This window comes from Chenopodium quinoa, unplaced genomic scaffold, assembly GCF_001683475.1.
Source record: "Chenopodium quinoa cultivar QQ74 unplaced genomic scaffold, ASM168347v1, whole genome shotgun sequence".
Lineage (NCBI taxonomy): Eukaryota > Viridiplantae > Streptophyta > Magnoliopsida > Caryophyllales > Amaranthaceae > Chenopodium > Chenopodium quinoa.
This window is the reverse complement of record NW_018742238.1, coordinates 488,954-561,042: the sequence shown is the minus strand read 5'-3', so window position 1 is coordinate 561,042 and position 72,089 is coordinate 488,954. Positions and strand designations below refer to the sequence as shown.

Below are 72,089 nucleotides of genomic sequence, written 5' to 3'. Positions count from 1 at the left end.
GCTTGTGTTAGTCAAATTAAAGCTAGGGATTTGATAAAAAAAAAAGAGTTTGTTGCCAAAACAGGAGATGGTTTGAAATTTTTGACCTAAATTGTCATAAAATTTATTGAATTATGTGTTAATTTGACCCCTCTAACACTAGGTTATGGTCAATTGATGTTTATTTAGGGAAAAAAAAGGATGTGAAAGATGAAGTGGAATTAACTGGAGCCGTTGCAGAACTCTCACTCCCCTGTTTTGGGCTGCTTGAGGATGAATATAATTTAATGTAATTTATTTTTTGCTTACAAAAATTCATTTTTAATTAGCTTAAATTAACGGTGAGTTAGAGGGGGGCTAGTTTGGCCTGAGAGTACTCAAAGAGTGAAAAAAAAGTGAGTACCCAAAGAGTGAAAAAAAAGTAAGAAGTTAGGGCCTAATTGTATAGTTAACTCTCTTAAAGGAGTAGTTCATTGATTTTTTGGGTCCAAAATCTCACTTACAAATTGATGATTATGTATGCTTACAAAATGATGATCATGTTATGTGATCGATGTATCAAACATATCCAGATTCAACGACTATCTATATGATATAAGTATCTTAATTTTGGTTATATAACAATCTTTAGCTTATCTTTTGTAGTCTACACATCACCTTATGACTATATATATATATATATATATATATATATATATATATATATATATATATATATATATATATATATATATATATATTAAACGTTCTTAAGCCCATAAGTCTTTCAAATCATAAATTAACAATCGTCATTAATGTTGGTGAGGAGAGTAAATAATATAAGAATGGTATGGAGAGTAAGGAGATTGAGAATGAAAAGGAGACGACTAAGGAGAGTGAGATTGGTTAGGAGACTAAGGAGATCAGATGAGAATGTTAAGGGAGAGTAAGGAGATTGAGAACAATTAATTGTTCTCTTTTAAACAACTTCCTCTCGAATTTTAAATTGTATATTAATAAGGAAAATTTGCCAAGAATAATATCACCTTTCACTGTTATTCCAATATTTGGATTATCTCAAGATAACATGACCCTTTACACATAATTGCTCAAAATAGAATGTGACCGGTTGGTAACATGTGTTAATAGTTACTTGTTACACGTGTCACAATGTGATTGGTCAATTATTTTTTTTATTATCAATTTTCGATTTTATTTTATAAAAATCCCCCCACCAGACCACCTCCCCCCCGGAATCCACCATTGTTTGGCCCCCTCCCTTCCCCGTTCCCGATTCTGCCCCCTGTCCCGTCCTCGTCCCCTTTTTCGGCCCCCTCCCTTCATGTCCTTGATTCTGACCCCTTCCCTACGTAATCCCAGATTTTGGCACCCCCCTCCCTTTCACGCAAGCTCTCTCTTTCTTTTCGGATTGGTGGGGGATAAGTTTTGATCTCTCTCTTTTCCGGCAGGTGAGGGAAAAAGGTTTTGATCTATCATTCTATTATCCGGCAGGTGAAGGAAATGGTTTTGGAGGCGATTTCGAGGGCGGGTCGGTGATTTTGAGGCGGTTTAAGGGGGGATGGTGGTTTTGAGGGTGATGGGTGGGGATATGTGGCTGTCTTGAGTTTGTGGGTGGGAAGAAGAGCGGTTTTGAGGGTGGGGCTGAGGAGGGGTTGTTTCCGATGAGTGGTAGGTTGCCAAAGGAGGGTCTAAAGGGGGAGGTGGAAAGGGCTGCTGAACGGGAAGAGAGAGAGTTTTTTTATTTTTTTATTTTTTTATTTTTTAATTTCAGATCTTTTTAGGAAAATTTAACATAAACAGACAAACCTTTAAGCGGTTCTCTCAAATTGGACTAACCTTTAAATCTGTCCATATTAGACACAAGTTTAACATTTTTCTCCCAAAATGAACTCAAATGACCAGTGACCTATACAACCGGTCATTTTTTTTAATTTTCTTTGTTTTTTTTTTTAAAAAAACCTTTAATTATTTTTTCAAATTAAAAAAAAATACAATTATAAAACAAAACCACCACCCCCACCCATTAACAGCCCCCCTCCCCCGGCATCCCTCAATCCCCGTGAACAACCACCCTCCCCCGGCAACCCCCAATCTCAATCCAGACCCCTCCCGCATCGACCACTCTTCCTTTCCCCCATCCCAACATCACCGCCCCCTCCCTTTCCCCCACCCCAAACACCCCCCTTTTCCCCCACCCCACCCAGCCCCAGACGAGCCCATAGTCCTCTTTCCCGCTGAAAACCCACTCAAACCATCAGCCCCCTTTTCTCTTCTTCTTTGATTTTTGGATGCTCTAAAATGGGGAATGATCCCCTGCTTTGCGCCTCACCAAATTAAACCAGAAACCATCATCATCGAATCACCAAATTAGATTTGAGTTTTCAAACTTAATCTTACATTCCCTTTTCGCTTTTCAATTTTTAGGGTTTTAGTTTTAATTTCGACATGGGGGGGGCGGGGACTCTCACGATGAGGGCAGCGACTTCGACTTTAACGAGGAGGAGGAGGGGCAGGTTAGGTGGGGATCAAGTGGTGGCTGTTATGGTGGTTATGGAGAGGCGGTGGTGGTGTTGTGCTTGGAGGTGTTGCTGGCGTTTGGTGGTGATGTTGTGGTTGTTCTTTGTTGTGGGGGGTGGCTGCCAGTGGGATGAGGGGAGGGGGGCTGCTAGTGGGGTGAGGGGAGGGGGGGCTGGCAGTAGGGTGGTTTTGATTTTTTTTTTATTTCTTTTTTTTTGTAAGAATTATCAAATTTTTAAAATTAAAAAAAAATAAATAAATTGACCAATGATTTAATGACATGTGGACTTTTTACCTGTTATAACAGGTAGGTGACCTGCTTGGTCCATTTTGGGCGAAAAATAGCAAACTTCTGTCCAATATGGGCAGATTTATAGGTTTGTCCATTTTGGGAGAACCGACCAAAGGTTGGTCTATTTACGTTAATTTTTCCATTTTTTTATAAATATTATTTAAAAGATAACAAATACAACGCGACACATGTTCAATGTTGTAACACCACACATCTTTAATACATTTTATATTAATATTTCATATATTTACATTTAATAAATTAATATATTATGTATTTGGAAATTTTAGAAAATAACACCACAAAAATGTCACAATTTTGATTATAACATCACAAAAAAAAAACCTTCTATTAAAACACCACCAAAAAACCTAAAAGTTTGATTTTACCACCACCTAGTGGATGTCGTACAAAAAACCATTTGTAGATCCCATTAAGTACACGTGTCACTTATATATTGGTTAAAAAAATTAAAAGAAAAAAGAAAAAAACTCAAACCCAAACTCAGCCAGCCCCACCACCGACATCACCTTCTCCAGCTGTGCCGACAGCCTAACCCAAGCCATTGGCATCCCCTACCCCCACGAAAACCGGCGAAACCCTCCCTTCCCTTCTTCCCCCTCCCCGAATATCAACCCAACCTTGTCTAACCACCATAAATCACCACCTTCCCACCGCAATTCACCACCTACCACAGCTACATCAACCCCGAAAACCACCCTCCCTTACCTTTCATCCTCAAAACGGCCGAAATCGACCATGGTAGCCCTCGATTGGTCGATTTCGGCCACCGATTTCGCGGAATGGGGGAAATGGGTGTAGATTTTGCGGCGGTTAAGGATGGTTTTTGCGGTGGTTTGAAGGGCTTGGGATGGTTTCCGGGGAGGGGGAAGGGGGGAAGAGGTGGAGTGGCGATTAAAGGGGTTGGTTTCGTCGGCTTTTGTGGGGGCAGGGGATGCCGGCGGCAGTCGGCGGTTAGTGGGATGGTTTTTGCGGTGGTGGGATGGCTGGGTTAGGGGTTAGGGTTTTTTTTTCTTTTTTTTTTTAATAATTTATTTAAACCACTAGACACTTGACACGTGTCTTCTAGGGCCCCATTAACGGATTTCATCCTGAAATCCGTTAAGTGGTGGTGAAATCAATTTTTGGGATTTTTTTTTTTTGTGGTGTTATAATAAAAGTTGTGTGTGTGTGTTTTTTTTTTTTTTTTTGGTATTATTTTCTAAAATTTTCTATGTATTTTTATGCTTTTTAAATTTATTATAAATTTTAATGAATATATTCAGTATTTAAAAGAAGGTAATTATTTGGGGCAAAATAAAATATTGGGCTAGTTTACTTGAAAAAAAAAAGTTTTAAAATAGTTTGAAATAGGAAAGCCGAAAGAGTTTTAAAGGAGGTGGAATTCCTCATTAATGAGTTCGGGAGTGGGAGTACTAAGAAATCGTTCATTCGAAAATTCGAAAACCTAGCCCTAATACGGCCTCTACTAGCTCATTTTTTTTCATAATTTCATCACCTAATAACGTATGCAACGTGATTCTTAGAAACTAAGTTAGTTGATTTTATTTACAACTAGAATCACAAAAATATTACATTACAACGAATGTCGTTATTCTTTTTTTTTTCATTTTATTTATTATTTATTCCAAATTAATGAAATAAACAATAAATAAATAATATTAGCTAGATCTCTTAGGCGTTAAATCAACAATTCAATATTCAAATTCTAGTCTTTAATTACCGCAAGATGCTATGTGAAATTAATTAATTAAAGTTTATTTAAAATGATCAAGCAACACTAATTAATTGATTAAAGTTGATTTTAAACCAAAATAAAAAGGTGATTGATCTAAGTTGTAATACCCTGTATTTTTTAAACGTATTTTCTAATTAATTAATTAACTAACTAAAAAGGTTATTTTAGTAATATATTTTACTATTTGAATTTTGGAGCCAAATGATATTTGAATTTTGGCACCAAAAGCATTTTAAAACTTAATTATTACTTTTGGATTTTGGATAAGATTTATAATCCATTTATTTTATTTTAAAAACCGGATTTTATATATATATATATTTCGGATATTTTAATTAAGAAAAATTATATTTTATTATTTAATTAAAAGGGCCAAAAATTCCTAATTAATTAGCTATTATTTTCGGATTTTCTAAGTGTAGAAAATCTGATTTTCTTAGTTAAATTATTAGTGAATAACTAGTATTTTTCTAATTAATTATTTTATACTGTAACTGTTTAGGGTAAAAATACCCCTAGACACGTGGCCCTATAAAGGCCTGCCATGTGTCAAGGTTGCAACGGTAAGCAAAGGCCTAATCCCTTTGCGACACGTGTCCATTGTACCCTAATTGAGGTGCAATTCTCCCCTACTATTAGACCTCATTTATGGGGATCGAGAACTATTCCAACAACGGACAAAACACAAAACCCATTGCAAAACGCTCATTAATCGAGAAGCATTTATTGTTCTTTATACCTCTTTAAGATAGATTCTAACTTGATCTTCGGAGGCGGAACTCCCATCCCCCATCAGGAGTCTCCGTTATTTGTGCAGGTACAGGCGAAGGAAGGAGCATACTAGGAAATTGTAACTCTCCCGCAGGACACATAAAAAACCCCCAAACATCTGGCGCCGTCTGTAGGGAGAGTACTTTCTAGATGACTTCAGAACCTGTACTACCGGGGAAAGGTAGCCAACCTGCTGGTGAGGCTGAGGTCCACTCGGACCAAGATACAGCCGACAACTATGAGGTTGAGACTTACACAGCCGCTGATGGTTCTTTTAGAACCAAGCATACCCGTTCCAAAGACAAAAGGGAACGGGCAGAACATCAGGCGGGCCTTAGTAATCCCACCAGAGGTCCGCTTGGGTTAACCCCCGCTTCAGAAGGATCCACTCCTGTCTCCAGGGACGAACTCATGAATATGATGATGAGTTTCAAAGGAGAAATCAAAGGCCTCTTAGATAAATCAGCCGGCCCCCAAAAGGGGCAGGCGGAAGAGAGACGTCTTGGGAAAAAGACGGCCAAGGTGGTAAAAGATAGAGCACCTACTCCGCACCCAAAGTCAAAGGTGCCGGTTAGGTCCATTGATATCTCAAAGATTCACATTCCCATGGAGAAAACCAGAAAACCCTTCCGGCACATACAGCCGGATGGAACAAAGAAGGTCTACTATGATGCTCGGACGCTCATCCAGGATAAAAAGATTCAGCAATGCTCCGAGTCGGCATCGACGTCGACCTTTCAAGACAGTTTCCATATTACATCAGGGAGGCACTCGCGAACAAGTAAAGAGAGTCGATCGACTGAGGTTTCCGCTCGATCCGGCCCTCATATAATCCAACCGGCAGTTCATGGGTCACCATACATGCCCTTTGGATCTCCTTACTCACAGCCGGCCCTATTCGGGGGTCAGCCGTCACCTGTCCAGCCTATGGACTGGCAGCTCTGGCTGCTCAACCTTGGGGAACAGCCAACGGCGTTCTCCAGAGAAATCACTGAGATGGCTCAGCCGTCAAAGATCAAAAATGTGTTGGTAGGTGCCTATGACGGCACCACCAACCAAGAAGATCACCTTATGGCATACACCAACCTGATGTATTTGCAGGGTTTGGATGATGCCTCTTGGTGTAGGTGCTTCTCGGCAACGTTGAAAGGGATTGCTCAACGTTGGTTTGGTAACCTACTTGTCGGATGCATCAATAACTTTAGAACGTTGGCATACTGGTTCAAGTCCAACTTCTCAATGAACATCCCTGCTAAAAAGACAAGTCTTGATCAGGGGGCAATACAGTAGGGGGACAAGGAAGGGCTCAGGTCATATGTCAGGCGGTTCAACCTGATGAGAATCCAAATCCAGGGATTATCTGATGACGTCGCCTATACCGACTTCTTCAAAGGTCTAAAGGACGGGTCAACTTTTAAGTTTGACTTGGTCAGAAAGAGGGTCTATACCCTTCATGAGGCATTAATGAAGGCAGAGGCTTACATACAGGCAATCGAACTTTACGCTGTTAAACTTCCAACGGATTACAAAAGATCCGATAAAAGAGAAAGCCGGCCTACTCAGCCAGCCTAAAGGGAAGAAAAGAAGCGAAAAGAAGTGTGGGCGGCAGAGCCATCCGGACAACCGTTCCAGAAGAGAAAGAGGTTGGATCCGTACGTCCCAAAGTACGAATTCACCAAGGATTGCGTCTCCATTCTCAAGGAGGTTAAAGACCGGTTAAATTTTGAAAAACCGGTAGCAATGAAGAGTCCCGTGAGCAGCCGGGATAAAAGTAAATATTGCCATTTCCACGAAGAGATTGGCCATGACACTGAAGGTTGTTTTAGTCTCAGGCGGCTCTTTGACCGCCTTGCTGATGAGGGGGCTCTAAAATCTTATCTGCCCAAATCAAAGGGTACTCCCAAATAGGTCAAGGGACAACCTCCAAAGACACCGGTAACTCATTCTGACACTGATGAGGATACCATCTTAACCATAGCCGGTGGATTTGCAGGTGGTGGTCCTACCATCCGGGGTACAAAGGATAACATAAGAAGGCGGATTAACTCAGTGGATGAGGGTCAGTCGTCTAAAAATTCATTCCCGGAGGTCAATATCTCCGAAAAGGATAGAGGAGAGGTCAGGCGGCCCCACGATGATCCCATAGTCATCGAATATAAAATTGCCAATCAACGAGTTGGTCGGATCTTAATTGATACCGGGAGCTCGTCCGACCTCATAAGCTACAGGTGCTTAGAAAAACTCAAGTACAAGCCCAGTAGCATGATTCAGGCTCCATATCCTCTTGTTGGCTTTGGGGGAGGAGTAGTGCATCCGGTGGGGATGGTTGACCTACCCATCCGGTTTGGAGAGAAGGGGAAAGGCCGGCATATGGTTGTCAAGTTTCTTGTTGTTGAGGAACTGTGATGCGGAAGCATTCAAGGTTTCCTTTCTTGGTCCGTTTCCTTAATGTTTCTTAGATTAGATTTTGGCTTACAAGTTTTTACCTTTCACTTGAAAGGGTTTTTCTTGTTTTAAGCGTTAGGATTTCTATTTTGATTAGGAATTGTTTTGGTCTAGTGAGTTCCTATTTGAATTAGGACTTGTCTTTAGCAAAAGAGAGTTCCTATTTGAATTAGGACTTTTTTTTAGCAAAGTAAGTTCCTAAGTGGATTAGGACTTGACTTTGGTTTTTAGGCGTGTCTAGGAGTTTTAGGAGGATTGAATAACGTAATCTAAGTTGAATTAAACTTAGTTAGTTTAGTCATATCCGAATTAGGAACTTGGGGATCAAGTTTCGATTTTCTTAGGTTTTCTAGGTCAAATGGGATTCTAATTCAATTAGGATTGGTCTTCTAATTTGATTAGGTTTAGGATTAGTTTTGAGTCTATAAATAAAGGTTGTAAACTTCAAATTATACAAGTTTGTTTTGTTGATTAAAGCTTTATTGCTTGTTAATTTGGAACGTTTCTTTCCAAGTTTTCTTTGTGTTTGACGAGTGAAGTTAAACATAAAAACCCTTAGATTAGGCGAGTGAAACCTTATTTAAGAGAGGTTAGATTAATTAGTGAGTGAAGCTAATTCAAACTATCCTAAAAAAACCCCTAAATCACGAGATTAAGGTGAGTGAAGCCTTGAAATCAGATTTAGAACCCTTAGACGAAAACGAACGAGTGAAGCTTGTTTAAACCTAAGACCAAACGAATCAAGAAACGTATCAAACTGACGGCCTACAACGTGATCATTGGCCGCCCAACCCTTAACATCACCAAAGCAGTGATCATCCCGTCTCTAATGTTGATTAAATTCGAGAGAGATGATGGCACAATCGGTTCCTTGAGTGGGGACCAAAAGACGGCGAGAGAGTGTTACCTCTCAGACGTCAAACCAGCATTGGTCACAGACGGTCAGGAAAAGGAAATAGTTAAACTTGACGAATGTGATCAAGAAGCACCGACCCTGAAAGCAGCCGGTAAAAAGAGAAAGGCGGATGAAATGGCACCCGTCAAAGAAAAACAATAGTAATCACTGTCAGGGGAGAGGTCAGACGACCTTCGCCCCCAGCCGGCAGGAGAAATTATTGACATCATCTTAGATGACAGCCGGCCTGACAGAACTGTCAAAGTTGGGACGGTTGTTTTTGACAACTTAGGAACCAACTTGCTCCGGTTGCTGAGAGAATTCAAAGATGTGTTTGCCTTTGAAGTGGAGGAAATGTTGGGCGTAAGCCCGGATCTTGCTGTTCATAAACTCACTGTGGATCCTAAAAAGAAGCCGGTTAGGCAAAAGAAGAGGAACAATGGCGAGGAAAGATCTCAGGCGGCAGCAGCCGAGGTCAAGAAGCTTTTAGATGACGGGTTCATTCGGCAATGCTACTACCCGGATTGGGTAGCCAATGTTGTCCTTGTGAAAAAGCCGAATGGTACCTGGCGGATGTGTGTAGATTACACGGACTTAAACAGAGCTTGTTCGAAAGATAGTTACCCGCTTCCAAAGATCGACCACTTGGTAGACTCTACAACCGGTCATGCTCTGATGAGTTTTATGGATGCCTATTTTGGCTTCCATCAGATACCTTTATGGAAGAAAGACCAAGAAAAGACGACTTTCGTCACAGATCAAGGTTTATAATGTTACACGGTGATGCCGTTTGGGTTGAAAAATTCGCCTGCTACCTTCCAACGAATGATAAACTCGGTCTTTTATGATCATATTGGGAGAAATGTAGAGGCGTACATTGATGACATGATAGTCAAATCCAAGCTACAGGCGGATCATCTATCTGACCTCCGAGAAACCTTCACCACCCTCAGGCGGCATAAGGTCATGCTTAACCCAAAAAAGTGCGTCTTTGGTGTTGAGTCTGGGAAGTTTCTCGGATTTTTGATTGACCAGAGAGGTATAGAGGCTAATCCGGACAAGGTGCAGGCGGTAATTGACATGCAGTCGCCTCGTACCGTTAGAGAGGCTCAAAAGCTTACCGGTTGTCTGGCTGCATTGGGGAGATTCCTCAGCCGGTCAGGTGACAAGTGCCTTTACTTTTTTCAAGCAATCAAAAAGAGGTCCAGGTTTGAATGGGGTGAAGAGGCCGAGGTGGCATTCCAGAGGTTGAAGCAACACTTGCATTCTTTGCCAAGATTAGTGAGTCCCCTACCCCAGGAGGCTCTCTATATGTACCTAGCCGTCTCGGATCATTCCCTAAGTGCCGTCCTCCTTGCTGAGAGAGACGGCAAACAACTCCCGGTTTATTTCATAAGCCACGTTCTCCGGAATGCTGAACTTCGATATCCCATGATTGAAAAATTTGGTCTGGCTTTATACAAAGCGGTCAAACGGTTGAAACCTTATTTCTTGGCTCATCCGGTTACTGTCTACACTGATCAACCGCTTAAACGGCCTATGACCTTGTTAGAGTCATCTGGAAGAATGCTTAAATGGGCAGTGGAAATTCAAAGTCTAGAGATAACTTTCGAGCCCAGGCGGGCAGTGAAAGGTCAGGCCTTTGCCGACTTCATTTTCGAAATGACTAGGCCGGTACAGCCGGATAATACTGATCAGGTATGGAAGGTGTATGTAGACGGGAGTTCTACCTTGAATGGTTGTGGGGCAAGCGTAATTTGTCATTCCCCGGAAGGGGATATATACGAGTATGCTCTACGATTCAAGTTTCAGGCTTCGAATAATGAAGGAGAGTACGAGGCCTTGCTAGCCGGTATCCGCATGTGTAAGGCAACCGGGGCAAGGAAGGTTGACGCCTGTTCTGATTCTCCACTAATCGTTAGCCAGTACCATGGTGATTACAAAGCCACCCACCCGGTAATGATTAAATATCTTCAAGAAGTCAAAGAAGAGGCTAGGGCATTTGATGAATTCAATCTAAGTCAAGTACCAAGGTATGAGAATAATCAGGCGGATGCACTATCAAAACTGGCATCATCCGCCACTTGTGATACGCCTAGGTCAGTCTTTTGGGAAGTCATGGAAAAGAAAAGCATTGAACATGATCCCATTGGAGTTCTAGATCAAAACTCTACTTGGATGGACTCCATCCGGGACTACTTGGTAGACGGTACTCAGCCGGATGCCTCCTCAGAAGCGGCTGCTCTAAAGAGACGAGCATTAAGTTTCGTCATGCACAAGGGTGAACTCTTTTGAAAGGGGTACCTACAGCCGTTATTCAAGTGTATAACCTCAGAAAGGGGAAAGGAAGTGCTAGAAGACTTGCATGTCGGCTTCTGTGGATCACACGTAGGCGGCAGAACTCTTGCGATGAGAGCCAGGCGGCAGGGGTACTTTTGGCCCACTCTTGAGGCAGATGCTTTAGATCTGGTAAAGGAATGTGACAAGTGCCAGAGATTTGGCCGACTTATCCATCAGCCGACTACTGATTTAATGGCTATCTTCAGCCCTATCCCGTTTGCCAAATGGGGCATGGATATTTTGGGACCATATACGCCAGCCTCAGGCGGTCGTAGATACATTTTGGTGGCTGTTGATTACTTCACAAAGTGGGTTGAGGCAGAAGCGGTAAAGGGCATCAAAACTAAGGATGTCATCTCCTTCATCTGGAAGAATGTCATCACCCGGTTCGGTGTTCCTATGTCAATGGTCTTTGATAATGGTCCGCAGTTCGAAACTCTTGTCCTTAAAAATTGGTTACAAGACCAAGGAATTTCATATTATTTTGCATCTGTAGGCCGTCCTCAAGAAAACGGTCTGGTGGAAGCTTTTAACAAGCTCATTTCAGGCAGAATAAAGAAAAGATCGAAAAAGCAGGCGGTCTTTGGGCTGAAGAATTGACTCATGTTCTTTGGTCATTCAGAACGACAGAGAAGGGGTCCACCGGTGAAACCCCATTTCTCATGGCATACGGCAAAGAGGCTGTCCTTCCTATTGAATTATATGAACCAACACTTCGAATCATGCTTTATGATGAAGAAACAAATTGGGAGGCCATGCGTCTGGCTTTGGATTCTCTCCCTGAAAGAAGGGGTAATGCCGCCTTACGTCATGAAATCTACCGTCTGAGAATGACGAGAGCCTACAACAAAAGGGTGCGCAAAAGACCCCTTAAAGTAGGAGATTTTGTACTACGTAAGCTTGAGGCAACCGGTAGGGCGAACGAACAAGGGAAGTTAACTCCAAATTGGGAAGGACCCTACCGGATTTTTGAAGAAGTTAGAAATGGCACTTACCGCCTGGAAACCCTAGACGGAATGCAGCTACCTCGCACCTGGAACGTAGATAACTTGAAAAAGTACTACTTTTAAGGAATTTGTAATTTTTGTAAATAGCATTGAAATTTGAAGTATATCATTTATGTTCATTTAATTGAATTAGCACCCGTCTAGTGCAAAAACACAGACGGAAGAACATTTATTAAACCACTGCTCCAAAAGAGCAGTCATCCGGTGACACCTATCTGGGTGAATTCACTGAAGAGAACAGCTCCCTTCCGGGTGGTACATTGTTCTGGCGATCGTAAACTCAAACGGCATTTACTGACACATCATTTGAAAGTAAACACCCGTACGAAATGATCCATTGCATCTGGGATTCGGCCGGCATAGATCCAAACGTGGTCCATGCGGCAAATTCAAAATACTGGTAAAAACACCAACCGGCTTTAGCAGCAAAGCACTACAGGCGGTTAGGTATTCCGGATGAACACTTGTTTAAAAGAACAATGTTATTCCTCTTTGTATGAAACTCCTGCTGTGTTAAAAACACAACAGATTTTTAAATATATACATGGGCTTAAAGCAACCGGTCTATATACACAAGATATGAAGACAGTCTTTAGTACCCATCCGGCTGCCTATGAAACGGCTGCTTGTTTACCGTTGGAATAAACAAATTCAGCCGTTTCAGGGGCATTTTATTGTATCAGCCGGTATGTTGAAGGTCAAAGATCGTTACCCATCCAGCTATCTTTGAAACGGCTGTTTGTTTACCGTTGGAATAAACAAAGTCAGCCATTTCAGGGGCATTTTATTGTATCAGCCGTATGTTGAAGGTCAAAGATCGTTACCCATCCAGCTATCTTTGAAACGGCTGTTTGTTTACCGTTGGAATAAACAAAGTCAGCCATTTCAGGGGCATTTTATTGTATCAGCCGTATGTTGAAGGTCAAACATCGTTACCCATCCGGCTGTCTTTGAAACGGCTGCTTGTTAACCGTTGGAATAAACAAAGTCAGCCATTTCAGGGGCATTTTAATGTACCAGCCGGTATGTTGAAGGTCAAAGATCGTTACCCATCCGGCTGTCTTTGAAACGGTTGCTTGTTTACCGTTGGAATAAACAAAGTCAGCCATTTCAGGGGCATTTTATTGTCTCAGCCGGTATATTGTAGATATATACTTGTAAAAAAACAAAAAAAATTAATTTCTGCAAGTAAAGGATAAATGTAAATGGCAAAACCGACGGAGTCGGTAAATATATTAAAATAAAAATGTTAACCGGACCCATGTCCGGGGAAAGTACAGAAACATACACGGCTCGCAGGCCGGTAAAAAGAAGATTGTTTATGGTTGTTGCTGATGTTGCTAAGCTTGTTCTGTTGGAACTTCAGCCGACTACACCACAGTAGGTTCCGGCTGGATTTCAGTTGGGGCTTCCTGATTTACCTCATCCGGTTGACTCTCCGTATTCCGTTCGACCCACTCCTCAAAAGGGGGGGAAGGGTTAGAACCGAGTACCTTAGCCTCGTATACTTCAGAAGCATACAGGTATCGGAGGTTGAAGTATTCAAACTCATAGTCCAGATGAATGAGACTCCAAGCCAGCTTCAGACGCTCCTCGCAGTCGGCCTCATTCTCTTCAATCTGGCGGAGCTGTTCCTTCTCCAGCTCTTCCTTATGAGCCGCCTGATTTGAAGCAAGCTTATTTTTCAGCCGGCTGTTCTCCCGACGGAGGTCGGCATTCTCTCTGTCGGCTCCTTCCAGAGCCTTGAGATCAGCCTGAAGGTCCTTGACTTTTTGCTCAAGCTCGTCTGCCTTCTTCTTTGCCGCCTCCCCAGGCGAAACAACTCCCTTCAGCAATTCCTCCTGTTCCAACTCCCTCTGTTTAGTCTCCAAGTCATATTTAATAGCATTGAATTGGGAAACGTCAATTAGCTCAGATGCGCGTTTCTAAGCGTCCCTTACCTCCTCTTGCTTTTTTCGCAAGGGGACTCGAAGCCCATCAACTCTCAGCATCACCTGTGATATTAGCCGGAAAAAGTGTTAGAAAAAGGGGAAAATTATTATCATTTGTCCGGCAAATCAAGATCATTGCACAAGCATGGGCCATCCGGTCAATTACCTCAGCTAGAAGGGAGTTGATGCGGTCAAGGTTCACCTGGTGCACAGCTGGCACCGCCGCCTTCTCAGAGCGGGTCAGAGTCTTAATCGTCCTCTGCGCATACTGGTTGTAGTTGGGCCGGCTGGAATATGAATCTGCAATTATAGAGTTATCCGTCAAATGCTGGGCATACGCTCCGCCAATATTCAGATGGTAGCTTGAGGAATCCCCGGATTGGCTTGCTTGGGTTTTAACTCTCATATGCCCAAGCGACCAAGGGGGATCAAAGGCAGAGGTTTTACCTTTTTCGGACTGTGGGGTCAAAGCCCCCCCAGCCGCATTTGGATCAGAGCTCTTCCGGGTCTGATCTGCCGGAGTCACCGGCCTCAATTCCTCCACTACCATTTCGAAGTGGGGAATGGATTGCATGCTCTTTCCTGCAGTAGTAGGCTTGTCTTTGTCAGGCGTTTTCTTTGAAGCTGCAGCAGCCGGAGCGGGAGCAGCCAGCCTTGGTGTTTTAGCAGCCGGCTGAGGTATGTTTCCAGCCGGCCTTTTGTGCATGCTCGCTAAAGAGCGAGGCATGATTTGGCTCCCAGCCTGAAATCAATCAAACACATTGCAACCGGTTAGATATCATCTACTTTAAATATATCACATCCGGCATATAAAAAAGAGAAGAGCAAAGGCAGGCTACCCCGACATTTTTGGCGGCCAGCGTCGCCTTCTTCTCCTCTATATGCTTCTTCCTTAGAAGAATAACAGAAGTGGCTGGAGTCTTTTCTGGTGGCACCATTCCTTTGAAAAATTCTGCAAAAAGACAAAAGACAGGGTTAAAATACTGATAAACATACGCAGATGGCAAATGCTAGGTCATTCAGCAACCTACCCTTGGTAAACATTGTACTAAGATTACAAAGGGACAGGAAGGCTTCATCTTTAAACCATTCCGGATGGGGAACCCAGAATTTGGGAACAATAATGTCGCTCCCATCATCCATCCGGGAGGTCGTCTTAAGAAAAAGACCTCTCTCCATTATCTGATCCCATGCCTCAGCCAACACTTTTGAGAGAGCGCATTTTTTCCCAAGCAAAGCCGAGTGCTTATTATATCTGCGCAGCCGGCGGTTAAGTTGGGGAGTTGGAGAAGAAACAGCGTAAAATTTTCTCTTCCAACTGCTCCACTTGGACGGCTTGTCCAGGGTCATCATATATTCCGGATGGGTTGTTAGCGTATACCATGCATTCCATCCACCCTACACCTGGCTGAGGTAATGCATATGAGCAAATGCCTCCCAGCTGGGCTTAACCTCCTGCAACTCGCAGGCGGTAATGTATCCCAAAATGTTGACCCATGAGTTAGGGGTCAACTGCCATACTCCCAAGTCATACCCCCTTAGTATGGATTTTATGTAGTGATGAAGGGGGAACCGGAGGCCGGCTTTGAATGCCGCCTCGTAAAATCCGAAGTAGTTATCGGCATTTTCCACATCATCGGTCTAAACGACGCTTGCCTCTACAGGCGGCACTACCACTGCCCAGTCGTCCCCTACCGGCTTCTTCTTCAAAAAAGTAGGGAGTGTTGCGTTTAAAGTAGCCACATCCCTGGCGGTCATAGTTATGTCGGTAGGGTCACTTGCAGCTGGCCACTTATAGGCTTCCTCATCAATAGGGGCAGCCGCTTCAGGAGACTCCTCATTAGAGTCAAACTCCTCATCATCTGATCCTTCGCCGGATTCCTCAGCATTAGAACCAGAGCTACCCAAAATGCTATCACCCGGTGTGCAAGGAACACTCGGGGAGTCTTGTGGAAAATCCTCATTTGGAATTCACTTAGACGGTTCCTCAGTCTACTCTTCGTTTAAAGGGTCAGCCAGATCTACGGCTACATCATCGGACTTGTAATCAAGGTCTACTGCCGGCCGTCTAATCCGGGCCATTCTGTCCTGCACATGAACAGAAACGGTCGAATTCGAAGTAGGTGAAGGTTGGCCCAAGCACCCCCAGTCCTAGACTCAGCCGTCCCTGGTGACCGGCTAACCACTAGGTTGTGATGTGTTTATATTGGTGGAGTCCATATCCTAACTCTATATGCACAACCAGAAATTAAAGGGAAAAGAATTGCAAAGGGTACAGACGGTACCTTAGAATGTGAAGCTTGTTGGATACAACCGTCAAAGTTGAAAGTGGCTTGAAGTCACCACAGGCGAATGTGTACAAAGCTGAAATAAGAAAGAAGAATTATATCAAGCAGATTCAAGGAGAAATAAGGCAAAGGTAGCGCAGACGGTTTTCCATGAAAAGGTTTCAAAGGTCCCCCAAACGGTGACTAGCCGTATGAGGGTCATTGGATCAAAATGAAAATTGCTTAAAAGCCACCCAGGCGGTATTAAAACCGGCTAAGGGTCTGAGGACAATTTTTGTCAAATAAACTCAAAGATGCCCCAGGCGGAGCATCACCGGCTGAATATCTTAAAAAAGATTTAAGGCACCACAACCGGTATGGATGCCGGCTATAGGCACTGAAAAAGTTACCAAGGTCACTCAAAGATACCCCATATGGTTAATTCCGGATGAGGGTATAGTGGAACCTGTCTTGACAAGAATAGAGATTGCTCAAATAGGCCCCAGACAGTGAATCACCGGATGGGGGTATATTGAATGCATGATTTTTGAAGGTTGAAGACCCCTCAGACGGAGCTATGCCGGTTGAGGGAGTGAATTCAGTACTTGGAAATGGGTTAAAGACCCCCCAAGCGGCATGTAACCTGGATGGGAAAATCAGTCAAAGATCCTTAAAATCAGAAGTTAAAAGTGAAGAGAATGGGGCAGCCGGTACCTTGTTGAAATTGAGCAAAATATACTCAACCAGTAGCCGGATGCGATTGATCTACAAATGCCGGATGCAAAAATTCTTGAGGAAATTAAGCAGCCGGTGTTAAAGCTCTCACAGAATTTTTTTTGAAAATTTTGTAAAGTGTGGAGGAGAGAGGTGATGTCTCTTATTTATAGGAGAGGGGCAAAAGGCGAATCAACACCTTCTGCCCTGAAAATTGAAAAACTCAAAAAAGGAGGGAAGTAGGCGAACCGTCACCACCCATTCTTCTGACGCCTGTCACAGGTGACACATGGCTATGCCACGTCACACCTGTGAGGGGCAGATGTTTAGGATAAAAATACCCCTAGACACGTGGCCCTATAAAGGCCTGCCACATGTCAAGGTAGCAACGGTCAGCAAAGGCCTAATCCCTTTGCGACATGTGTCCATTGTACCCTAATTGAGGTGCAGATTTCCCCTACTATAAATAGTAGGGGCAGACCTCATTTATGGGGATCGAGAACTATTCCAACAACGGACAAAACACAAAACCCATTGCAAAACGCTCTCTAATCGAGAAGCATTTATTGTTCTTTATACCTCTTTAAGAAAGATTCTAACTTGATCTTCGGAGGCGGAACTCCCACCCCCCATCAGGAGTCTCCGTTATTTGTGCAGGTACAGGCGAAGGAAGGAGCATACTAGGAAATTATAACTCTCCCGCAGGACACATAAAAAACCCCCAAACAATAACACCCCAATAATTCTCACTTTAAAAACATGTAAATAAATTTAACAATCTGCAAGAGAATTATTGACGTGCTACCGCCACGTGTTCAAACGTTATTGTTTGGGGTAAAATTACCCCAGCCACGTGGCCCAATGGCTGAGCAACACGTGGCACCTTGCCATTGGTCAGCAGGGCTCCAATCCCCTGCTGACACGTGTCCTAGGAACCCTAAATGGGGAACCAATGCTCCCCACTATAAATAGTGGGAGAATCCTCATTAATGGGGCATTGAATTTTTAGATTCACTTACATGCAATTACATTCAATACACTTACACAAAAACCGAGCAATATTAATTGCGGAATTCTCCCATTACGCGAGAAGTAATAACTCCTTTACGCACTTTCTTCCTCCCGTACATCACTGACTTGATCGTCTGAGGCGGAGCTCCACCCAACTGGAGTCTTCGTGGTTTTGCAGGTACAGGCGGTCGAAGGGCATTCTTGGAATTGTAACTCTCCCGCAGGACACATCAAAAAACCCCGAAACATTTGGCGCCGTCTGTGGGGAGAGTACTTCTAAGATGGCTTCTAACCCTGTACCACCGGATCAGGACAAGCGGCCATCGGCCGAGCCTGAGGTCCAGACGGACCATGAAAGCGGTGATGATTACGGACTTGACACCTATGTGGCCCCAGACGGGTCCTTCAGAATAAAGCACACCCATTCCAGGGATAAGAAGGAACGGGAAAACATCCAAGCTGCTCCAAGCAACCCAGCCGGCAACCCGGTTGGAGCTGCACAGGCGGCAGAAGGGCTCTGCTCCAGTCACAAGGAACGAACTCATGACCTTCATGAATAGTTTCAAAGGCGAAATCTAGAGTCTTATTCGGTCAGCTACTCCCAAGAAGAGTCAGCCGGCCAAGAAGCCTTCTAACAAGAAGGCAATCAAAGACCGGGTCCCTACCCCTCATCCAAAGCCAAAGGAGGGGGAGGGCCTCAGGTTCGATCAAAACCGGCTCCGCTTCCCGCAAGCAGAACCCAGAAAACTCATCCGACACTTGCAGTCGGATGGTTCAAAAAAGATATTCTCTGACGCCTGGATGTTTCTCCAAGAAAAGAGGAGTCTGACGTCTGCGTCGGCTTCAACGTCGACCTTTCCAGACAGTTTTCGTGACACCTCTAACAGGCGTACGGGAACAAGTCTAGGGAGTCAGACGGGCGAACCGTCCGCCCGGTCTGGACCCCAAGTGATCCAACCTGGTCTATTTGGTTCGCCGAATGGGCTGGGTGGATCCCCTTTTACCCAAACGGGGCCGTTTGGCAGAAATATGCAAAAGCCGTTCCAGCTCATGGATTGGCAGCAGCGCCTGCTTAATTTGGGAGAACAGCCCTCGGCGTTCTCCCCTGAGATAACCCAGGCGGCACAGCCGGCTAAGATCAAAAACGTGTTGGTAGGGGCCTATGATGGTACCTCCAACCCAGAAGATCATTTAATGGCTTATTCCAACCTCATGTACCTACAGGGGTTGGATGATGTCGTCTGGTGCCGATGCTTCCCGGCTACCCTGAAGGGCATTGCCCAACGGTGGTTCGGTAATTTACCAGCCGGCTGGATCAACAGCTTCAAGACCTTGGTGCACTTGTTTACGTCAAACTTCTCAATGAACATCCCGGCTAAAAAGACAAGCCTCGATCTGGGGGCAATATAGCAGGGTGACAGAGAAGGGCTCCGGTCGTATGTCAGGCGGTTCAATTTGATGAGAATTCAGATTCAAGGGCTGTCTGATGAAGTTGCTTACATAGACTTCTTTAAGGGTCTGAAGGATGGGTCAACCTTCAAGTTTGACCTCGTCCGGAAAAGGGTAGCCACCCTCCAAGAGGCGTTAATGGAAGCGGAAGCCTACATACAGGCGACGGAGCTTGGTGCTGTAAAGCAGCCGTCGGATTTCAAAAAATCCGACAGAAGAAACAGCCGGCAACAACAACAACAGCCGGCTAAAAAGGAAGAAAAGAAGAGAAAGGAGGTCTGGGCGGCAGACCGATCTGGTCAGCCGGCTCAGAAGCTCAGACGGAAATCTAAACCGTACGTTCCCAAGTACGAGTTCACAAAGGACTGCTCCTCCATCCTCATGGAGATCAAGGACCGGATGTCTCTCGACAAGCCGGCTGTTATGGAAAGCCCCGTAGGTAGCCGGGAAAAAAGCAAATACTGCCGGTACCATGAGGATGTTAGCCATGACACTAATGGTTGCTATAGCCTCAGGCGGCTATTAGACCGTCTGGCTGATGAAGGGGCTCTAAAGTCTTATCTGCCCAAAGCCAAGGGCAACACCCTGGCCAAGAAAGGGCAGGCGGCAAAAGCTATTCTTGCAAATTCAAAAACGGATGAAGAGACCATCTTCATAATAGCAGGCGGCTTTGCCGGAGGGGGTCCCACTATCCGGGGCACCAAAGATAGCATCAGGAAGCTGGTTAACTCAGTTGAGGAGACCCAAGCATCGAAAGACATCTTTCCTAAGGTCCTTATTTCTGAAAAGGACCGAGGCAAGGTCAGGCGGCCTCACGATGACCCCATAGTCATCGAATGCAAGGTTGCCAATCAGAGAGTTGGCCGGATCTTAATAGATACCGGGAGCTCGTCTGACCTAATCAGTTATCAGTGCTTGACCAAGCTCAAGTACAAATCCAGTAGCATGCACCAGGCGCCCCACCCGCTTGTTAGTTTTGGGGGAGGCATAGTGCATCCGGTAGGAAGCATAGATCTTCCCATCCGCCTGGGTGAAAAGGGGGAAGGACGCCACATGGTGATAAAATTCCTGGTTGTAGAAGAGCTTGCCGCCTACAACATGATTTTTGGCCTTCCGACCCTCAATGAGTCCAAGGCTGTCATCGTCCCTTCTCTCATGCTTGTCAAATTTGAAAAGGACGATGGAGCAGTCGGTTCCCTTAAGGGGGACCAGAGGACGGCCAGGGAGTGCTACCTCTCTAACGTCAGACCTACTATGGGAGCAGCCGGAGACGGCAAGCCCATAGATCTTGATAACTGCGATACAGTAGTCCCGGCTCCAAGGGCAGCCGGTAAGAAAAGAAAGGCGGGCTAGACGGATCCTGTCAAGCAAGAAAAATAGCAATCACTAGCCGGGGAAAGGTCAGATGATCAACGACCTCAGCCGGCTGGTGACTGCATTGTGTCGTCGTAGACGACAGCCGTCCTGACAGAGCTGTCAAGGTTGGGACGGTTGCTTATGAACGGTTGGGAGCAGACCTGATCCAACTTCTAAGAGAATTCAAAGACATCTTTGCCTTTGAAGTGGAAGAGATGTCAGGCGTTAGCCCGGATCTAGCTGTCCACAGGCTTGCCGTGGATCCTAAAAAGAATTGTTAGATGCTGGGATCACGGTGAAGAGAGATCTCAGGCGGCAGCGGCTGAGGTCAAAAAATTGTTAGATGCTGGGTTCATCCGGCAATGCTACTACCCGGATTGTGTAGTATACCTTGTCCTCGTGAAAAAACCGAATGGTACTTGGCGGATGTGTGTAAACTACACAGACCTGAACAGAGCATGCCCAAAGGACAGTTACCCGCTTCCAAAGATCGACAATCTGGTCGACTCTACAGCCGGTCATGCTCTGATGAGTTTCATGGATGCCTACTCAGGTTTCCAACAAATACCCCTATGGAAAAAAGATCAAGAGAAGACGGCCTTCGTCACTGATCAGGGGCTATTTTGTTACAAGGTGATGCCGTTTGGGTTAAAGAATGCACCGGCTACATTCCAGCGCATGATAAACACCGTTTTCATCAATCAAATTGGCAGGAATGTAGAGGCGTACATTGATGACATGATAGTCAAATCCAAGCTACAGACGAATCACCTACTGGACGTCCGAGAAACATTCACCACACTCAGGCAGCACCGGGTTATGCTTAACACAAAGAAGTGTGTATTTGGTGTTGAGTCTGGGAAGTTTCTCAGATTTTTGATTGATCAAAGGGGCATAGAGGCTAATCTGGAAAAAGTACAGGCGGTCATTGACATGCGGTCTCCCCGCACTGTAAAAGAAGCCCAGAAATTGACCGGTCGCCTGGCGGCGTTGGGAAGATTTCTCAGCCGGTCAGGTGACAAGTGCCTCTATTTCTTCCAGGCCATCCGGAAGAGGTCCAGATTCAAGTGGGGTGAAGAGGCGGAAATGGCATTCCAGAAGCTAAAGCAACATTTGCATTCGTTGCCAAGGCTAGTGAGCCCCCTGCCCCGGGAGGTCCTCTATATGTATCTAGCCGTCTCTGATCATGCCCTTAGTGTCGTTCTCCTCGCTGAGAGAGACGGTAATCAGATACCGGTGTATTTCATCAGCCATGTTCTCAAGAATGCTGAGCTCTGGTACCCCATGATCGAAAAATTTGGGTTGTCCCCGAGAATAATCAGGTGGATGCTCTTTCCAAATTGGCATCATCCGCCTCCTGTGATGCACCTAGAACGGTTTTTTGGGAAGTCATTGAGAAAAGAAGCACTGATCATGACCCCATAGGTATCCTGGACCGAAGTGCCACCTAAATGGACCCCATCTGGGCTTACTTGGCAGACGGTACCTTACCGGATAACCCTTTTGAAACAATGGCGCTCAAGAAGCGTGCTCTGAGCTTTGTTATGCATCATGGAGAACTTCTCCGGAAGGTTTATCTACAGCAGTTTCTAAAGTGTGTAACCCCTGAAAGGGGAAGAGAGGTGCTAGAGGATCTGCACGCGGGTTTTTGTGCCTCACACATAGGCGGCAGGTCCTTGGCAAGAAGAACCAGACGGCAGGGTTACTTTTGGCCCACTCTTGAGGCAGACGCCATGGATTTGGTGAAACGGTGTGATAAATGCCAAAAGTTTGCCCGACTGATACATCGACCGGCAACTGACTTGACAGCCATCCATAGCCCGGTTCCGTTTGCAAAATGGGGCATGGATATTTTGGGTCCGTATACGCCTGCCACAGGCGGTCGCCGATATGTTTTGGTGGCAGTAGATTACTTCACCAAATGGGTTAAAGTAGAGGCGATCAAAGGCATAAAAACAAAAGACGTGATCTCTTTCATTTGGAGAAATGTCATCACCCGGTTTGGGGTTCCAATGTCTATGGTCTTTGATAATGGACCTCAATTCGAAACGCCTATCCTCAAGAGCTGGTTGGGAGACCAAGGAATCTCCCATTGTTTTGCATCCGTTGGCCGTCCTCAGGCAAACGGACAAGTTGAGGCCTTCAATAAGCTGATCTCAGACGGTATAAAAAAGAAGGTGGAAAGAGCCGATGGACTATGGGCAGAGGAACTACCTCATGTCCTTTGGGCCATTAGGACCACCGAAAAAGGGGCAACCGGTGAAACCCCATTTCTTATGATATACGGCACTGAGGCGGTGCTCCCCATTGAACATTATGAGCCAACGCTTCGCATCATGCTATATGATGAGGCGACCAACTGGGAAGCCATGCGGCTTGCACTAGATGCCCTCCCAGAGCGAAGGGGCAACGCAGCCTTGCGTCATGAGATTTACCGCCTGAGAATGACAAGAGCCTACAACAAGCGGGTTCACAAACGACCTCTGAAAGTAGGAGATTTTGTGCTCCGCAAAATGGAAGCAACCGGTAGGGCCAATGAACAAGGCAAACTGACTCCAAATTGGGAGGACCCTACCGGATCTTTGAAGAAGTACGAGACAGCACATACCACCTGGAAACCCCATACGGTAGAAAGCTGCCTAGAACTTGGAATGTAGATAATCTCAAAAAGTACTACTTCTAGAAATTGTATAGTTTTTGTATATTTCTGTATAATTAATGAGAAAGATTTACTACATATAGTGCTTACATGCGCCATGTCTTGTGCTTAACACAAGCGGCCCCCTTTACCTATTTCCCATGCGCCCTGTCTTGTGCCCAACACAAGCGCGCCCGGAAATTTAATGAACCAGCCGGTGACGCCCACTCGGGTGAATTCATCGAAGAGAACATCTTTCATTTGGGTGGAAAATTGTTCTAGTGATCAAAAATCAGGCGGGCCTACCCACCTGAATGATCCATGGCACCAAAGAATAGTGGGTTAGCATTCCCAAACATGCAACCGGCCCCCGCTTTGGATCGAGTACCATTTAAGGCTAATCTCAAAACAGACAGCCGGTACCTAATGTCCCGCCTAATAAACTAAGAGAAGGCAGGCAAACATTTGGGTTAGGCCAATAATCTACGAAGGGTATTCTTGCGAAAACCCAACCGGCAAGTCGGTAAAAACGGTTGGCCCTTAGCACTTAGCTAAAATCTTTAGCATTTGCGCTATAGCATATGGATAGCCGCCTGGCACCATTTCGTCTATAGCCTCCTATCCAGGGGCAATTACCTATCCTAACCCCAACAAGTCATGCGGAAAAACATTCTTGGTTTATACAAGGAAAAAATAGAATTGCTTGCGAAGACTCGGACGGTAATGGTACCGGCTGGGTTCTCTTGTCTACCCTTACAAATCTTTGCCTAGCTTGCGAAGACATAGACGGCAGTGATACTGGCTGGGTTTTCTTGGCTATCCTCGCAAAAATTATTATACACAACCGGCTTGCCGCTTGTGTGGGCTGACTTATTCGAGTTCATTCAAAGTAAGAAAAATGCGATATTCAAGACATTCAAAACAACAAAAAGAAAGAAGCAAATTCATTCAAAACCGGACCAACCGGTAGAAATATAGCAGAATTAATTGGCATAGCCGGTGAAAATGTTAAAACTATTTACAAGATAAACCGGCACAGCCGGTAAAAATATCAGTACTCAAAATGAAAAATAACAGCAGAGTAATCCGACCCTTCAGGCGCTATTACAAGATAATGCACGGCGCGCAGGCCGGGAGTTCGTTGCTACTCTAGCTGCACTGTTACCCAGTCGCCCTAAGCCTGGCTCCCTTCCGGATGAGTTGGGTCAGTGTCGGGAACGGAGCCGTGAGCAACCTTATCCTCGACTGTCACCTCCAAAGCAACCGCTTCCGCCTGCATTTGTTGGAACTCAGCGTCCACCCATTGCTCATACGGTTCAGGCCCCGGCTTGCCCTCCTCTTCAGCCAGAATGGCCAGGTATGCGTATTTGTAGGCGAGCTCCCAGACGTTGTAGTCTGCACCCGGGTGGATGATGGAGAACGCCCTCTTCATTCTGTTTTGGCAGTGCTGCTCATTCTCCTCAATGAGCCGGCTCTGATCAGCTTCTAGGGTGGACTGGAAATTGCGCTGAGCATCTGCAGCCTCCTTGACCAGGCGGTCATTCTCTAATTGCAGCCGTTTGCTGCTCTTCTCCGCCAGGTCGAGCCGCTAAAGGGGTTCTTCATGCTTTTTTAGCTCATCTTCAATGTTATCCAGGGCCGCCTGGAGGTTGTCGATTTTGAGCTTGGACTCTAAGAGGGCCCGTTGGAGGGACTTGACCTGATCTGCCTGTTGCATGATTATAGCTTTAGTTTCTAAGTCATGCACAATCATGGAATAGTGAGCAACGCTATGTGCGTCATCCGCAGAACATTTGGCTCTTCTTACCTCTTCCTGTTTGCGGATGTAGGCCTTCTTAAGCCCCTCCACGCGGAGCAGTGCCTGCAACAATAACACAACCGGTTTTAGTTGAAAGACCGGATGGGTAGACTACAAATTAAATGCCGGGTGGGTACTTATTGACTTACATCGGCCAGGTCGACCATCACTCGGTCAGCATTGAAGGTATTGATTCCAGGAATCGCCTCCTTCTCGTCCCGGGGGACGGCTTTCAGCATGGCCCAGGCGTATTGAGCAACGTCCGGCCAGCGTGGTGAGTTTTCTGCACCAGAAACAGACGGTGAGAATGTTGCGTATGCTCCGCCTACGGACAGCCGGCTGATCGGAGAATCTCCCGGCTGCGAAGAGGAGTATGACTTTACCCGCATGGGTAGGTCGAGCAACGTGAGGTTGAAGGGGTTTGTACCTTTTTAGGAAGCCTTTTGGCCTCCGGCAGCAGATGGACCGGTTGCGGTCCTTATTGGAGTGACCTCTTTCGAGGTCGTTTCAGTGTTAGACCCGCCTGGGGTCTTTTATTGTTTTACCTCCGGTTGTTTCCTGGGCGGTAGAAGCGGTTCTCTGCACCTTGAGTGCAGACTCTTCAACAGACGGCCTTTGCCGGATCTGTTTTTGCAAAGAACGGGGAATAACACCCCCATCCTGAAACAAGACCACAAACGGTTAGATGAATAAATAGCTAAAACAACATCAAAGCCAAACACATAGAGAAGGTTAGGCGGGCTAACCTTTTTAGCCGCCTAAGCGGCAAGTTTCTTCTCCAGATTCTCCTTTCGGATATCTGAAGCCTTTTTTGCGGGTGTCTTGGCGGTGGGCAGCATCTTCTTAGCTTCTTCTGCAAAACGAAAGCACATCCGGTCAGAAATATGAATTTCATTGCAATCAAGGGAAAAAGGTCAGCCGGCATCAAATTAACCGGCTAGGGTTTATAACCTTTGTTTTTAAATATTCTGCTAAGCCCACAGGCGGACAAGAAGCACTCGTCCTTGAAAAATTCGTGTTTGGGCACCCAGTTCTTGGGTACCCTTATTATCTCTCCGGTTGAGAGAGAGGAAGAGGTCAGCTCAAAAAATCCAGAGTCCAGAATGGCCACCCTGTCATTATTAGGAACTGGGGGCAGCCGGCATTTCTGCCCCAGAAGCTCTGGTTTTCGGTTGTAGGTCCGGTACTCCTTGTTCTCCTCCTTAGACGGAGCTTTCACCAGGTAGAACAGGTTCTTCCAGTCCGACCATTTGGACGGCTTGTCCAAGGTCATCATATATTGGGGGTGGGTTGTCAAGGTGTACCAGGCCCTCCAGCCGCCTAGGCTCCGTCTTAGATAGTGCATATGGGCAAACGCCTCCCAGCTGGGGTTGAGACCCTGCATCTCGCAGGCGGCGATGTACCCTAATATATTCACCCAAGAATTCGGGGTGAGTTGCCAAATGCCTAGGCCATACCCCCTAAGTATGGCCTTGATCGTGTTGTGAAGGGGGAAGCGGACGCCGGCTAGGAAAGCCGCCTCATAGCATCCAAACCAACCGTTAGCGTTGGGCTGGTCGTCCTCCCATACAACCGTCCCAAACTCCCCCGGTACGGTCATCTTGTATCCTTCACCAAGCGGCCGCCTGGTGATAAAGTCTTGTAGAGAAGACCGCATGAGGGCGCGGTCCTTCAAGGAGACGGCGATCATGAGAGGGTCGTTTCGGCTTTGCCACGAAGGCCTCTCCGCCTCCTCGCTATCCTATGACATGGTTAAGTAGCTGGAGCTACTGCTTTCAGCCCGACCGTCATCAGATCGGATGGGGAGTTGGGAGCCTTATTGACGGCTTTTGTCTGCTCCGCCTCCTGAGCCGGAGAGGTCTCCTCGTTATAGGAGCCTAGAATGTTATCGCTTGGGGTGGCGGGGGTACCGCCGGATGGTTCTCTAACCGCCCCGTCTGGGCCTTGATTTTCAGGCGATAACTCATTTGAGTCCCCGCCTCTGTAATTGGGGTCCATAGTTGTTCCCCTAATTCTGGCCATTATGTCCTGCACAGACACGGAGTCGGTCGATACAGGCGTTGAAAAGGGGAAATTCCAAAGATCAGAGGCGGCAGATCCAGTTCTAGACTCAGTCGTACTAATTGACCGGCTGAGTTCACAACTATGGTCTGGATATGGGTATAAAGGGTCCATCTACCTATAGGACTTGTAAACAAAAATGCAAGCAAAAGACGCAAACGGAAATACATGGAAAAGCGAGAAAGAATAGAGACGGTACCTAAAGTAGAGTGTTGAAAACCTCAAGAAATTTCTTGGGGATGCTTGCGAAGACACAGACGGTTTGAAGACCGGCTGGGTTCTCTGGGGTACCGGATGCTCTCAAATGCCGGATGCTCTTAAAATTCAAGAAAATTCACGAAGTTTGTAAATGAGCTCTCGTATGCTTCCTCCCCTATTTATAGGGGTTGCCTCAGAAGGCGAAGGGACGCGACCCTTCACCTTCTACTTTTCCCTCTTCCTTCCGTTAGAATTTGAAGGGGTTTCAAAAAAAAAAATAATAATAATAAATTAATTATTATTTTCGTCAGCTCTCTTCTCAGGTGCCACGTGGCACCTTGCCACGTCAGCACCTGAGATGGGCAAATGTTTAGGGTAAAATTACCCCAGCCACGTGGCCCAATGGCTGAGCGACACGTGGCACCTTGCCATTGGTCAGCAGGGCTCCAATCCCCTGCTGACACGTGTCCTAGGAACCCTAAATGGGGAACCAATGCTCCCCACTATAAATAGTGGGAGAATCCTCATTAATGGGGCATTGAATTTTTAGATTCACTTACATGCAATTGCATTCAATACACTTACACAAAAACCGAGCAATATTAATTGCGGAATTCTCCCATTACGCAAGAAGTAATTACTCTTTTACGCACTTTCTTCCTCCCGTACATCACTGACTTGATCGTCTGAGGCGGAGCTCCACCCAACCGGAGTCTTCATGGTTTTGCAGGTACAGGCGATCGAAGGGCATTATTGGAATTGTAACTCTCCCGCAGGACACATCAAAAAACCCCGAAACAGTTATGGCTAGTTCGGAATTTAGCAGCGGAAAAACTAACTTAGTTATCAATAAGTTTCAAAACCAAAAATCAAAACCAAATTTAGTCTTACAAGTTGGAACCATTAAGGCCCTTTTTCAAAACCCAATAAAAGTAGTAAATAAATCAAAGCAGAGTTTAACTAAATCCAAACTTATGAAATGTAATAAACTGTGGAAATATCCAACACTCCACTCAAAATCCCACCACCTTGATGCAAGTTCTGATTATGTAAAAACCTGTGATTAATCTGCTCCCTAATATTACAAGTGTAAAAATTGGATCATTACAGGGTCATTGAAGGGAGAAGGTCATGACCAAGAAAAAGACACACAAAAGCACGCAATCAACAACGCTGAGTACAAACAAGCTACGAAATATATCAAAGAGTCCCTAGCATGTTACTAAAAATCAATCAGCACACACAATTTAATTATTGACTCTAACACATACCTCAACTATTAACATTACTAAGACTTCACTAATTACTAACAATAATTCATTTCATGTCATTCATTGAATGGATTTAGCAATAGACAAGGTTGTCTTCCCATGCTCCATTTCGGAACATCAATAAAAGAAAAACCCCATGCCTCCTTTCGGAAACATCAATAAACATCCAATGGCAGACGGGCGTGACTCCGTGGCCATAGCTAGTATGAGATCTCATCTAACTCCTTATAGTTTTAAAAGTATTTGAAAACAAGAGACTCGTAGATTAGACGGCCTCTAAAAAGTACACGACTAATACCCCGTGAACCCCAACCCCTGATTGTCAATACTCTAGATGTGCACGAATCCAGAGTTTTATTGCTCATCCATCTTGCACTTTATGTGATTTACATGTTTAAACTTGATGATGACTCAAATTCAAAACAATACACCCAATCATACATCAATCATTCAAACAATTCAAATTTCCAATTCAATTCTTGATTTATTAGTGACAAACAATATTTAGTATTGAATCCTTTAATTACCTCGGTGTATAAACACCTTAAGTGCATAAGACACCTCAAATCTTCGACCTTTTCTTGTAAGACTTTAATTCTGCCTTTTCCCATTCCAATTCATAAACATGAACGAGTAATAAGATAATTCATTCCACATATTTATTTACCTTAGCCTCTTAGCTCATCTTGCAAGTTATTGCATAAATAACACTTACAAGAAAAATCAATACGCATTTCTCATACATGAATCAAACCAATCATCACATTAATCATCAATCAAACTCACTACCAAACAATTTCATCATCTACAAGTTTCCTAACATGATTCTAAGTTTTCCGAGTCCTTAAACATGCTCCTAAATTCAAGGTTTTCGTATCCTTGTACGTACCTTGAGTAAACGAGTTGGTTGGCCACTGTAGGAACTAGAAATCGCCTTCTACAAAGTCCTCTCCTAAACCAAACAATAATAATTCAATCAATACTCAAGCAATATAATTTACAACAATACTAACTTACTTTAAAACCTTCAAAATTCAATCAAACAATATTTTAAAACCTTCCTTTTTACTAGAATTAAAAGCTTATATATTATTCTTAAAATTTCCTACATAAAAACCTTAAAATACATACTAACTCATGAAATTACAGCTAGTTTAGAGCTTTATAAAAATCTGGAAATTTATTTTACACATGAAATCTTGAAATTATAGAAATCTTTATCACTACATACATCATATAGAAAGTTAGTAGACTTTAAACCCAAAAATCCCTCAATTCAATGTAATTAAAGACTCCAAAAACAATAACCAAAAATCTGATAATTTATTCTTGCAATTAAACGTTAAAGTTTCAAACTTTATAATCATAAAATAACCACAACCTTTGTTTAATAAAATTAGAGACTTGAAACACATAAAATCAATACAATTTAAACACAAGATTAAAACTTTAATAATATTTATTTTAAACATTAAACCTTCGTTAAAAATCAAAAACTACCCGAAAACCATATTTAGAGGCTGAATTTGGCCACGAGAGGGTAGTGCTCACTACCAAAGGTAGTAAGTTTTTATTAAAACGTCGTTTACACACGAAAAACACTATTTTTTGTAAAAATCGAATGAGTTAGAATCTAAATGTGATTAAAAAAATTAAGAACGGAGATCATAAGTTGATTACGGAAAACTGAAATTTTTTTATGCTTAATTAATCATTAGAAATTCAATAGGAACAAAAGCCCCAAATTAATTGATCGTTAGAACCCTTAAATACCACTTTAACTAAATTAAAACCCTAGGTTTAAAATTACAAAATCGAAAAATTAAAACAACAATTATAATATGAAATTATTAGTTTAAAACATCAAAAACATGATTTTGATACTACATAAACTAATTTCAAGCAATAAAACCAAAACCCAAAAAGATCAATTACATAAGCTTCATGAAAATAATAAGAAATAAAGGAGGAAGAAACTAAGACTAACCTTTTTGTGTGGGGAAAAATTTGGAGATTCATGGGGTATTTAAAGGAGAGAATTGTAGGGTAGAATTGGGCCTCATGAAAATAATGGGCCAATTAAATAAACAAATGGGTTAGGCTTTGTTTTTATAATAGTGGATTGTAGGATATAGGTTCATAAAATAATTTAGCCTAAAATAATTTTTGACCAAATTAATAATTTGAAAATTAAATTATGGAAAAATACAAATAAATATTATAAATAAAATAAAATTTCATTTATAAAATATTTAAAAATACGGGGGATTACATATACAATATATATTATTTACACAATCATTTTTAATCCCTAAAATCTAGCAAAATAACTTCCTAAAATCTAATCAAGAGGTCCGAAAATTTGAGCTTGGGAAAGCTAAAAAATTTTGGTCACCTTGGGGTGATTTTGAGCAATTTATTTTAGTAGTTTTGTATTTTAATTATCTTCCTTAATTATTACTATTTTCCTTAATTCTTATTTCCCATATGATAAAGATTTAGCCATCTTATTTATTTACCCTAAACCATTCTTGATTATTCCCCAAGCAAAGACATTTGCCATATTATTTTTCATAACAACATACTTTCCATAATTAATTAATCCTTAATCACCATAAAACTAAACTTTCCTTAATTCTTTAGCTCTCTTCTCCAAGTAATTCCTTAAATCAAAACTACCATAATTCTTCCTACATTTTCCTACCATAATTCTTGCTTGAGCTAGCCTATAAATACCCCTTGAATCATAGCTAAAAACTCACACCAAAACTCTCTTTTTTCTCTCTAAATTCTCTCTAATTTTCCCTCTCTCTTTCTCTCGGTTTTACACGACCACCACCAAAATCACCACCCTCCACCGCCAGCTTCCACCTCCTCCGGCCAACTACCGACTCCAGCCACTACCTCCGGCCACCAGCAGCCACGTGCCGTGGTGCTGCCGCCACTGCCGAGCCTCTCCTTCCTCTATTATTATTATTATTATTATTATTATTATTATTATTATTATTATTAATTATTATTATTATTATTATTATTATTATTATTATTATTATTATTATTATTATTATTATTATTATTATTATTATTATTATTATTTTATTATTATTATTATTATTATTATTGGGGTTTTATAAAAAAATTATTACAATTGTTTTTAATTAAATAAAATCAGTTTATTATTTAAATTTATGAAAAAGAATTTTATAAGGTTCATGTACATATAGTTGGGGGTTTTATTTTAATTGTTGTGATTATTTGCTGACCTTATATGATTAAGGTTATATTTAATTGTAGGGTGTTTTTGAAAAGAGTTCTTGAGGTTTGATTAGGGGATTTTCCCCAGCCAATCATCATCTGACACGTGGACCATTCAGGTCCTGCCATGTGTCCGCCACATGGACCAATTGGAGCCTGCCACGTGTCAAGCGACGATGATTCCACCTTGGACCAGTTGTGCCACGCCATGTGGCCTCCCCTATGCCAAATGGGCAAGAACGGCCACCTAGGCCCAATCTTCGGAAGAAGCCCAATCAGCCCTAGGTTGACCTAAACCTAGGACTGGCACACTTACCAAGGCATATAAATACCCTCATTAATTCTCATTAAAGGGGGTTAAAAAAAATTAATTACTCTCACATAGAGAAGCCAGAAACACACTATTCACTCCTCAAACAAGTACTAACTTGATCGTTGGAGGCGGAACTCCCACCACAAGGAGTTTCCGTTGTTTTGCAGGTACAGGCGCAAGGATATTAGTCCCGAAATTGTAACTCTCCCGCAGGACATCAGAAAACCCCGAAATATTTTGGCGCCGTCTGTGGGGAGAGTACTTTCGAGATGGCATCACAATCTGTACCGAATCCAGAAGAGAGGCGTCTAGTGGACGATCCTTAAGTCTACTCAGACCAAGATACTGATAATGAGGTCGAGGTGGAGACACACACGGCCTCAGATGGGACCCTAAGGGCCCGACGCACCCGTCCCACCGTAAGGAGGGAACGAGTAGATTGTCAAGCTGGACCCAGCAATCCAGCCGGCCCACCGCCTCAGCAACAACAGGTGGCTGAAGGATCTGCTCCCATTACAAGGAACGAACTCATGACTTTCATGAGGGGGTTCAAGGGAGAGATCCAAGAGTTGATTAAGAAGAGAACGCCTGTTCCTGCAAAGGAACAGTCGGCTAAAAAATCCTCCCACTCTGGTAGGATGAAGTCAGTCACTGATCGTGCGGCAACCCCTCACCCAAAACTTGGGGCTAGTCGGCCACCGGTGATTGATTGGACGAAGTTTCACTTCCCGTCAACTGGGAAGAGAAAGCCCATCCGTCATGTTCAAGCGGATGGGACGAAGAAAATGTACACTGATGCTCGGTTGATGCTAAAGTAGAAGAAGAGTGACCGACTGTCAGAGTCGGCCTCTACTTTAGATTTTCAGGACAGTCTGAACAATACCTCCATGAGGTATTCACAATCAAACTATGAGAGCCAGACAGGCGGCACCTCCCGCCGGTCCGAATCTCATAAAGACCAGTTGGCTCCGCATGTGCCACATCAGCCATACGTGCCGCAACAACAATGTTTCTTACAGCCCCCTCTGTTTGGAGGACAGGTGGCAAGAAACGTCCAACCTTTGGACTAGCAACTACGGTTGCTAAGACTTGGGGAACAGCCGTCCCAGAAAAAGAAAAAAGAGTTTAAACCATACTCCCCGAAGTATGAGTTCAATAAGGATAGTCAAGCTATCCTCAAAGAAATCCAGGGTCGGATGACCATTGAGAAGCCAACCCCATGAAAGGTTCTGCGAGTAATCGAAACCAAAAGAAATTCTGTAATTTCCATGAAGACATTGGTCATGAAACCAATGAATGTATTAGTCTCATGCGCTACCTGGACAGCCTGGCTGAAAAAGGTGATCTTGACTCCTATGTCAAGAAGTCCAAGGGGAAGGCTCCCCCCAAACAAAAGCAGTCGGCCAAGAAGAATCAATGATCGGACGACAGTTTAGATACTGATGACGCAGTCGTCTATACCATAGCAGGCGGATTCGCTGGAGGGGCCCCACAATTAGGGGCAACAAAGATAACATCAGGCGGTTGGACGTAAACTCTGTCAATCAAGGACGGACCACCAAAAGCACATTCCCAGAAATTGTTATCACAGAAGAGGACCTGGGAGGTGTTAGGGGGCCGCATGACGACCCCATTGTCATTGAATGTAAAGTGGCCAACCAAAGAGTTGGCCGGATCCTCATAGATACCAGCAGTTCCTCTTATCTCATCAGCAACAAATGCTTGGCAAAGCTCAAGTACAAACCTGACTGCATACATCCGGTATCTCACCCTTTAGTAGGGTTTGGAGGAAGTGTCGTACACCTAGTAGGACGAGTGGATTTGCCCATTCGTCTGGGTGAGAAAAGGGAGGGCCGTCACATGGTGGTTCGATTCTTAGTAGTTGAAGAACTGTCGGCCTATAACATGATCTTAGGGCGACCCACCATGAACAACTCAAAAGTTGTCATCATTCCCTCTCTTATGCTGCTCATGTTTGAGAAGGATGATGGAACAGTCGGCTCCCTAAGGGGAGATCAGAAGATGGCGCGAGAATGTTATCTCACTGATATTAAACCCATTGTAGTGGCTGCTAGCCCAAGTGGAGAAAACAATGACCTTGCACAGCTCAAGAAGGATGCGCCTGTTCAAGTAACAGGCGGCAAGAAAAGAAAGGCTGCCCAACTGGGGGCCGAGAAAAAAGAAAAACGATAGCAATCATTGGCAGAGGAGCGGTCAGACGAATTCTGCCCTCAGCCGGCTGGTGAGCATACAGACGTTGTCTTGGACGACTCACGTCCTGACCGAACTGTCAAAGTTGGGACGACTGCTCTTGCGGTATTGGGTGATTATTTTCACCAACTCTTGAAGGAATTCAAGGATATCTTCGCATTCGAAGTACATGAAATGCCAGGCATTAGTCCAGACCTGGCCGTGCATAAATTAGCCGTGGATCCAAAAAAGAAGCCGGTCAGGCAAAAGAAACGGAACCATGGTGAAGTAAGAAGTCAGGCGGCTGCTGCCGAGGTTAAAAAGTTGCTTGATGCAGGGTTCATTAGGCAATGTTATTTCCCAGACTGGGTTGCAAACGTTGTGCTAGTAAAGAAGCCGAATGGTACCTGGCGAATGTGTGTGGACTACACTGATTTGAACAAGTTGTGCCCCAAAGATAGCTACCCATTGCCAAAAATCGACAATCTGGTCGACTCAACGACCGGCCACGCTTTAATGAGCTTCATGGACGCCTATCTGGCTTCCATCAAATTTCTTTGTGGAAGAAAGATTAGGAGAAGACGGCCTTCGTCACTGATCAAGGGTTGTATTGCTACACGGTCATGCCGTTTAGTTTGAAGAACGCCCGGCCACCTTCCAAAGAATGATAAACACGGTCTTCTTTGACCAAATTGGAAGGAATGTCGAGGTATACATAGATGATATGATTGTGAAGTCCAAGCTTCAAACGGACCATCTGGCCGACCTCCAAGAAACATTCGCCACACTCAGGCGGCACCATGTCATGCTCAATCCCAAGAAATGTGTTTTTGGAGTTGAGTCTGGGAAGTTTCTCGGATTTCTCATCAATTAGAGAGGTATAGAGGTGAACCCCGAGAAAGTGCAGGCGGTCATAGACATGCAGTCGCCTCTCACAGTCCGAGAGGTTCAGAAGTTAACAGGTTGTCTGGCGGCCCTGGGAAGATTTCTCAGCCGGTCAGGCGACAAGTGCCTTTACTTTTTTCAAGCAATAAATAAGAAATCTAGGTTTGAATGGGGGCCGGATGCTGAGGCGGCCTTCCAAAAACCAAAAGTCCATCTACACTCCTTACCAAGGCTGGTCAGTCCCTTGCCCAAAGAAGTGCTCTACATGTATCTCGCAGTGTCTGACCATGCTCTAAGTGCCGTCCTCCTTGCTGAAAGAGACGGCTGTCAGCTCCCGGTCTACTTTGTCAGCCATGTGTTGAAGAATGCTGAGTTGAGGTACCCTCTAGTGAAAAAGTTTGGTCTTGCTCTCTTCATGGCAGTTAGAAAATTGAAGCCTTACTTCTTGGCACATTCAGTCTTCGTATACACATATTAGCCAATCAAGCGGCCACTGACAACCATGGAGTCGTCAGGCCAAATGATCAAATGGGCGATAGAGATTCAGAGCCTTGAAATCACATTTGAGCCAAGAAAAGCAGTCAAGGGGCAAGCATTTGCTGATTTTATTGTAGAGATGACTCAGCCCTCGGATTCTCAGATTCCAGATCAAGTCTGGAAGGTCTATGTGGACGGGAGCTCCACTTCGAATGGTTGTGGGGTAGGCGTTATATGTCAGTCGCCAGAAGGCGACAGGTACGAGTATGCTCTACGCTTTAACTTTCAATCCTCGAACAATGAGGCGGAATATGAAGCTTTACTGGCCGGTACCCGCATGTGCAAGGCGGCTGGGGCAAGAAAAATAGACACCTGCTCTGACTCACAGTTGATAGTGAGTTAGTATAACGGCGAATACGAAGCAACTCATTCGGCCATGATTAAATATTTGCAGGCGGTACGTCAGGCGACTGGGTCACTTGAAGAGTTTCATCTAACTCAAGTACCTCGGTCCGAGAACAACCAGGCGGATGCTCTTTCAAAGCTGGCATCCTCGGCCTCTTGTGACACTCCAAGGACCATTTTTTGGGAAGTTATGGAGAAGAGAAGTATTGAAGAGGAACCTATTGGAGTTCTAGATCGAAGTTCAACCTGGATGGACCCAATCAGGGCGTATTTAACAGACGGCGCCTTGCCGAATGATCAATCCCAGGCGGCCCTGCTCAAAAAACGAGCGTCCAACTTCGAGATGTGCAAGGGCGAGCTCTTTAAGAAGGGTTATCTTCTGCCCCTCTTAAAGTGTGTGACCCTAGAAAGAGGACGAGAGGTCCTAGAAGACCTGCATTTAGGGTATTGTGCTTCGCACGTAGGCGGCAGGTCACTTGCTAAACGAGCAAGGCGGCATGGTTACTTCTGGCCTACCTTAGAAGCAGACGCCATGGAAATGGTGAAAAAATGTGATAAGTGCCAAAGGTTTGGCAAGTTAATACACCGTCCGGCTACTGATCTCACGGCCATCCATAGCCCACTACCGTTTCCTAAGTGGGGCATGGATATCCTAGGTCCCTATACGCTTGCTACAGGCGGCAGAAAGTACATACGTGTTGCAGTCGACTACTTCACTAAATGGGTAGAGGCAGAGGCTGTTAAGGGAATCAGGACGAAGGATGTGATCTCATTCATCAGGAAAAATGTCATCACTCGGTTTTGGGTGCCCATGTCTATGGTTTTTTATAATGGTCCCCAATTTGAGACGCCTGTTCTCAAAAATTGGCTGGGAGACCAAGGCATCTCACACTGCTTTGCATTAGTCGGTCGTCCTCAAGTAAACGGCCAAGTAGAAGCTTTCAATAAGATCATCTCAGGCGGTATTAAGAAGAAGATAGAACGAGCAGGCGGCCTATGGGCAGACGAACTACCACATGTTCTTTGGGCCATTAGGACGACTGAAAAAGGGGCGACTGGAGAAACTCCATTCCTCCTAACTTATGGGCAGAAGTTGTTCTTCCAATTGAACACTACGAGCCGACTCTTTGAATAATGTTGTATGACGAAGAGGCGAATTGGGAGTCCATGCGCCTGGCATTGGACTCACTCCCAGAACGAAGGGGCAATGCAGCCCTGCGCCATGAAATCTATTGCCTGAGAATGACAAGGTCATATAACAAAAGAGTGCACAGGCGTCCACTCAAAGTGGGGAACTTTGTACTAAGAAAGATGGAAGCAGTCGGTAGGGCTAATGAGTCAGGCAAATTAACTCCCAACTGGGAAGGACCCTACCGAATTTATGAAGAGGTCGGGGACGGTACCTACCGCCTGGAAATCCCAGACGGACAACCCTTGCCTCAAACCTGGAATGTAGATAATTTAAAGAAGTATTATTTTTTAATGATGTAAATAGCCAAGAGCTACTAATAAAGTTTGCTATTTTGCTTCATTAGTGTTGTACTTAGAGAGGCATGCCGCCTGATCCATAAGCAGCCGGCTACTCTTCATTTTTTCATCAATTGAGGGGCATGTCAACTGGTAAAACAGCCGGCTACTCTCCATTTTACTCAAATATGCATTCAATTATGAGGGGCACGCCGCCTGTAGCTATACAGTCGGCTACTCTCCTATACTTAGTTCGCCATGAACTACCTAAGGCCTATGGCCAAATGATCAGACCAGGCGCCCAGCGAACTGATCCAATCCTTAAACTAATACGACCTGTCCCAACATCATAGCAGGCGTCCGGTGGAATCCCTCCGGATGAAATTCGCCGCCTGCTATGGTATAGACGACTGCGTCATCAGTATCTAAACTGTCGTCCGATCATTGATTCTTCTTGGCCGACTGCTTTTGTTTGGGGGGAGCCTTCCCCTTGGACTTCTTGACATAGGAGTCAAGATCACCTTTTTCAGCCAGGCTGTCCAGGTAGCGCATGAGGCTAATACACTCATTGGTTTCATGACCAATGTCTTCATGGAAATTACAGAATTTCTTTTGGTTCCGATTACTCGCAGAACCTTTCATGGGGGCCGGCTTCCCAATGGTCATCTGGCCTTGGATTTCTTTGAGTATAGCTTGACTATCCTGGTTGAACTCATACTTCAGGGAGTTTGGTTTAAACTCTTTTTTCTTTTTCTGGGACGGCTGATCAGAGGAGTCGGTTGCCCAGACTTCTTTTCTCTTCTTCTCATCTTTATTAGCCGACTGCTTCGGTCGGCTCTCTTTTTTGTCGAACCTTCTTCCATCCGACTGCTTCCCAGTATTACACAGGTCAGTCGTCTGTATGTAGGCTTCCACCTCAATTAATGCTTCTTGGAGAGTAGCAACTCTCTTTCGGACCAGGTCAAACTTGAAGGTCGACCCATCCTTAAGACCTCTGAAGAAGTCGGTGTAGGCTGCCTCATCCTGCAGCCCTTGTATCTGAATTCTCATCAGGTTAAACCGCCTGATGTAGGAACGAAGTCCCTCCTTTTCTCCCTGCTGTATAGTCTCTAGGTCAAGGGTCGTCTTCTTAGCAGGAATATACATGGCGAAGTTGGAAGTGAACAAGTAGGCGAGGGTCTTGAAATTATTCACACAACTAGTCGACAGGTTACCGAACCACTATTGTGCAATGCCCTTCAAAGTAGCTGGGAAACACTTGCACCATGTGGGATCATCCAACCCTGGGAGGTACATAAGGTTGGTGAACGCCATCAGATGGTCCTCTGGGTTAGTAGTGCCATCATAGGCGCCTACTAATACATTCTTCACTTTGGCCGGCTGGGCGGCCTCTATAATTTCTTTGGAGAAGGCAGACGGCTGATCCCCAAGTCTCAACAACCATAGTTGCCAGTCCAAAGGTTGGACGTTTCTTGCCGCCTGTCCTCCAAACAGAGGGGGCTGCAAGAAACATTGTTGTTGCGGCACGTATGGCTGATGTGGCACATACGGAGCCGACTGGTCTTTATGAGATCCGGACCGACAGGAGGTGCCGCCTGTCTGGCTCTCATAGTCTGATTGTGAATACCTCATGGAGGTATTGTTCAGACTGTCCTGAAAATCTAAAGTAGAGGCCGTCTCTAACAGTCGGTCACTCTTCTTCTGCTCTAGCATCAACCGAGCATCAGTGTACATTTTCTTCGTCCCATCCGCTTGAACATGACGGGTGGGCTTTCTCTTCCCAGTTGACAGGAAGTGAAACTTCGTCCAATCAATCACCGGTGGCCGACTAGCCCCAAGTTTTGGGTGAGGGGTTGCCGCACGATCAGTGACTGACTTCATCCTACCAGAGTGGGAGGATTTTTTAGCCGACTGTTCCTTTGCAGGAACAAGCGTTCTCTTCTTAATCAACTCTTGGATCTCTCCCTTGAACCCCCTCATGAAAGTCATGAGTTCGTTCCTTATAATGGGAGCAGATCCTTCAGCCGCCTGTTGTTGCTCAGGCGGTGGGCCGGCTGGATTGCTGGGTCTAGCTTGGCAATCTACCCGTTCCCTCCTTATGGTGGGACGGGTGCGTCGGGCCCTTAGGGTCCCATCTGAGGCCGTGTGTGTCTCCACCTCGACCTCATTATCAGTATATTGGTCTGAGTAGACTTGAGGATCGTCCACTGGACGCCTCTCTTTTGGATTCGGTACAGACTGTGATGCCATCTCGAAAGTACTCTCCCCACAGACGGCGCCAAAATGTTTCGGGGTTTTTTGATGTCCTGCGGGAGAGTTACAATTCCGGGACTGATATCCATGCGACTGTACCTGCAAAACAACGGAAACTCCTTGTGGTGGGAGTTCCGCCTCCGACGATCAAGTTAGTACTTGTTTGAGGAGTGAATAGTGCGGAAAAGTAAAGGTTGGGAGATCTGGTTCCTCAAGGTGTGGAGTGATCAGTGTGTTTTTGGCTTCTCTATGTGAGAGTAATTAATTTTTTTTGACCCCCTTTAATGAGAATTAATGAGGGTATTTATATGCCTTAGGAAGCGTGCCAGTCCTAGGTTTAGGTCAACCTAGGGCTGATTGGGCTTCTTCCGAAGATTGGGCCTAGGTGGCCGTTTTTGCCCATTTGGCATAGGGGAGGCCACATGGCGTGGCACAACTGGTCCAAGGTGGAATCATCATCGCTTGACACGTGGCAGGCTCCAACTGGTCCATGTGGCGGACACATGGCAGGACCTAAATAGTCCACGTGTCAGATGTGATTGGCTGGGGAAAATCCCCTAATCACCACCCACCTTGTTTGCTCTCTCTTCCCATCCGCAATTAATCGAGGGGTTTTGCTCGAAATTTCAGAAAACCCCTAATTCAATTAAAATAAGAACCCTAATTTAAGAAAACCCCCAATTCAATTGAAGCATGAACCCTAAATTTCAGAAAACCCCCAATCCAATTATTACAAAAGTTGATAATTTTATACAGCTGATATGTGGAGGGAATTGCTGCTGTTTTTGCGCTTCTTACGGTGGCTAGTGCGGCTGTGCGAGGTGGAGGAGATGGGTGGGTTGGTGTTGTTTGCGTGAGAATGGATGTTGTGAGGTGAAACAGGGGGCTGTTTTGGGCAGCGAGTTGAGTGGAGGTCGGAGTTGCGTGGGTTATAGGGTGGCACTGCTATGATTAGTTGAGGTTGATGGTGGTAGCAATGTTGTAAGAGAAGATGGGAATTGGCAGGTGCGTGAAAAGGAGCAGGGTAAGATGGATGTTACTGTTGTGTGAAGAATACAGGGGAGATGTGGCTGGTTGGTGTAACAGGGGAGTTTGGGGAGCAACATTACTTGAGCAAGGAGTTTGATAAAAAAAAAATTCAGAAGAAAAATGGAGGAGAGAGAAAATGGGGGAGGGAAGAGAAGAAGAATTTGTCAGAAGGTTAGAGAATAATGGAGGATTGAAGGTTGAAGAAGGTAGGAAGATGGAGAGAGAAAAAATCGAGGGAAAAAATGAAAATATGGGGAAAATTTTTAAATTACCACCCGTTAGGTGGGGCCCACAGACGGAAAACCACCAAATTTTGAAATGGGTGGTAATTTGAGTGATTATTTAATTTAAGGGGTGGTAAAATAAAGTAAAAAATTAAACGGGTGGTTAGTTCAAAAACAGGTACATTTTTGGGTGGTAATTTACAAATTTTCCTAATTATTATTTTTTTATTTATTTTGTGATTATTAATTTATAACTCAAATAATACACTCTTTTTTTTTAACCTTTACTTAGCTAATAGTCAATGATTAACTCATATTTTTTTAGTTCTTTTATTTATTTATTTTTATTTTATATTTATATATATATATATATATATATATATATATATATATATATATATATATATATATATATATATATATATATATATATATAAGAAGTAGTATGAGTGGGGTTGGTAAGAAAGAAAAATAATAAAATATTTATTAAAGTGGGGTTAATGGGAGAGAGAAATTATAAAATAATGGTGAGTCCTTGCCAAAAATAGTAGTGTTGCAATTATTAAGAAACGATCGAAAATGGAAAGTGTTGCTTTAATATGAAACGGAGTGAGTACTTTTTAATAAAAATATAGTACAAAAATCGAAAACCGCATCAAAGTGCAGTTGGGTCTAAATGTTTTTGGAAAGCGCACCAATCCGCAAACCTCGGTTTAGTCATTTCAAAAACCGCACCACAATCTTCAAACCGCAAAATTGCGGCTTGGTTTGCGCTTCGGTGCAATCTAGACTGCACTCTGAACAGTCCTACTTACCTTCCCCCTTCTACTCTCAAGCGTTAACCTGCGAAACTGTACTGACTTAAGTTGTGAGGGGTACTGATTTCGTAAGACCATTATCAGCAGTGAGGAGAACACAAACCCCTCAGTCTCTCTCTACCCACTTTCTCACTCTTCCCATCCAATTCCTCTCATGAGAGGTTTTTTTTACTACACCAATACTAAAAAAAAAAGCTCCTCATCACTTTATCCTCCACTATTACTCTACCCTACCATATTACACATCACCTTTTTTTTTTTTAATAATGTTTATACAACATATTTAACTTTTCAATACAATTAAATATTTTTTTTTATTATTTACATTTTAATTATAATGTAATAATTTTTAATAATTTTTTAATTATTTTGGTAATTTTTTATTTTTTTTGTAATTTTTTTATTTATTCAATGACGGTTAAAATTAATAAATAGAACATTTTCAGTATAATTTTTTATTTAACGTTCTTATTAGAATATAATAATAAAAAAAATTACATCAATTATAGATTCTACGAAAGATGTTTTCTTAAACTTAAACGATTACATAAGAAGCACATTTTTGAAATGAACACATAAACGGCAATACAAATATATCGGATATTAAATAATAGTACGATTACAAACTTAATAAAAGCGGTTTGAGCTAAAATAATACACAAAGACGAGTATTAAAACTTAAAAACGATACGATTACAAACTACAAATTTGCTTATTCGGCCGTATTATGACGAAAGTTCTACCATATGTGCTCTACTAAATCTTGTTTGAGAGACGAATGAATTTCTCTATCACGAAGGGCAATCCTCCTCTGAAAATAAGCGTTGAAATCAATGTTGGGTGGCTGCCCTACGTTGAATTCAAATGGCTCGTTGTTATTCACCGTGGCACTTGTGCTCGGTCCCGCCCTCGCTGCTGTACGTTGTGGTCGATCTTCTTCGTAGTATCGTCTCAAAACAACTGCACGTGTGCAGTTGTGTCGTTCATCCTCGACGATCATGTTGTGCATTATTATACAGGCTTTCATAATGTCACAAAGAATATCTTCGTCGAAGGCCACTGCTGGTTGTCGTAGTATAGCAAACCTAGCTTGTAAAACTCCGAAAGCCCGTTCAACGTCTTTCCGAACTGCTGCTTGTTGATCAGCAAACAGCTTGTCTTTTTGAACTTGAGGATGTGTAATACCTTGTATAAAAGTTGGCCATTTCGAGTAAATCCCATCTGCCAAGTAGTAGGCCAACTCATATTGATGTCCGTTTACCCGAAAATGTATTGGTGGTGCACGACCTTGTAAAACATCATCAAACACCAGTGAACGGTAAAGGACATTAAGATCATTACATGAGCCAGGCATTCCAAAGAACGCATGCCAAATCCATAAATCCTGATCAGCAACGGCTTCAAGAATGAGGGTAACAGTCTTGCTACGACCAGCATATTGTGCTTTCCAAGCCGTAGGACAATTCTTCCACTCCCAATGCATGCAGACTATACTACCAATCATGCGTGGAAACCCACGCAATTCATTTTGATGAAGGATTCTCCTTAAATCTTCATCTGTAGGGTTACGTAGATATTCATTTTCAAATTGTAAAATAACCCCTTGACAAAAATGTTGCAATGCATTCCTTGAGGTTGTTTGGCCTATACGTAGATATTCATCCACGACATCTGGGGCTACGCCATAGGCTAACATTCTTATTGCAGCGGTGCATTTCTGCAACGGTGATAAACCAAGCTTTCCAGCTGCATTCCGACGTTGTTGGAAGAATTGATCCCCTTCAACGACCTTGTTCATAATGCGACAGAACAATGTTCTTCACATACGAAATCTACGGCGGAATTGGTTGTCGTTATACACTACATTACTCGCAAAATAATCGTTATATAGTTGCACATGCCCTTTTTCCCTTTCCTTATCCCTTTTAGGCTTCGGGACATTTTCTATATCATTATTAAGTTGGGATTCTTGTGATGAGTGTTGTTGAATTAAAATATGAGGTAGGTGGCTAGCAGTATAATTATCAACTAACCGATCAAAATCAACGTTATTTGAGAAATCAGAAAAACTAGAGCTTGAGGTGGAGGAAATAAAAGACATCTTTTGGTTATGGTACGATTTGATAGTTGGTTTGTTTGGGATTCTTTCCGTTCTGAATAACACATGCTTGTATATATAGTAAAAGTGACTATCAATAATGCATGTGAGTTGCTCTGAAGTTGCATGTGATTAACTCTGAATTGTAATTCATGTATCATTGCATGTGACATACGACACTTCAATGCAATCTCTGCAATGAAATTGATTTGTCATTGCACTCTGAATTGCAAATGAATTATTGCTGCATGTGATCTATGACACTTCAATGCAATCTCTGCAATGAAATTGATTTGTCATTGCACTCTGAATTGCAAATGAATTATTGCTGCATGTGATCTATGACACTTCAATGCAATCTCTGCAATGAAATTGATTTGTCATTGCACTCTGAATTGCAATTGAATTATTAATGCATGTTATGACACTTCAACAGTTGATATGACTCTTCAATATTGTATATAATTATCAATACTTGTGATCAGTTGATATGACTCTTCAACAAAAAGATGTGAAGATTTTATTGAGAGTTGTATATTTCTAATTAACCAATACATGTGATTATTATTTAAAACAAATTTAATAAAGTAAATAAATTACTGCATAGTTAATGTTATATAAAAACATAATTCATTTAACATTAATTAAAATAAAAAGGAGTACATCTAACATTAATTAAAATAAAAAGGACTACATTGAACATTAATTAAATAAAACAGTAGAAAACACAATAAGCTGATCTAAATTACATGTTCCTTCTCCCATAGAGTAGTGCATGTAATTCTTCCTTGTATGCCTCTTCATCAGGAGTTAGGTCTGGTCCCTTTGCAATTAGATCTTGCAGCATTTCATAGTTGAGCCTTCTCTCTTGAATTTCGACTTGTTTTTGGTGAAGCTCGACTTGTTTTTGCTTCCTTCTTTCCCTTTCCATGTCGAATTCCAACTTCTTCAACCGCATTTGTGCCTCAATTTCCCTACTTGCATTATTCTGCTGCATTTGCTCACTAATGTTTGAAACTTAAAAAGCCACCCCTTTTCCCTTATTACGCCTGGACTTTGCCTTTTTAACGCCATCAGGTCGAGGAAGACCTCCAAAACAGAAACCGGTAACGGGAACATCATCTTCATCTTCAGTTCTACACCGCTTTTCACTTCCACTACTGTCATCTTCGACCGCATCACCGCAAGCTAATCTTTCCTCTCTTGACAACGCCCATCTCAGTTTTGTCCTCCACTTCGGGTCATTTTTAACCATTTCCCAACCATGGTGACAATTAAAATTATGTGGAGTAGGCTTGGAGGAAATATAGAATAACTTACTTGCATTATTAATTCGGTCTGCTTCGTTGTAACCACTTCCAGTTGCCCTACCAGCTTCGTCATAGCAACTACTCCATTGTATTAAATCAGTTGCCATCCTTCTCCAACGACTTTCCAAACTCCTCAAAGGTCTTGGCGGTAGGATGTGGGGTTTCTCAGCCTGCGCTTGATCATATGCTGCAGATATTTTTCGCCATAGCGCAGCTGCTTTTTGGTTTGTACCAACAATTGCATCTTCACTAAATTGAAGATACAAACCAATTAGAGCTTCATCCTCCGCAACAGACCACATTCGACTTCCTTTTGTAAGTGGTTGGTTTTGATTCGCAGACACTCTTGAAGGAAGTGGAGAGTATTAAGGAGTGTCTGGAACAGTTTCTTCCATTTCATCATCAAATTGAGAATTGGTCCCTTGATAAACAAGAGGTGAATGTGGTTCATAGGTAGTGTTTTGGAAAGGAGTTTGATGAGGTGTTTGTTGTGGTGAATTTTGCAAAGAAGTGTTTCCAAGCCTTTGTAGGAAAAGCTGAAATCGAGGATTAGTGACAAAATCATCACCCAAATCAGAGAAATGATTAGAAAAATCAGGGTTGTTAGGATCCATAAGTTGATGAAGTAGTAAAGTAATAAAGCTTTAAACAATAATTAGTAAAAAAATCAACAATTACTAAAAAAACAATAACTAAATTATATTTTCACAAAATAAAAACAGCAACAACAACAATAATATTAATGCTAATAATAATAATAATAATAATAACAACAACAACAACAACAACAACAACAACAACAACAACAACAACAACAACAAACAACAACAACAACAACAACAACAACAACAACAACAACAACAACAACAACAACAATAATAATAATAATAATAATAATAATAATAATAATAATAATAATTTTTTTTAAGGAAACCGTAATTAATAATTATAATAATAAGAAGAAGTGAGGATTGGGAAATTAGTGAATATAGGAGATTTTTTGGGTTTTTGAAAGTATATCAAAATATATCAAAATGCATGTCTATTTATAGAGAATAAAATTTTATGGCCGTTGGTGTATTTTTTTTTTATTTTTTTTTATATATTTATAACGGCATTATTACCGTTAAATTGAATATAACCGTTGGGAAAAAGAGAAAAATTCTGATTGGCTGAATTAAATGGCACTGACGCGTGACGCAATCTCATTGGTTGCCTTGATGCGCGCCAGTTGCCATGCAATTCAAATTTTTTTTGCTGAGATTGCAACCAAATGACGTCGTTTTGGCCTGAGGAAGCACAAAACGCGTTGTTTTGGCTGCTTTCTCAACAAGCTAAATGCGCTGGCGTCATTTGCTCGTGGGCCCCGACATTGTCACTGTGCATCCTTATTTCCCCTCAAGTCTTGTGCGTTTTTCAATCTCCTCAACCATGAGAAGAATTCCCCTCACTGAAGTAGTGTTTGGTTTTTTTTTTTTTTACACCTTAAGTTTCACTCGTGAGGGCTTTTTCACTCACTGATGGGAGTGCTCTAAGGTCCTTCATCAAACTTTTTTAAAAAAAAAAAAATAAACAAAACAAAACAAACGTGGGCTAATTTTCCCACTTGTAAACACACCCAAAAAAAGGAGGCGCAGACTCTAAACGGCTAAACCCCAGTACCTTGCTCGGGTTTAACGTTACTCTCTTACGCCCTCTGCTCCCGTTACACAACGCTTTCCCAGTTCCCGCTCAATCTTCACTTTCTTCAGTCAGTCATTTCGTCGAACACCTGAGCAACAACATCAAAGATACTTGATTACTCATGAAATCCACCAAATCCACAGCCTTAGCCTTAGCTCAAAAATGCAAGGTTCTTCTTCTCCCTCTCCTGTTAATTGATACAAATTATGTCATTTTTATTTTTGAATAAAATCCATTTTTGGTTATTTACTTGTTCTTAATTCATCATACTTCAAATTGGCCTAATTTTGCAGAATATTTTGGCGTCAAATTGGCATGGCAATCTTAATACCATTAAAGCTGATTCCAAAGGAAGGTATGCTTGCTATTTTCTTCAAACAATTTTTTTTTAATTTTTTTTTAATAATGATATGTGTTGATACCCATTTAATATTTCTTAGCAAGCAGGAAATATATACTTCAAAAGTGAAGTATTTATTGAGGAAGGGGAGACCTTACATTTGGGTTCCTGAAAAAGACTTGCATAATGTGGTATGGTGACCTATATTTCAATTTCTTTCCTCCTTTTGTAATTGCTTGTTTGTATGTGTTCAGTTATTTGCACTTGGGTGATTTCTACAGTCGCGTCCCAAAATTTGATTTTGCTATACAATGGCTTGTAATTTTTTTTATGTGTTTAGGATTGTGGGATTGAAATGGGTGTGAGAGTAATAATCGGCTTTGAATTTAATAAGATCTTCATGCATTTTTGGTTTGATTTACTTATCGTATTTTAAAATCTAAAATTTGGAAAACGCGTATTTTGGCTGTATGAAGTTTTCAAGTAAGTTGAGTCTATGTACTACTCTGTAACATTAGTGGCAAGATTAAATTCTTTCCTGGAGGAATCTTACATAGAGGAGGCAGGCACTAGTATGGGACTATGGGGTATGCCATAGAATGGATAGCCAAAAAGAGGTAAAAAGAAGGAAAGTGAAAATTAAATTGATCATGCTTGAAGCTAAGTTCACTATGTTAGTTGATGAGATCTTGCTGTTTTTGGAGCTAAAACTTGTGGTTATTTTTTGGGTGCAGAATACTCTCATTGACGAACGTGCTTCCTTTGCAGTGCCCAGGCCTTACCCTGGGCCACTTGCAAATTTACTTAGATCAATGAAAAAGGTCAGTTTAAAAATGTAATCTTAAACAAAGTGGCTAATATCTGTTAGACACTTGACGATCATCCTCTCTTTTTTTATTTTTTATTTTTCATGTTTCGTTTTTTCTTTTGTGTTACAGCTTCCAGTTCGAATTGCTTTAACTGGTGAAGTTGTTCCTTTAGGAGATGAGAAGGTAAATCAGCCTTTCTATGAGAGATAACTTTAGAATGATATGGAAAAAACTTGATTTTTTCTGCACTCAAATTACTCGTGTGTTTTTTCTACTTGTGACTGTTGTTACTACACACTACTATAAATTTCTCCTAAGCATTTATAGTACTAGTTTCAGTGTGACTGTTTTTCTGTAGATTTCTCCTTACGGTTAATGAGGACGCTGTGTAAATTATATGTTACAGCTTCTTGATCATTAGTTCTTTGGAAAGTTTGCTGACTGATACATTACTTCAGCTGGACGTAGGTTGTAACTAATGAATATGCAAATAAATTCGATCTCAATTCATTAAACAGAAGGCTTCATGTTTTTTCCTTGAGCCATCTTCAGCATATGCAGCAAATCTTATCATCACAGTCCACGGCCATGCCAGCTTTGTATCAAGAAAATAACATTACAGTCATGAGTATATGTGAACACCCAGCAGTAGTTATTTAGCTGCATTAGTTACTGTATTATTCCTTGCATTTCTTTTTCCTTTCCTTTTTTTTGTGTGTGTGGGGGGGGGGGGGGGGGGGGGAGGAGGGGAAGAAAATGGGGAAGAGGGGCCTTTGTCATTTGTATACTTATATGCCGAGAAATATTCCACATATGTACGTAGCAGTATTTCACATATGTTTGTAGCACATCTTTTCTGAAATTTCTGCATTTTGGTGTGATATTATCCTTAAAACCGTGTCTTTTGATTGCTGTTGGAATTTGTTAATTATCTGTTGTGTCGTTGAATCCTTAGATATAAGCAAATCACTGGCATAAAAGCCACTGGTGGAGGTTTCTTCTGTCTTGAGCGTTATTGTCCACTTTTTTTAGGATATTGTTCATTACCATTTTCTCCAAGATTACTCTTGGAATTTAGGAAAAGATTTTATGAGTCTTAAACTGGTGTACCAAAACTGCTAAGGTGTAGTTTGGCTCTCAAGAAAAAATGGTCCTTTTTGTTTCTCTTTGTTGGCCTTTGCTAGAGGTATAATGCTCGTTCTTTCTACCATAATTTGATCACCCAAATTATGATTTCCATATTGAGATAAGTTGTTATGAATAGATATTTTAACCTATCCTTATTCTAGAACTAATTTTCACTTGTAGTTTCTTTGTAATAGTTATAGGTGATCTAGCATATGTGATGCTAGAATCACCGTTTGCTCCAGCCATACCCATGTCACCGGGCGTGGACAAGGTGGTTAGACACGGGACTGAGATAACAATATCAGCTCTTTCTACAGTAGATCAAATATTGAAGTTGAGATGCACAAAAGCAACAATTAAGACGACTTTTCTTCTGCTTGTTAGGGTGGTACACTTTTCAGGCATCTAGACTCCTACAGCCACCTTGTCTGGCGCTGGCTGTTCCGTTTCTTTCTCCAGTAAAATAGAGTGATGGACCTGCTGTCTTGTGAGATGGGGAAGTGATAAAGTAAACTAAGTAGATTTATTTTCTTTTGTAATTACTAAGCTTGTGGTACCCATGTAGGCTTTATTTAACCTCTGATTATTGACTTGTCTTTTATAATACTTCCTCCTTTTCTACTTAGTTGACACGTTCAATTTAGGCACACATAATAAGGAGAGGAGAGAGAATGAGAGAGAATAATAAAGCAAGTGGGGTACACTAGTAAATGTAAGAGAAAAAGCTTACCCAAAATAGAAACGTGTCTACTAAAAATAAACTTCCCAAAAAGGAATACGTGTCAACTAAAAAAAAACGGAGGTAAGTATTTATTTAGGTTAATTGTGTTTTACCACCCCTCAAAACACCCTATTTTGATTTAACCACCCCTTAAAACACCTTATTTTGATTTAACCTCCTGTTTTTTTGTGTATTTTATTTAACCACCCACAAAACGCAAAAAAGTTAGATCTCATCATCTCGTAACTAAAAGTTATCGATTTTTGTGCCAAAACTTACTCTATTAAAGTTTTAGGGGTTTTTTTGTCTTTTGGGTCCGATTTAAGGTCAAACCACCCAAAAGTAGTGGCAATGCTTCCTTTTGTGTGTGTCACGCAAACCGAAGTAATTCTTAGCCTGCAAAACGAGACATTTTCAATAACTATTTTCCAATTTTGACCTCAAATCGAACCTAAAACTATGTTACTCAAACTCTTCATTTTACCTCAAGTATTCGTCTTGTCAAAAAAAAAAAAAAAAAGAGTATCCGTGTCAGACTCGTAACACTCGAACATGGGTATGCCACTTGGACACTTCATTTTAGATTAAAATTACATAAAATTTTCACAAAATAGCTGATTCAAACACTTGGACACGTACCCGTGTCGGACATGGGTACCCGAGTCCGATTAACATAGACCCAAAGGACCAAAAATACCCTAAAAACTTAATATAGAGCAAGTTTTGACACGAAAATTGATATTTTGTGGAGAAATTGTGGTGTTTAGTAGGAAGAAGACCTACTATGTTAAACAGCTAAGGTTCTAGAGACGGTTAAAGAAAACATCATGGAGATTTTTGAGGTACAGCCGTACAGAGCAGTCTAATAGGCAGAGACTGGGTATTTATATTGTGTGTATGTGTGCTTTAATTGTTTAAGTTATTACTTTTAAAGATGAGGCTAGAAATTGAAGAAGTTATATTCAAGCAATGATGGTTGTCAACTAGGTCAACTAGGAGAGTTGGACTACACAACATGTTCCTAGCTTTCAAAAGGCAGGATGGGTGCATACTCTTTGGATGGAAATACATATGACCAAAGAGCATTCTTTTTGGTTGGATATGCACAAACATAAATCCAAGAGATCAATGTGGTAAAAGATACCCTTTTTTATGCTTCTTGGAACTGACAATCTTCAAGATGATGAATGGATCCATATTTTTTCTTGGATTGGGTTGATAAAGTTTTGTTGTCCTTCGAGTTTTGTTCTCCTTATAAATTTTCTTAGATGTTATATATTTTTGTCCCCTGAAGGCTTTATTTATTCGATCCTTTTTTGTTTTGTTCACAGGTTAGGTCTGCTACTGAAAGTGTCCGGAAAATGGTAATGTCTGAACAAAAGAAAATAATTGAGTCAAGTTATGCAGGTTCTGGTATATTGAGTTCCTCAACTTTTGGCAACACATCTCGAAGTGAAAACCTTGTAGAGCTTCTGGACAATGATGATAATTATTCAGTGTACAAGTTCAATGTCAGGTAGAAAATCTATTTAGTGTTTATTTTTTCTTCTTTTTTTTTGAAAATTCTACAACAACAAAGTCTTATTCCCAAAATGATCAATTGTTGGTAGTTTGCACCAAAATTTTCCATTTATTCAAATTTGGATCTCATAGTTCTATTTGGAATTGTCCTTGGAAGTTGGAACTTTGTTGTACTTAGTTACCACACCATTATTAGTGCAACACAAAACTTAGTTGTAAATACTAATTTTGGCACGTATATATTACTAACGGCCTTGATGCTCTAAGTAGTGGACTCTGCAGCCAAGAGCCTTATTTTCTGCAACTCAATCCAACTTGGGATATTCTGATCCTCTGTCATCTCTTCTACTCAAGTTGGTGGTTGACTAGTGACAACCACTTTAAAAGAAAATTGTTGAGACCTAATATGTAATAAATTAATTATTTCTTGTGGATGCCAACTAGCTTAGTTGGTTAAAGTCTTGGGGGGTGGTACTCAAGACCTAATCTCGTCTACATCATTGCCCTTGCGGCTCTCTCTACATCCAAAAAAAAAAAAAAAAAAATTCTAGTAAAATATTTTAGGAAACTCACAGCGTGTGGCCCATTGAATATTCTATGATGTGGACCCATATGTAAAGTGAAGTCTTGGAGGAGAGTTGCGAAGTCTACAACTTCCCTTCTGTCCCCCTTCCACCCCTAAAAATAGAAATACAGACTTCGTTATTTTTTGGTAGACACATTTTGACTTAAGCACTTTTCACGCTCTCCCCTTTGACTTATTTTTTTATTTTTTTTTTTTTTTTTTTTGGTGATTAATACATGACGAAAAATATAGTAATGTGGGTTTTTGCTATGTTCGTCTCGATATATGATTTCAAAAATCTACTTTTTATATTGCTTATCGGATTTGTGCTTTGGCAAACGTGATTAAAGAAGTGTCACCTTATAATGAAGTATTTAAATAAATGATTGTTGGGTGCATAATAATTCGTTAACAGATTAATGTATGCGTTGGTTCCTACTTGTATATGTGTGTATTCCAGCTCTTGCATGTTCATTGATGGCAATGGTGGCAATCATGAAGTGGATCCAGATGATTTTGGAACAGCAAAGCCTGACAAATTACGTAAGATTCTTATTGGATAGAATGACAATTGTTCATGTTTGTCTTATTACTTAATATTTGTTGTGATAAAATGTTTCACTTGCTAATCAACAGAATGTTTTCTCTGTAGCTCCTTTTACTGCAAAGCTAATTGATGGCATCAATCAGAGTGGGATAAGGCGTAGAGCACTAGTTGTTTTTTGTTTTGCCTTCTTAAACGAGAATGCAAAGGTAAGCTATCAATTTCTCGTTATGAATGGATATTGCATGATATGTTCAATAAGATGATAGTTAGGCAACAAAAGGGGAAAAAGGTGACTAATTATTATTTTGTTAACAAAACCATGTACTTTCCTCTAAGGCTTCCAAGGGCTGTATGATGTTACCAAATAAGTAAACCTTTTTTAGACTCGCCTATTTAAAAAAATCTTGATGCAGTGAAATTTAGATTCTATTTGTGTGGATCAGATTCTCCCCACTTCATTGGATATTGACCTTAAAAGCTACCATTTTGTAGAAGTTAGTTCAGATGAGAACATGTGTGAACTGCATTTTTCTAGCCCAATATAGGCCTATGAAGTATGCTAAACCGTCAGCTTGAAGCGTCAAACTAGGCATGCCTTGCAGCCATCCTTGTATGAGTGAGTTGTAGCTCCTTCATCCTTCATCACCCAAGCAAACCTTGTAGATGATTTGTAATTTTCCCAAGAATCATCTAGTAGGTGAACCCAAAGTATAATGGCCAACATTTGCTTAAAAAAAAAGGAATTATACTCCTTATCCTCTGGGGGGTTAAAGTACACAAAGTAGCAGTTTGTCGTATCTTGTAAATCTGATGTAGACCCATTCCAAATGCGATAAGGGCAGCCACAATCACCTGATTTTCTTAGCTCCCTTGAAATATTCATTGTTGGGGGGTCCAGATGCCCCATATTATGCAAATTTAATGAAATAACCTTTGATTAAGTTTCCCGTCCTGGCTATGAAATGGCAGGATATGTGATTGAAGTATTTTTTTTAATTTTTTGAGTGATAGTAAAAGGGCTGTGCCCCAAACATGTCACATAAACAGTAGAGGTGTTGTACACCATCTTCATGCTGCTCACGCATTACCTTTGTAGAAAGGCCCCTTCTGCTTAGATTTACCCTAATGCTATGCAGTCATGCCAGATGCCACAATTTCCTGACATTCCTTGTAAATAACTTTCATTTGGGGAAGATGTTAAGTTTCCATAGAAATTTTCAGAATCTTGTCTTTTGTAGAAAAGGGATATGATCTCTGTTGTAATAGTTCCCTGTGACATAGTTGCTTGAGTGAGAAAAGGCATAAAATTTATAGGGATGAAATTTCCAATACATAAAATCATCCATACTGTCTGTAGGCAGTCCATTGTCCCTCACATATGAGATCTCACATCATCTATTAATTTGGGCTGCATCCCATCTTGGTGGGTTTGGATTACTTTGGATCCACAATACTGCACATCTTCCATCTTAAAGATCCCAGCAAGTCAGATGTTCGATTTGATCTCCAGAATCTAGCTATTGACCTATTTGTCAGTACTTTCCTTTTCTTTAGAATCCTCCTCATCCTTTAAGAAGCAGCCAGATGTGCCACATCCTTCTTTTTACCTGTCATGAGCAAGAATGGAGCCAAAGGATTATACTTCTTGCGTTCTTAATAAATTGCAACAATACTATTTGGGAAGCTTCAAAATTATTGCAACAATTCTATTTTAGGAAGTGTTCTCTTCACATTATAAGTTACATTGCCTCTGTTTCATAATGTTCGTAACATATTCTGTTTTTGTCCGTTTTGCAATGCTCTTAACTTATCTATTTTATTTAGTTTACTCCTTTTTGTTAACATGTCCCTCTTTACTACCTTACCCCCTTACCCCATTGTACCTACACTTTTCCACTCATTCTCTCTAACATTATTCACCTTTTACCCACCCACCTCTTTTACTCTATCCATCTCTTTCTTATGCACACCCACCTTATTTACACTCTCTTCTTTGCATTAATTCTTTTGCAAACAAAAAATGTTAAGAACATTATTATGAAATGGAGGTAGTACAAACTTTACCCTTACCCAACCCACTTGTTTACCTTAATTTCTCTCTTTTCTATTTCTAATCACATGGGGTCTTTTGGTCTGAAACTCTCTTACTTTTTCTTGAAATTTGTTCCAGCCCATCCAATTGCTATTTTTGTACTTCCTCTTTTTTTTTTAGATGCATCACTTTTGAATTCACAGACTCCTAGGCAATTTTTGGAGTATAGAGAGAGAGAGAGAGAGAGAGGGTCATGTGATATGAGAGAGAGAGAGAGAAAAATTAAAGAGGGTCATGTGATATGAGAGGGATAGAGAAAATTTATTAGCTATAAAAGAAAATGATGCATCTAAATTGAAACTTCTATTTGTAGAAAGGGATGCATCTAAATAACGGCGGATGTAATTAATTAAGAAGAAGGAAGTACGTCAAAGTTGCAGATTGTGGTGCATTCTACATACCTTTTTCCTCAAGAGAGCACTGTTGACTTGTTTAAGAGTGAATAAATTTTTCTCAAGTTCCATTAATCACCTAAAAGAGGCAAAAAAGAGGTGAATCGATTTTGGACACTTTTTTGCAGCAGCATCAAGTAATTCATACATGCTGCCATTGGAAAACCAGGTTAACAAACTGCTGGCTCTCTAAAGCTTGAAAATGACAACTTTCTTTCCCATTAAATCAATTGGCGCTCCCATATGAATTCACAAGTTGGCTCCTTGTGGCATTCTCAAGATAGAAAGGAGGGTATCTCTAACCTGAAGATTAATTTCGAGGCTGTTTTTATCATAAGAATTATTCAGGATCAACTGCTAACCCAAGACTCTGCAGATTCTTGACAAGATATCTCTGTTGCTCTTAAAAACAGCATGGTGCCTTTCGCACATACAAATGTGAAGTCCTTGGGCTACAGCGAGAGATTCAAATGTTATGAAACAATTGTTTAAGCTAACATAAGAATCTGAAGCCCTTTTTATTGCTAGCAGAAGATGCAGAATTTTTTGATTTATATGAATCTTTTATTTGTTTTAGCTAACATATGAATCTGATGCCCACTTTATCTTTATTTGTGATGATCATTGCGAAGCTTCCTTCTTTCTCTTCCATTGTATCTTCTTCGAACATTAACCACAGTATAAAAGAGTGGAAAATCAATAGGGATTCTATTCCATAGTTTTGGGGTGCAGATTCTAGGACAATCTGAATTTCAGGTCGTTATCTTGGTCAACCTTATCCATTGCCATCGGATTGCAGAAATCCAGTCAGTTTTTTTGGTTCAACCACACATGTTTTGCTGTTTTAAAGTTGGAATTGATATAAATTGAAGTTGTATTTAGCATCAATTAAAGTGGCCTTCATTACAATGCCATGCTTATTCATATCCTGCAAATCTAAGCAACAATTTACTTTTTGTATGTTGTGAAGGATGCCTACATTCTGTCAGTTGATCAAAAAGGCTTCGATATGTTGGCTAAAGTTCTTAGTGGTGGCAGTGAATACCAATGGAAAGAATTCAGGATCACGTTTGAAGAAGAGGCAGATGATGTTGAGTCTTTTTGCAGTAAACTAGTTCAAATGGAAGAGGCCGCCCTTGATAAAGTGAAGAGCTGCAGTGGTTTAGGATAAATTCTTCTTATATTGCTGTCTCTCTGATGTCTGATACATGAGGACAATCTTAAAATGTAAACTGGGTTTCCGGGGGACTAATAGGGGGATAGGGGTTTGGCGGGCTGTGACATGCGGCTTATAATGCATATTACCAGGGTGTTTTGAAATCCAGGGAGGATATATGGAGGATATTTGCTTATACCTGTCATAAATTAGGATTTTCTATTGTTTCATCCATCTTTTACATGCATTGTATGTCTGTTTGTATATGGTTAGCGGTCGTGAGAAACGATTGGTGATAATGATACCTTTTGTAATGCCTTGTTCTACTAATACTGTTACCATGGAAGAACAAGTGCTAGTATTTAGTTGAAATTTCTGTTACCGGAGTGTTTTTTTTTTTTTTTTTTTTTTTTTTTTTTTTTTTTTTTTGGGTAAATCTTAAGTTAATGCTGCTAGTAAATTAGCAGAAATTAGCAGCAAAACAACTCATATTAAAGAGACGGGGATTTATTAAGGCTATGAGGAAATGGACAAGAGCTATAAGAACTTAACTGCGCTGAATTGGGTTGCTCTCTCAATCTCATATTGAAGTAAGTTGCCGTAATATAGTTTATCCCTGCTCAATGGCTAAATTGGTTGTCCTAGCGTTTTTGGTTCTTAACCAGATAATGGGGTGATTAAGAAATCTAATTATGTCGAGATGGAAAGGAAGATGACAGGTGAGGCTAGGGAAGACGGATTTTACTTATTTTATTTTTGTTTGTATGAAAATTCTCAATTAAATTTTTGTTCTTTATATTAGGTAAAAAAAAAAAAAAAAAAAAAAACTCACAACTGACCACGTGTTGATTTTATTAGCACAACTAAATTAATCGTTAAAAACACTTTATTATAGTACTCCTTTCATTCCTTATAATTTATTCACATTGGAATATCGCACTATTTATCTTTAAGATGAGAGAATCCACTAAGTTTTTCTTAATATGTTATGAAATCTAACAAATTCATGTTGGGTCTTATTTGATTCATCTTAAAAGTAGTTATTAATAATGTAGTTGTTATATATTTTCCTACAATACAAATTAAGATATCTTTGGTCAAATTAATACATTGACAAACGTGCACAATTAAAATTGAAAAAAAATTTAGGCTCGAAAGGAGTACCAAAATTTGGTTGTTTAAATTATGTTAAAAGAAGCAATTTGATTCTCGTGAATGGAAAGAAAACAAGGGATATAAAGGGAGATACGTTGTTCCTTTTCAATTACCTATTTTTTGTGTTTGTTACTACCACCAATTTTCAATTCCAACATTTAAGGTTGAGATGGTAGTAGTGGCATTACTTCCCACCTCGTATTCATGGGCTCTAGGATCAAATCTAAGGGATTCATTTGAAGGATTTTCCTTATCCCCACCCCTTAAGTGAGCCCTCTTCTCCTTATGCCCATTAATAAAATAATTCTTCCATTTCATCATCCCAAATCCCAAATCAGACACAAGACTAATGGCTCACCCCCACAAACTTGTTCATTAAGGAATTGAACAAATTTTAACAAAAATCTAAGGTTTGTTACGAAACAAATTTACTCGAATAGTTTTGTGTTGGGCTCATTAATATAATGTTTGCAAACATCTTGTTTATCACTCATTAATAGGTTGTTTATAGCTCGAAACAATAAACAATCTTATTTATTATGATGGAATAATAAAAAGAAAAATCCTTAATAGTGACCCTTAGTTTTTGAACTTTCTCTTTGGTTATCAATATTTCTTTTGTTTTGCTTTAGAATGTGGCATTAACCACTAAATTTCGTTATTGAGAACTGTAAAAGAGTTGTTAACTCAAACTAAATTAATGATCTTGGTGTTGTTTAGATTGACACAAATTCCACTTAAAAATGGTTTTTTTTTTTCCTTCCCCTTGTATCTCATATAAACCAGAATAAATTAGGACTGGGAATTCAATGAGAGAGGAAGGAAAAACAATTTGTCAAAAGCAACTTGTGTCATTTTAGTTTAAATTGCTAGTGTGTTTGAAATAATCCTTTTAAAAGTTATTTATGATGAAAAATAGTTATTAATGTCACATTCTCAAGTATAACAGAAAACACATGTTTGTCATTGAGAATTAAAATTAAGTTTCTTTATCAAAGAGATAGAAAAACACAAAACTTAGGGTTACCCTAGAGAAATTTCAATAGATAAAAAGATATTCTCTTCGTTTTTTCAGTTGCATTAATTGTAAAATCATGGATTCTTAGAGCAACTCCAATGGTTGTAGCTAGGGACTTGCTTGTCAAGCTAATTTACTTGGAAAAAAACTTGCTAAAATAAAACAAATTAGAATAAATAAAATAAAATTTATCAACGTAAATTAAGGAGGTGTGGTCCATTTAAATAGTAAGCTATTATATTAGCTAACCATTGAAGCTAAAATGACAATTAGCTTAAAAGCTTATGTGGCATGGCAAGCTAATTTAACAATTAGCTTGCCATTGGAATTGCTCTTAGGAAGTTTTTGGAGATGAAAGAGATAGAAAGAAAGAAAAAAGAGGACCCATGTGATATGAGAGAGATAGAGAGAATTTATTAACTAAAAAGAAAAGTGATACAACTAATTTGAAAATTCCTTATTTAGAAAGTGATGCATCTAAAAAGAAACGGAGGAATATATTTATTTGGCATAGGTAGGAATGAATTTGTTCAGGTTTTTAACATACTGAAACAGCTTCAAATTGTCAACGATTTTGGGTTCAACGGTTAATGATTTGTAATTAGTTTAGATACAATAGCTTATGGGCTGAAATAAGTCAATATTTTAGGTATTCCTTGCAAATATAAGTGATGAATAAATCATATAAAAACAAGCGTGTCAAGTCAAAATAATAGTAAGTATCAGGAGACATAAAAGACATAATAATCAAACAAGGATAAATATATAATGATTGTTTTCACTATTCCATAAATGGATGGTGGAGTGGGAATCTAATTCCTCCTATCTGATGTGATCTCCACAGATAAATGGTCTTTAGCTGATTTTCATGCAAAAAAGTGGATAAATCCCAATGACGTGGCAAATAGGAAGCCTAGAGATTGCAAATTCTTCCTTTTTACTCTTTTTTAGCTGCCAAATTCAATTACTTGACCCAATTCTCTTCAAACCCCACTTAACTTTGAACTTTTGACAAACGGCGCTTATTTACTAGTTGTACATGTCATATTAATAGTGTTAATAAGATATAAAGATGATAATAGACATTACACAACCAAAATATATATGGTCATGTGACTATACAATAAAGTTGATTCTATGTTAGATTCCAAATTACTTGTTTATTAAACATCAACGTTAGCTCTTTTGTTCCTAACTTTTTTAATTTTTTTTAATTTTTTTTTTTTTAGTTTTACAATTAGGATCATCTTTCGCTTCTTTTAAGTTCTTAATGATCAAAATAGATTTGTTTTTATTTGGTGAACATGGGTCAATGAAGTTGTTCTTAAGACTTAAGGTATATATTGTACAATTTGAAACCTTTTTAGAAATAATGCTTTGAATAGTTTGATGCGACCAATTATCTTATACTTTTAGCAAACACAAAAATGAAATTTTAGGATTTTTGATGTCATAAAACTTGGTAATATTAGGAAAACTGTGATGTAATAAAACTTTGAATCCATTGCATGTTACAACACTTTTTTTTTTTTTTTTTTTGACAAAAGCAAATGGTACTACACAAAGAAACTACACATAATTAGACATGGAAAAACGATATCCTCTTGTAATATCGTTTTCCCTTTGCACCTGTTCTCTTGGAACCTTCAAGATTGCACACCTATGAAACTTAGCCCCCACTTCCTTTATCTCCTTTAACATCCAAGTTATCGTGATGTCCTTACCAAACTTACCCTGTAGATTGTTGAGAAGAGAGATAGAGTTTGATAGGATCATGATCCCCTGTTTTCCTTTTCCTTGGGCCCATTTCATGGCTTCAAGGCAAGCCCAAGCTTCACATTGAATAGCTGACGAGGCTGCTCCGTGTTTTCCGCCCTCATCCATTGTGTAGCCTTGATCATTTCTTGTGACTGACAAGCAACCCCTGCTCTAGTAGAATTCTTATCCCAAGAACCATCCACTTCAACAACGAATGTGTCATAGCCCACCTTTTCTTTTCCTAGTTGCACATGGTTAAAACCTGGAGGGATGCTTGGGTCGTCTCTTGTTATAGCCATGTCATCATCATGGTGAATACTCTGTTGGTTGAAAACATGGTCATTCATTGCTAAGCTTGTGAATTCCGTAACTAAGCTAGCGGTTCCACTTGCACCATTGAAGCATCTTGCATTCCTAGTCTTCCATAAGCCCCATAATGTCGCAATGAACAGGATGCTACAGGTGCTATACTTACCATCCTCGCTATAAAAGAGCAGGATATAGCTCTGAATCCATTTCCTCAAAGTGTTGGACCCAGGAGAGTCAGGTTAAATTGTCAGGGATCCATTCTCTCAGACTTCCTTTGCTAGAATACAAAATCGAAAGAGGTGTTGGCTATCTTCCCTTTCCATCCCACAAAAGTCACAAGCTTCATTGACCTGTATTCCTCTTCTAGCTAAGTTAACCTTAACTGCAATACCATCATGAAACAGTTTCCATAAGAAGAGCTTCCATTTCGGCTGAATATTCAATCTCCACACCAGCTTCACAAAAGTCTGATCCGTAGTGGAGAAGGAGGATCTTTCAAACCCAATTCCTTTGAGAGGTAGTAGTACTCTGTCTTGACTGTGTATCTCCCCGATGGATGGTGTTTCCAATAAAGGAAATCATCCTCCCTTGAATATGGCAGCTCCATTGACAGAATTGACTTTGCACTATTCCAGTCAAAACACTCCCTTACCTTCCCCGCATTCTAAGAAGTCATATCTTCATTGATAAAATCCTTCACTTTCCAATTCAAGGAAAACCCCAGCTTTTGATTTGAGTTCACAACTGGGATTTCCCCTTTAACCCAAGGCATACAGATTGCTTTAATGTCCCTCCCTTTACCAACTTTCCAAGCGAAACCATCCTTGAAAGACCGAGTAACCTTCTGCTATAGGCTTCTCCTTCCCATTGATGGGTTCCCCATTCTAACATATGGTTAGCCATATTGCAGATATCACATGGTTGGAACCCCCTATGCACCCTTGAGATAGAAGTTGTAGATTAAGGTGCATCCTTATTGATTGTTTGAAAAGGAGGGCATCATTAAGAATCGAAGTACCTCTAATCCCTAGACCTCCCATACTTTTAGGAATTTGAGTAATTACCCTACTTACCAAGTGCATTCCTTTATTCCCCTTGTTGGACCACCAAAACCGAGTAAGGAGCGAATCGATCTTGTTTGCAATGCTTTGCGGAAGCTTCAGACACTTCATGACATGGCCGATATGATTACTAAGATAGTGTTGATAAGGATTAGCTTTGCCGCTTGAGATAGGCGTAACGAAGCCCATGAAACAATTCTCTCCCATACTTTATCCACTAGGTATTGAAAAGCCAACCTTTTCTTTCCCTGTATGTCTATCGGATCCCCCAGATGAGATCCCATATTGTAAGTTTTTGACATAGAGAGGATTTGCTTCAAAGCCAACCTTGTGTTGATGTCAAGGCCCGGAGAGAATTTCACAAATGACTTTTGGAGATTCAGTTGTTGACCAGAAGCATTACCAAATTTGTGAAGGATGTCAGTAATGCATATACATGACTCTTCATTTGCCTTAAAGAACAGCATTGCATCATCGGCAAAAACAAATGAGAAATTGAAGGAAACCGACGAGAAAATTTCAAACCCTTGAATTGGTTGATATCCTCAGCCAACGTCAGCATTCTAGAGAGAATATCCATACAGAAAATGAAGAGATAATGGGATAGAGGTCCCCTTGCCTTAAACCACAATTAGGAAAAAAATGTTCTGTAGTTTTCCTGTTGATGACGGCCTTGAGACTAACTGTCGGGATGCATTGTGAGACCATCCTAATCCAGTGACTAGAAAAACCATAAGCTTGTAAGACCTTAAGAAGAAAGAGCCAGTCCACTTTGTCATCATATGCTTTAGACATATCGATTTTAACTGCTGTGAAGTTAGAACCTTTCTTCGAGTTATTAAGACGCATAAGATTATGGCTTAAGAGGATATTATCCTCCATGTACCTCCCTGGAATGAAAGCATGTTGATTTTCAGAAATTAGGCCCGGGAGAACACCCTTTAACAGACTGTGTTGCACAAGCTGATTGGTTTAAATTGATTAGCCGTCTCTGGAACACTAACCTTTGGTATCAACACTAGTAAAGATTGGTTCCATTCTGTAAGCATGTTTCCAGTTCTCAGAAATTGATGGACACTGTCCACCACAAGCCCCCCTACCTCCTTCCAGTAAATTTGGAAGAAGTCAGGTGTGAACCCATTCGGGCCTGGAGACTTAGAGCAATGCATATTGAACATTTCTCTTTTGATATCCATATCTGTGAAGGGCCGGTCAAGCCATATCCGGTCCATCTCTCTCCTCTTCTTAAAATCTTTGTCTTATTCCCATGTTGCAATATTTGGAAAATGGAGCAAGTATGAAATACAATAAAGATGATAAACCAAACCCTAGAGCCCCACGTCATGCAAATAAATAAGGATGGTCATGCCATGAGATTTACCTAGTTAGTAATATAACAAACACTTTTTGTTCAAGAATATAAGGTTATCTAAACTTCTAGACTCGTTGTGAAACTTGCCAAAGGTCACTCAACGATTGAAAAACTACTAGTTAAAGTATGTTTTGAGACAAAAGTTTTGATGACATAAGTATAGACTCACTAGACTCCATCTCTACTATACCCTAAACTAAAGTTGTCTAGACAGTTTGTCGTTGATATCATTTTGTTATTCATTCTTTTTATTTTATTTATTTTTTATTTCTTTTTGCACAAATATAAGCATTAGCAAGTCTTATAATGTGTGTGATCAACCGCATAGTATAACTACATTTATTTATAAAAGTGTTTTAAACCTCAATTATTCATAAGGATAGGTTTATTTCGTCCATAAAAATAACCTCATTTTTTTTAATTATACGACTAACATCAATTATTATTATTATTATTATTATTATTATTATTATTATTATTATTTTATTTTATTTTATTTCATTTTATTTTATTTTATTTCATTTTATTTTATTATTATTATTATTATTTTTTTTAATAAAAAGTCACCTCATTTATTTATTTGAGTAATCACTCATATATCTTTTATTTTGAATATTGAAGGAATAACTCAACTTGTTAATAAAAGTAACCTCAATTTTCCATTATCCTCTCACAGTCACGCATCAAGGTAACTCCAATTAGTAATTGTTGTAACCACATTCCACGATTGAAAATTTTAATCAAAACATTGAGACAATCAATCTTTGTCAATTTTTTGCCTAAGCATACTTGGTTGAGATTGTAGGGTACTTTATGATTTTGAAGACAGAAGTTCCATTTGAGTCTCCCCATCAACATATACTACCTTCGTTTTATACTTTTTGCAATTTTGAAATATTTTATATCTCACAAATAATACCCTAAAGTTGCAAAAAATATGAAACGGAGATAGTAGTTGAGAGTAAGAGATCCCCACCTTTCTCTACTCTTAAGCATTGACTTGTATATCTGCGTTGATTGACTTGTAAGGGTGTAATTAGTAAATTTTTTCTCCTATAGAACAAAAATAGAGAAGTCAAATAAGACCTCGTATGTGTTTATATATATTTTGATTATGAAATTCCATTTGCATTAAAAACTTTATAAATTTCCAAATGAATAAAGAATAACATAAAGAAACAAAGGAAGTATACAATTGTTTCAAAAAAAAAAAAAAGAAAAAAAAAAGGGAAGTATACGATAAGCAGAATCCTAATTATATTTCAACGCTGATGATACTATATAGTCCATTTAATTTTTTTGCAGCATATGAATTTGAAAGTAATGCGAATTATAGCCAAATAATTCTCACCCCCAATCACTTAGAGATGAGAGGCTTCAACCTTAACATACTTACATACACTCAAGGTATAGTAACCGGTGAATCCCTAACTAACTGCACCAAATTCTAAACTTTGGTTAAATATATATACATACTCATGCAAAACATAATAAAAGTAGAGTAAAATTAGCCCTGAGTCTTAAGACTCCACGTGACATCATTATCTTGGGTCTTAAGACAAGACTCTTTGTTTGATCCCATTTTTCTTGAGAAATCTTAGCTAAGTCTCAAGTTGAGTGTTGAAAATTCAAGACTCAACTTAAGACTTAGTGTTGGGCCTACTTTTTTTTTTTTATTATTACTAAAGCAAGATTAGCCCTAAAATCTTAAAACTTAAAATGACATCATTTTTTGATAGGTCCCATTAAAAATGATGTCATTGTATTAGCTAAGACTCTTTTAATACTCACTCATATTTAGCACTTAAAATATAATAATATATGGTATGAGAAGTGTTAAGTGAGTTTAGGGCTAACGTGCTAAATATGAGTGAGTATTAAAAGAGTCTTAGCTAATACAATGACGTTATTTTTAATGGGACCTATTAAAAAGTGATGTCATTTTAAGTCTTAAGACTTTAGGGCTAATCTTGCTTACATTGATTGAGGTTTGATTAGCTTGAAAATAGAGCAAGAAGTAGATCTTCCCGCCCCCCAAAAAAAACAGCCTTCACCCAAAATCATGCAAGCATAAATAAACAGACAGAAGTTCAAATGTTAACAATCCCATGCTCATGATTAATTCACCCTTTTTCAAACACATCGAATCTCACTAAAAAAAACTAAAACAAATTAAAAATAAATAAAAACAAAAGCAAAAGTTAGTATTTTAATGGAAGCACAAAATATATACTCCCATTATATCCTCTCTTGAATTCCCCTTCACTTATTCACTTTATCTTTTTCATTCTTTCTTTTCTTTCTCCACTTTGCTTCTTGCTGATGTTTACTCATCACCTCCCTTTCTTTCCAACTCACAAAGAAGAAAGCTTACTTCACTAAACTTAACTTATTATTAGCTTATCTTAATTACTTTGATTCATTTTTATTAACATGGTTTTCTCTTCTCTTCCACTCTACCATCATCTTGATTCCTCGACTTGGCATCAGGTCTGTTTATTGCTTAAAACAATTCTTCATTGTTCGACTTTTTAACTTGTTTTTAGTATTGGATGAAAAAGAAAAAAAAAAATGAAAGCATCAATTTAAAGATGTATATTATTCCATATCTTTATTTTTATTCGAATATACGCAATTATATTATGTACTTATTATTGCTTCTTGTCTAAATTTATTTATTTCTTGGGTTGTTTTTCTTTTTTTGTTTTTGACAGCAATCCAATGACCAACATCATCATCAACAACAACAACTGATAATTTCTGCTCATCATGAGGTGGCTAATGGTGGAAGGCTTCCAGGAGAAGGAGGAGGAGGAGGTGTCGGTGGTGGGTCAGTGAGCTCGATCAAGCCTAACTCGATGGTTGATCGAGCTCGCCAGGCTCAGATTCCTCTTCCTGAACCAGGTCAGAAGTGCCCTCGTTGCGAGTCAACTAACACTAAGTTCTGTTACTTTAACAACTACAGCCTCTCCCAGCCTAGACACTTCTGTAAGACATGTAGGCGGTACTGGACTCGAGGCGGTGCCCTTAGGAATGTTCCGGTAGGTGGTGGGTCTCGCCGGACAACCAAACGAAGCAAAGGGAGGAGCAGTAGCAGTGGCGGTAGCAACAACAACGCTAGTAATGGATCGTCGAGATCTCCGATGATTAGTGGTGGTAGTACTACTTCAGGAGGATCTTCTTGTTCTACAAGTTTGTTTCTTACCCCTAATAATATGCCTCAGTTTCCGTTTTTGCCCTCGACTTTGCATCACCTAGGGAGCTCTAACCCTAATGGCATAGGGTTGAGTTTGTTGGGTGGTGGAGGGGCAGAAATGGAATTTCCATTTATGGGAAGTTTTGAAGGTTTAGGAAGAATCAATGGCATAATGCAACATATGCACCCTTTTGAGAACACCACTCCTGGGAGTGTTGAGCTCTTAGGTGGGAGGCTAATGCCTAACCACCAGACCGCCCTTCAATCGAAGCCACTAGATCCAGAGGTCCTTGATCGAGTGGCATCCGTTAAACTCGAGGATTCCCAAAGGTTAAACTTAGCACATAATAAGGATTTCGAGGTTGTTCAACCTAGTGAGCATCATCAACAATACAATTGGAACTCGAGTGTGTGGACTACTAGTGATCTTTCGGGTTACAATTCTCCATCTTCGACCAGCCATCTCTTGGGGTAGTTTTAAAATAAGTCCTAGAGCTATTAGTTACTATATTGTATTAATTAACCATCTACTTATCCAGATCCATTGAGGATTAAAAGATAGGGTTCGAATCTAGCTGGTTAGTTCTTCGTGATCGATCAACTTTGGGTTAGATTTCTTTTAATTAATTTGTTGTACTAAGAAAAAGTATATGTTTATAGGGTTAGTTATTAGTTAATTAGGTTCATTATCTACCATCTTTGTTATCATGACATGAAATGAGGCGGATTGTCATGATCTTTACTGAAACATTGGCCAAATTCTTGGCTTGAAATGTAGCTAATATCATCATATCATATATTGTACTTAATGAGTTGTACTGTGTTTCCAAATTTCACTATCTGAAGAAATCAATGACAATAGTTTTTCTAGATGTTTCTAACCATCATATATTTGCATCTTTTGTACTCTCTTAGTCGGAATTATTTGTCGCATTACCAGTAAAACTTACACTAGCTGTTAACGTGATTATTAATTCTAAACTGGTAGAGCATTACTTTTTTGTAATTATATTTTGTTTAATGGGTACTATGAATGAACCCTACTTCGTATTCATTCACATAATCACATTTACACAATTTTAATGATTGAATAACCTATTGTAGTATGATGAATTATGACTACACGAACGCTGCAACATTATTAAAATTATGCTCTATGATAACAAGAAGTACACTGTGATCTGTTTCATATAGAGGTAGACAGGTAGTAATGATCATATTGCTATAATGTTTAGATGGATGAACGTATTAGGCAAATGTTTAGTGTCCTATATATACAATCTTGTTTTGTTTTCTGTTATCCATAGACATGAAGGCTTTAGAACAAAATTGTGTACCCTTTGATTTGATCCTTTTTGTTCTTTCACGTAACAATCTTCATTAGACAAAAAATGTCAAAGTGAGAAGAACAAAAAGGATATAAAAGAGTATATGATACCAAACTATTGTCTAATATAATCATAACTTTATATGTACAAAGTATCACTCCTATTGCAAATAATTACATTATCTTAATTTATATATTTCTTAACGCAATTTATGAAGCTCTATTATTGAAAATATATATATTGAGACAAACTCAATAATATTTTACATAGCAATTTTTGTTTGTATATATTAAAAAAAAATATATAATATGATCAAAGTAACACAATATATTGTGGAACCAAGAATACTACTCGTAGCCTGACGAACAGTACCTAGAAAACTTTCAATTACAAAGCATCTTACATTAAACACTCCTTTTTTTCCTTTAGGCGGAGCCTCAACATGAAATATGGTCCCATGCAAAATAACTAAATCCATTTTAAATATTTTTTTAACAATAATCTTGGAAATTAGATTTATACTAGCTTTTGAAAAATTAATTTATAACATGACGATGTGTGAAAAGAGAAAAGAAATTTAGTTTTATATGCAAAATTGATTTGCCTGAAAAGATTAACAAAACGTACAACTTTGAAGGGGTCTTTGTCCCTTTGAATGACATTCATCTCGTCGTGTATAATTATGTACTAATTGTTTTTACTAACAGGATGCAATCTTCTAAAAAAAATATTTTCTTAAATCATTATACTTGGAACTTTGAAGTGACTAGAGCATCACCTTGCCATAATAATTTTATTTTATTTTTATTTATTATTATTTTTTTTATTTTTTTTTATTTTTATGAATATACCATAGATTATTTGATTGATTAGGCTAGTGCGATCCCTTCCCCTTACAGACATAAGTTTAAGGTTATAATCAAGGTTTATTAGATCCAATAAGGTATAAAGATATAAACATGCGGTGAAATCAGGTTGACCAAGTTTGATTTGATAAGTTTAGATGAAAAAACACACCATAAACAAGTATTGCGGTTGTTTGAAAATCTACATAAACTTTTGTATAAACATAACTTATTTCGACTTTTTTTTTTTTGAAATATATGAAAATGAGATAAATTAAACAAAACTGTATGATTGAAATTACACTCATCTAAAATGCATAACTGCATATATAGTATGTAATTTATAAAAATGATATATATTATTTATTTATTTATTTATTTATTTATTTGACAATAGCATAAAGAAAGGAAGACTAAGAAACAAATGAACTTAAAAACATCAAAAGTAGCAGAATTAGAGAAACTATTTAAAGTAACCTGACACTGGTTAGCTATACGATGAGAGAGCTGAACTTCTGCTCTGTCAACCTTGAGAAAGATGCAATGCTGAAAGGTGCTTCCAATTTTGATAATCTCCTTTCAAGTCCAGAAAAGGTGAATATCCGAGGGTCCCTTTTTTGTAAGAGACATGACAAGTAAGGCAGAGCCAGTTAAGATTTTTATCGACCTATAATCATTATCACGGGTCCATCTTAAAGCATAAAGGCAAGCCCAAACTTTAGTTTGCAAAGCTGAGGCCGCAATTCCAGAAAAGCCACCAGACTCTCTTTCCCCATAGTTACGCAGCTCTATCGTCCACCCTACCCCGTAGTGTTTACTAGTCTTATGCCACGAACCATCAACTCGAATAGTACAGAGAGCTAAAGTGTCATTGAAGAGTAGGACATGATTCATTTGCCCTAAAGAAGCTTGCAAAAATCCCGGAGGGGGAATGTTAGAGGAATATGTAGTAGATATTGATCCCTGTAATCCACTATCCGACTTAGTGAAATCGCGTAATAGGAGAAACGCCTCCTTAAGGTTACCAAAATAACATCTTAAATACCCATTTTCTCCTTGAAAAACACGTTTATTCCTTGTGACCCATATAGTCCACAAAGTAGCCACAAAAGCCTGAATACGATTACTTCAAGTTCCATCCTGACTATAAAAAAGCAAAATATGTCTACGGACCCAATCCTGAAGAGAAGTGGAGCCCGTTGGTTTTTTGCAGTTCGGTATCTGGCAGTTGTCCTAATCCTGACTATAAAATTAGAAGAACGCCTCTGCCCTCCTATTTACAAACCATGTAAATTCCTCCTTTATCATCACTAAGCGGGAATTTTCATATGACCAATGACAACTTTGACAAGTATGAATATTCCTAGATTGCAAAACTGTATTCTTCTAATTCTATTTGCACAAAACCAAACAAAAGTATTCAAAGAAATGCAAAAAGAAGTCATAAGAGTATCTAAGAATGTTAGATTGAGATGCATTTGCTACAATTTTACTATTGCTTTTCCTGTCCAAAGTAGTCAGCAACATCCCTTTTAGACCGTCTAAGCTACAACTATGTTACCTTTCTTTTTTTTGGGAGGGGGGTATTTCGTTATTCTTCAAATAAATAAATAAAAATATAAATCTGTTAAATAAATATATGACTAAAAATGATCAATTTATTGAAATAAGGGCCATGAAAGATGTTTCATTTAACAGAATTTCCATCAACAAATAATGAAAAAAAATCAAGTCCTAAAGTTAGATTCAATTCATTGATATTAGCACCTCTTGTTGTTGTGCACTTTACCCTCGTGGAACTGAAAATTCCAATTCTGACAAAAGGCCCAAACACCAAGGAGATTGTTCGTTGGATTTAATTCTTCCAAGAAAACCGTTTCTTTGGATTTTTGAGATTATGAACTTCCCTTGTGCCTATGATTTCATGATAATATAATTATGAAGAGTATGTTCTAATAATCATTGCGTACAATGTAATTTAATTATCATTGTGTATAATGTACATTGTACAAGTGTTGTAATTTCGACTCTACTTGTTATTTTCATTTTAAATCGAGCTAAGAAAGGTATAGTCCATCTAGGCGCATAGCATCTATATTTTTTCTTTGCAAATAAGAGGGTAAAATAGTCATTTAATATTTAATTATAATGGTACTTTTTATGATTAGAGTGGTACTTTTTGTGTACTATAATGTATGTATATTATACCATTAGATTATAGATTGTCTTAGTAGTACTATTATATTTCACAGTGGTATAATATTTGATGTACAATTGCATACTTATTTGTACTATTAGAATAATATTTATACCACTACAACATTTAATGGTACTATTTACCTATTTGATGGGACTTTATACTCATATTAATATTTACAACTTAGGCATCTTATTTGTTTTAAAACAAATAGGTGTTATGCGCCAAGAGTTATTCAGAAGAGTATATCATATTGAGAGAAAAATAATTAAGATAATAAAGATTCTGATTTTACACTAAAAAATGCTATTTTTTTAGAAATGAAAAAAAAAACGAAAAAAAGAGAGAGAGACTTGTTTCAAAATTTGGAATCATGCATAAAGAAATTCAGTTGGAGAAAAATTGTACTACCTCCGTTAAATATTAGTTGTAACTTTGGAGTATTATTTGTGAGATATAAAATATTCCAAAGTTGGAACTAATATTTAACGGAGGTAGTAAAAAAAAAGAGAAAAAGAAAAGAACAAGGGTTTAATTTTGAGATTTTTTGTCCAAAACTACATTTTAAATCCAAAGTACTCGGTAATACTTTTGCATACAACTCTTGTTTGGGGTAAAAATTACCCCAGCCACGTGGCCCAATGGCTGAGCGACATGTGACACCTTGCCATTGGTCAGCAGGGCTCCAATCCCCTGCTGACACGTGTCCTAGGAACCCTAAATGGGGAACCAATGCTCCCCACTATAAATAGTGGGAGAATCTTCATTAATGGGGCATTGAATACAATCATAAATACACTTACACCAAAACCGAGCAATCTTAATTGCGGAATTCTCCCATTACGCGAGAAGTAATTTAACGCTTTACGCACTTTCTTCCTCCCGTACATCACTGACTTGATCGCCGGAGGCGGAGCTCCACCCAACCAGAGTCTTCGTGGTTTTGCAGGTACAGGCGGTTGAAGGGCATTCTTGGAATTGTAACTCTCCTGCAGGACACTTCAGAAAACCCCAAAACATTTGGCGCCGTCTGTGGGGAGAGTACTTCTGAGATGGCTTCTAACCCTGTACCACCGGATCAGGACAAGCGGCCATCGGCCGAGCCTGAGGTCCAGACGGACCATGAAAGCGGTGATGAGTATGGACTCGACACCTATGTGGCCCCAGACGGGTCCTTCAGAACAAAGCACACCCGTTCCAGGGATAAGAAGGAACGGGTAAACATCCAAGCTGCTCCAAGCAACCCAGCCGGCAACCCGGTTGGAGCTGCACAGGCGGCAAAGGGCTCTGCTCCCGTCACAAGGAACAAACTCATGACTTTCATGAACAGTTTCAAAGGCGAAATCCAGAGCCTTATTCGGTCAGCTACTCCCAAGAAGAGTCAGCCGGCCAAGAAGCCTTCTAACAAGAAGGCAATCAAAGACCGGGTCCCTACCCCTCATCCAAAGCCAAAGGAGGGGGAGGGCCTCCGGT

General features: G+C 40.4%; 4 protein-coding genes across 4 annotated transcripts; 2 read left to right on the top strand and 2 right to left on the bottom strand.

The window, feature by feature from the left end:
• Positions 1-42,754: 42,754 nt before the first annotated feature.
• On the bottom strand, positions 42,755-43,813 carry LOC110735651. The gene has a single exon (XM_021915842.1). It carries the CDS (start codon positions 43,811-43,813, stop codon positions 42,755-42,757), a length of 1,059 nt encoding a protein of 352 aa, XP_021771534.1.
• A 1,318-nt stretch (positions 43,814-45,131) lies between these two features.
• On the bottom strand, positions 45,132-45,725 carry LOC110735643 (glutathione S-transferase T3-like). Its single transcript, XM_021915833.1, has one exon. The coding sequence runs from the start codon at positions 45,723-45,725 to the stop codon at positions 45,132-45,134; it is 594 nt and encodes a 197-aa protein (XP_021771525.1).
• Positions 45,726-46,371: 646 nt separating this feature from the next.
• LOC110735132 lies at positions 46,372-56,749 on the top strand. Its single transcript, XM_021915291.1, has 9 exons — positions 46,372-47,275; positions 47,400-47,461; positions 47,547-47,637; positions 48,181-48,267; positions 48,385-48,438; positions 51,436-51,620; positions 52,651-52,733; positions 52,843-52,943; positions 56,192-56,749. The coding sequence occupies exons 1-9, from the start codon at positions 47,228-47,230 to the stop codon at positions 56,390-56,392; spliced, it is 912 nt and encodes a 303-aa protein (XP_021770983.1). The 5' UTR covers positions 46,372-47,227; the 3' UTR covers positions 56,393-56,749.
• Positions 56,750-65,241: 8,492 nt separating this feature from the next.
• LOC110735123 (dof zinc finger protein DOF2.4-like) lies at positions 65,242-67,118 on the top strand. Its single transcript, XM_021915278.1, has 2 exons — positions 65,242-65,540; positions 65,765-67,118. The coding sequence occupies exons 1-2, from the start codon at positions 65,484-65,486 to the stop codon at positions 66,719-66,721; spliced, it is 1,014 nt and encodes a 337-aa protein (XP_021770970.1). The 5' UTR covers positions 65,242-65,483; the 3' UTR covers positions 66,722-67,118.
• The last annotated feature ends 4,971 nt before the right edge of the window (positions 67,119-72,089 follow it).

Bases quoted from the DNA above. Each gene is read 5' to 3' on its own strand.
- LOC110735651 (XM_021915842.1), bottom strand. From the start codon at position 43,813: ATGAACAAGGTCGTTGAAGGGGATCAATTCTTCCAACAACGTCGGAAT.
- LOC110735643 (XM_021915833.1), bottom strand. From the start codon at position 45,725: ATGTGGTCTGTTGCGGAGGATGAAGCTCTAATTGGTTTGTATCTTCAA.
- LOC110735132 (XM_021915291.1), top strand. From the start codon at position 47,228: ATGAAATCCACCAAATCCACAGCCTTAGCCTTAGCTCAAAAATGCAAG. The intron at 47,276-47,399 runs GTTCTTCTTCTC...CTAATTTTGCAG, and splicing joins CCTTAGCTCAAAAATGCAAG to AATATTTTGGCGTCAAATTG. The intron at 52,734-52,842 runs GTAAGATTCTTA...TTTTCTCTGTAG, and splicing joins AGCAAAGCCTGACAAATTAC to CTCCTTTTACTGCAAAGCTA.
- LOC110735123 (XM_021915278.1), top strand. From the start codon at position 65,484: ATGGTTTTCTCTTCTCTTCCACTCTACCATCATCTTGATTCCTCGACT. The intron at 65,541-65,764 runs GTCTGTTTATTG...TGTTTTTGACAG, and splicing joins ATTCCTCGACTTGGCATCAG to CAATCCAATGACCAACATCA.